Raw genomic sequence first — 60,948 nt, 5'->3', positions numbered from 1 at the left:
CAACACAGTTATATATAGGAAGATTATTGGGTTTTCACTGTTGAAAAAATGAGTCAAAATACCCAAGAACATGCAAATAAAAATGACTCCTCAAACATGTCACTGCAAACAATGGATTAGTGAAGAATTTGGTGAAGAGAAACCAAAAAATGCCTTCACACTATACCATAATGCCATAAACCTAACCCTTGTTGGAGACAAACACCATGGTCCAGCCCAGGTTTGTGACAAGACGATTCACAGAATTACCCACTGAGACGCAGAGTTCCAGTTTTGGAGGCGTCAGGAGAGTTTTCAAGGAGACACTGAACAGGCACGAATTGGCAGAGCAAGTCAACGCCTGTGTGTGCACGTGCAGCAGAACAAGACCATTTAAGCTGTGTCTGTTCTCAGCTGCGTCTGTGCTGTCCTCAGTGCCACGCTGACACATTTACTATGCTGGTGATCAGCAAAACGGAAGGAAAGCAGGTTGTTCCCTGGCCCTCTCAGCTCAATCTCATTTATCGCTTGATTTCACAAACGTTCTCGCTGGCACAGACCAGAAGCAGCGCAGACGCAGGAGCAGGGAGCTGGGCTGGACAGCTGAAGGGTATGTTACAAACAGATAAGCCACTAGAAATCATTCATGAAATTATTATATTGTGAGCTCTGAGCTTTAGATTTGTATTTTGGGGGGTTGGGGATGGAAGAAGGCAGGTGGAATATTTTCAAGCATGGCAAATCCTTCCCAGCTTGCTGCAAGGGGATCAGTGGAAAAGGCTTACACAGGTTTTAAGACCGGAAGAATATTCTCCTCCTTTTAAAGGTAGGAATAATACTATAAATCACTCATCTGCCCTTGAGAAGGCGATCCTTATAATTTTAAGTGTAGCTTATAGGATATAATTTCAGGTCTGGCTTGAACTTGATAAAGCTTTAGTTATAGAAGGGCATTTTCCAGAGGTAGTATTAAAAAAAAAAATAAAAAAAAAAAAAAAATCCCAACAACACAATACTCACACAGTCATGCAACTGGGTAGTTTTCATGTACTGAAGGGAAAAATGTAAGTGGCTAGTAAAAAAATGGACAAAACAAAAGTCACATAAAGCCACAGACTATTTCTTTAACACCTTTCATAGAACTGGCATTCAATACCTGAGAGAGATGACATATATTTCACTCTGAGACAGTCTTTGAACAAGATGTTCCAAGCCAGTGATCCTGAAATATCAAGCTTAAGAGACAGGTGCAGCCAGTGAGTCAGGATACCAGGGACATGCCAGCAGTTTTGACAAGAAGATTCTAAAGATGCCTATTTCTCATACCAAATGAGCAGGCAGAAAACATGAGGGGTGCATGGTGAGCTCTGCCTGATGCTGATTCCCTTCATGGGGCCTGATCCTGACCCCCCCACATGGACTGGTCCCAGCCTGGCCTAGACCCATCCCTGTCCCCACAGCTGCCTGATGCCCCAGGGCTGGGGCTGTCCTGAGCTTGCCCTCCTCCCTGGCTGGGCTCAGTGGGATGGGCTCTGACTGGCCAGACCCTGCCCTGAAAAATATAAAATTAACAGAAGATACCAGAGCCCAGAAACCAACACTGTATTTCTTCATAATTAATATAAATTTTAAGAAATGTTGGCTGACCAGAGAAGTTTCCTGTGCTTTACCATAAGCAGTATTTAAATGAACTGTTAAAAAAAAAAATTTAAAAAATTTATTTGTTTCAAAGCTATTCTCATTTTTATTATTGTATAAACCAGAACCTTTTATTTTATGACAAACAATGGCATGCCATGGGTATGTTTCATCGTTTCCTGATGAGGGTAAACCTTGATTTTTCTCAAGGTTTTGGCAGGCAGCCACAGGAACTCATTATTCTGAACAGTCTAAGGGGAATTCTAAAACAAAGGGAATAAAAGGTTGGAATTTATTTTTAAAGCATGCTTTTACATGTTTACATTGCTTCCACAGCTATCTTGTTTTGGAAACTTTTTACTTATCATTGATACAAAAAAACCCCCCAACAGATATATTAGAAACAACGAACAATTCTCTGACAGAATTTTTATCTTTCATAAAACTAAGAAGTGTATTTAATGATAGAGTTCATCAAAAGGAGATATTTTGTTGTTCAGCTGTAAATGAGCAAACTGTTAAAACATCTTTATTCAAAAGACAGCGTACTTCCAAATCAGGCTGGTCTCAATGGACACTGAAATGACAACTAACTTGAGTTAAATTTGAGGCTATTAGTCATTTATTTTATCTCCATCCCATAGGGACTGGCAGGCCCTGGGAATATGAGGAACATTTTATTCATCCCAGTTATGGCATACAGTGTGACACAGTTTAGAACCAAACTTTTGTTTCTTTTATCTGTGTAGTCTTTGCACGGCTTTGTTGCATAGCTTAGTAGTTTTTAGGGTAAATGAAAATGTCACCTACCTGTTGGCAAAAAGTAATATGCACCCCTGACTTCTGAAGTGATTCTGACTTCTAAAATGATTGTAGAAGTCAGAAACAACCCTTCATGAAAGACTAAATAGAAATAAAAGGCGCAGCTTAAGTAAAAACAGAAGGTAGGCAGAAGCAAGAATTATCTAGAACAGTAAAGGGAGATCCAGTAGCAAAAAACCCCCTCATATCCTTTTTATAGATCTTAGGTGGTATCCAGAAGAAAAGTGCAATTTATAAGGGGGTTAGGGTAGTTTGTCTCTGTAAAACTGGGCAGGTTAGAGTTTGAAACTACCCAACACTGAAAAAGCTACAAAGGTAGGATTTTTAAATGATTTTTTTCTTTCCTCACCCCTTCCCTAGTATGTGAAATTTGGGATTTTTTTGTTTTGTTTTGTTTTTTGTTTCCTGAATGCAGCGTTGGGGGCTCGCTCCGTTCTGTGTTGCAGAAGCTGCTGCAGGCACACGCTGCCCCATGTCCACCTGTGGAACTCCAGTTCTGTCGCTCCTCCCCGAGCTTCACCCTCACATGCCGGGTCTCAGGAAGGCCTGTCCCGATTCCCGGAGTCCCTCCTTTGTGCGGGGACACAGCTGTCAGCCCACATTGCTCAGACGGTCCGTCGTGCATTGCTGAACACACCTCCTCGCTGTGTTCCTGCTGCCAGGTTAGTGCCGGTACGAGCTGCTCCTGCTGCTGGAACGCAGTGATATGCCGGGAACCTCCACGAGCTTACCGCTTCCATCCCAGGCCCCAACAGCGCCTACACTTACACATCACAACAACGCATGAGGAGGTGAAAATCAGTTGCCTATCTGCTGGCTAAAGGCGCACCTGGTGCCCTGAGGAATCCGGCAGCACTGAATTTAGGAAAGGCAGTGTGAAGGGGAGGGACACGGGATTTTCAGACAGCGTCTCAGAGTCCTGTCTGCGCCTCATTTTATTAAAACCAGGCTGCAGCCTCCAACCCACGCCCGGTGCTGAGGCTGCCGGCCGGCTACGAGCGGCGACCCCGAGCAAGCGGGTGGCAACCCCCAACCCCGACAGAGCAGCCGGGAACAGCCCAGCACTCTGGCAGGCATACGGCTCCCGAGGGCTTTGCAGAGGCCGTGCCCGCGCCCGGGCGCTCCCCGCGGGGAGGAGTTGGGACGAGGCCGAGGGGAGGACAAGGCTGGGACAGGGACGGCGGAGCTGCCCCTCGGGGCGCGGCCGGCACGGGCCCTACGCGCGCTCCGCCGCCGCGGCTGTTTCCGGGGCGGCCGCTGTTTTCCCGCCAATGGGAGCGCGCGGCGGCGGCGGCGGGGCTGGGCGGGAAGCGTCGCGAGAGCGGGGCGGGGCCGAAGGGGGCGGGGCCCGCGGCGGCGGCTGGGGCGGGGGCGGCGGGTCCGGTCCTGTCCTGTCGTGCGCTCCGGGCCGCGCCGCTGCCGGGCCATGGCCGCGGGCGGCGGGCGCTGAGGAGGCGGCGGTCATAGGCACAGGTAGGGAGCGCCCGCTCTCCTTCTCACCCCCCCGCGGCCGCTCCCCCACGGGCCGCCCTGCTGGGGAGCTCGGGCGCAGGGTGGGGCGCCGCCGCCGGCCTGTCAGTTGGGGCTCGCTGCCACAGGTGCCCGGGGGCTCCCGGGGAGGCGCGGAGAAGCGCATCCTCCGGCGCTCTTCCCAGGGAAGGTTTCCTGGGGCAGCGCAGCTCCCGTGGGCCCCACCCGTCACCGGAGAGGGCAGGGGGCGAGGCCGGAGCCCCCTGGACCGCAGCGCGGAGGTGACACCAGGTGAGGGGGGGGTGCGCAGCGCTTCGGCTCCAGGACCGAGCGTGCGGGGTTCGCCATCCCAGGTCTCCCCGGTGCCCCCGTGGGGCAGGTCTGTCCGTCCGCAGTGTCGGCTGGGGACTGACTGACTCCTGCTGCTGCGGTCGTAGTCGGTGCACGGAGGCTCCGTGACTTTACGTTCCCTCCTGCGTTGTTTGGGTTGTGGTCGGTGCGCACGGTTTGTAAGTTCATCCTGTTCTCAGCATTTCGCTGTAAAAGTGTCTCCTCGCCCTCTCTCCCTCCCTCCCGGCACACGTCCTCCTCCCAGTTCCTCTTGTCCCTCAAGGGAGGAGGAACAAGGAGCGTTCCTCCTTCGCTTTCTTGGCTCTTTTGAGGGGCTTTCTCTGGCTTTCTTATTACAACCGAAGTACTTTTCTCTGATTTTCAGAAAAAAAACTAAAATTCCAATAGCAAAAGGGAAAAGAAAGGGTGAACTGTAGATCCGAACTGTATTTAAAGATACAGCCTTCTTATCTCTGATGTATTGCCAGAGTGAGATAGGGAGGAAAAAAATCCTACTTACATTGTATCTGGAAAAGATCAGTGACACTGAAATAAATGGTAACAATGCCTGAAATTTATCCAGGTTACACTTGGGAAGAGTCTTACATGTTTGTAATATTTTTTCAGAATCGTGCACTTAGACTTTAGTGATAGATACCACCTATGTTTAATTAATTGTTGAGAACTAAACAAGGTATTCTTTGGTGAAATTTTCTCTAGGTGGGAATAAGCTTTCTTTGGGAAATTGCTGCAGTTTAGAAAATAATAGCCTTGCCTTATTTGCTGTGGTTCTGTTATGTACAAAATACACAACAGATTGAAGTACAGAAACTTAAAGTTAATTGCATAAGTCACAAAATCTAGACCAATGGGTATCCCTAGTTCATCAAGTAACATTTTTTTCACGGGAATTGTTTGAGAATTGAGACCCAGCACTGGGGGGAAGCTGTGGGTAATGACTTGCTAGCGATGATCCCGGAAGAGAAAATGATTGATTCTTTTGAAATTGCTGCTTCTATGTGACAGAAAAAAGTGTGAGAGAATAAAAACCAAGCAAGAAAAAGAGGGTCCAGCCTGTCATGAATTCTTACCATAAATTATGTATTTTGCTTGCGTGGGTCTGGCTGTGGTTAATACGACTTGCGTTTCCTACCTGGACTTTTTCAACACTGCTGACCTGATCAGTGAAACTGATAAATCATTAGAAATGAGAAATAGAGAAGGATTCTTTAGACTGTTCTGCTTGCTAGTCAGTGTAGATTTGCTTATTTTGGTTTTTAATAGCAATTGTTTGGTAAGGTTATAAATACACATGCAGGACAACCAGGGAATCAGGCCCAACCAATACGCAGTTACAAAAGGAAGGTTTTGCTTGACCAATCTGATCTCCTTTTATGACAAAATGACCCACTTTGATGAGGGAAGGGCATGGTGTCTATCTTGACTGCAGTAAAGCATTTGACACCATCTCCAGCGGCATCCTCCTGGAAAACCTGGCTCCTCATGGCTTGGATGGGAGTCGTCTTCAGTGGATAAAAAACTGGCTGGATGTTTGGGCCCAGAGAGTGGTGGTGAGTGGAGCTAAACCCTGCTGGAGGCCAATCACTAGTGGCGTCCCCAGGGGTCAGTTCGGGGGCAAGTCCTGTTTAATATCTTTATTGACAGTCTGGACATGGGAATTGAGTGCACCCTCAGTAAGTTTGCTGACAGCACCAAGTTGGATGGGAGTGTTGATCTGTTTGAGAGTAGGAAGGCTCTACATGGAGACCTGGACAGGCTGCATCAACGGGCTGAGACCAGTGGTGTGAGTTTGAACAAGGCTGAGTGCCAGGTCTTGCACTTAGGTCAGAACCACCCCACTCCATACTGCAGGCTGGGGGAAGAGTGGCTGTAAAGCTGCTCAGTAGAAAGGGACTTGAGGGTTCTGGTTGACAGCAGCTGAACATGAGCCAGTGTGTGCCTAGGTTGGTCAAGAAGGCCAATGGCATCCCTATCAGCAATAGTGTGGCCAGCAAGACCAGGGATTGTCCCCCTGTACTTGGTACTGGTAAGGCCACACCTTGCACGCTGTGTTCAGTTCTGGGCCCCTCATTTCCAAAATGACATTGAGAGACCGGAGCACATCTAGGGAAGGGTAACAAGACTTATGAAAGGTGTAGAACACATGAGGAGTGGCTGAGGGTGCTTAAGTGTGGAGAGGCTTGGGGGAAATCTCATCACTCTCTATAACCACCTGAAACAAGGGTGTAGTGAGGTGGGGACCAGTGTCTTCTGCCATGCCTGCAGTGAGAGGACCAGAGGACTAGATAATCTTGTAGCCCTCTTCCAACCTTGATGATTTTATGGCTCTAAAAGAGTGTTGTTCTTAAGGTAGTTTTAATTTTCCTATTTGGAATGAATCATTCAAAGCTCAGTGTTTCATTTAGCCTGGCTTTTGAAAATCATCATCAGAGTTCTCTAGACTGATTCAGGTCCTTGCACTGAAAACAAAAAAAAGTACTTTTTCTTTAAAAGAAAGATGTCTATTTTTGCTCTAGTACTACTAAAAACCATCCTTTTAAAAACATAATACAGATATACTGTTGTCATTGCCTAGAATCTTTTATGTGAAATTTAATATTTTAAATTTGTTGGTTCAAATTTGTCATAACCTGTATGTGTTTAACATAGGTGTGCACACATCCACATATGTCCCTATAGCAACTGAAGAGATTTACTCAGCACATTTACAGAAAAAAGATAAAGTTGCTTCTTTTCTGCCAGCTAAGGTTTGTCAATACACACTGACTTAAAGTAAATTTAGGCATGGGATAGACTTACACAAAGAGATTAAATCCATGGCAAATTTCCTGTTGGATTCCCTTAAGCTGATTATTTAATTTTGCTCCTTACATATATTCAAACAAGGATACATGTATATGGAAAAGCTAGCTAAATGCTTATTATGTGCTCTAATGAGAAGAATGTTCTTCAGCAAATCACTGGAAAAATGAGTTTATATTATAGAGTTCTTTGGGCTAGAAGGGACCTTTAAAGGCCATCTAGTCCATTTACCCTGCAGAAAGCAGGGACCTCTACAACTAGATCAGGTTGCTCAGAGCTCTGTCCAGCCTGACCTTGAATGTTTCCAGGGATGGGGCACCTACAACCTCCAGACAGCCTGTGTCAATGCTTCACTGCCCTCATTGTAGAAGGTTTCTTGTATCTAATGTAAACCTACCCTCTTCTAGTTTAAAGCCTTTCCTCCTTGTTCTAAGTGCTGCTAAAAAGTTTGTCCCTGTCATTCTTATAAGCACCATTTAAATATTGAAAGGCTTCTGTAAGGTCTTCCCAGAGCCTTCTCTAGGCTGAACAACTCCCACTTTCCCATCCTGTCTTCATAGCAGAGGTGCTCCCTCCCTCTGATTGTTTTTGTGACCCTCCTTTGGATCTGCTGGAGCAGGTCCATGTATTTTCCTGTGCTGAGGTCCCCAGAGCTGGATGCAGCACTGCAGGTGGGGTTTCACCAGAGCAGAGAATCACCCTGCTGGCTACTTGTGCAGCCCAGGACACGGTTGGCTTTTTGGGTTGCACTCGCACGTTGCTGGGTCATGTCCATCTTCTTGTCCACCGCCGTCTCCAAGTCATTTTTCTCAGAGCTGCTCTTAATCAGTTCATTCTACAGCTTGTATGACACTGGAAATTTTCCCAACCCAGGTGCAGGACCTTGAGTGTGGTCTTGTTAAACCTGATGAGCTTCATATGGATCCACTGCTTGAGCTTCTCTGGGTTCTTCTGCATAGTATCCCATCCCTCAGACATGTCAACCGCACCACTCAGCTCATTGTGGTCTGCAAGTTTGCTGAGGGTGCACTTGATTCACTTGGTCCACGTCATTAATGAAGGTACTGAATAACACTGCTGTGAACTGCTGAGGTACACCACTTGTCACCAGTGTCCATCTGGACATTGAGTTGTTGACTACTCTCTTCTGGATGGGTCCATCTAACCAGCTTCTTATCCACTGAACATTCCACCCATCAAATTCATATTGCTCCAGTTTGGAGAGAAGGATGTTTCGGGGGTTATGTCAAAAGTCTTAGAGATGTCCAGATAGAGTACATCTGTAGCTCTTGTCCACTGATGCAGTCACCCCATCATAGAAGGCTGCTGGGCTGGTCAGGCTGGATTTGCCCTTGGTGACACTGCTGGCTGTCCTGAATCACCTCCCTGTCTCCATGTGTCTTAGCACAGCTTCTAGGAGCATCTGTTCCATGATCTTAGGCACAGAGGAGAGATTGTTAGGTCAGTAGTTCCAAGGATCTGCCTTTCTACCCTTTGTTAAGGTGGGTACAATGTGTCTCATTTTCCAGTCACCTGGTTGCTGTGACTTTTCGGATATGATGGAGTGACTTGATAACTATGTCAGCCAATTCTCTCAGAACTCTGGGATGTGTCTCTACAGGTCATAGAGACTTACGTAAATTCAGGTTCCTCAGATAGTTGCAAACCTGATCTTCTCTTTACTCCCCTAGTCCATCCTCTGGTGGTTGCCAGTGAAGACGGAGGCAGAAAAGTTGTTGAGTACCTCAGCCATCTCATCTGTTGTTACCAGTTTGCCAGTCGTGTTCGTCGGTGGGAGTGCATTTTCTTTAACCTGCCATTTTTCTCTCACAGTAGAAGCCCTTCTTATTCTTTGCATCCCTTGCCAAGTTCAGCTTCAGCTTCACCTTGGCCTTCTGACCTCATCCCTGCAAAACTGGGCAGCATCCTTGTACTCTTCCCAGAGTACCTGCCCCTGCTGCTGCTGCCTGTTCATCTTCTACTTGCCCTGTAGTTTGAGCTCAGCTGCTCTTAGTTTGGTCTCAACTTAGCAATGCCAGTCCCATGCCTTCCTTTCCTGATTTCTTACACCCAAGATTGGTAGCTCTTGGGCTTTATGGAAAGTGTCCTTAAAGATCTGCCAGCTCCAGCTCTGTCCCGCGCCTCTATTTCTGAGCACAGTTTCCCAGGGGGTCCATCCTATGTATTTAGCTCCTTGAAGAGCCAGAAGTGTGCTATTCCAAAATTTAGGATCCTGAATGTACTCTTTGCCTGTTCCATGTCCCTCAGGGCTGTAAACTCCACCAGTTTGTGCCTCCTATGGCCCAGGCTTTCACCAATCTTGTCACCACTGATTAGCTCACTTAGGCTGGTGACTAACAGGTCTGGTGTTGCATCCCCTCTGGTCAGGATTGCCTGTGTCTTAGTAAGCTGTCCTCCATGCATTCCAGGAGTCTGCTCCTGAAAGAGCTTGCTGTACACTTTTTCAGTAGATTTTGGGGTGGTTGAAGGCCTCCAGCAGGATAAGCGCCTTTGAGTGCAATGCTTCCTGTAGCTGGAGCAGGAGGGCTTCCTCAGTAGGCTTCCCTGGCTCAACCGCCAGGTTCTCTTGATACCTTGTTTCATTTCTTTTGCCAATATGCTTTCAGCCTGCTCATGGCTGTTCTTCAGAGGCATCTTTTCACACTCTATCCATTTCTTGTTGTAGATGGCAACATTCAGCCACTCCTTCCTAGCTTCTCTCTTCTTAACATCCTGTAGCCATCACAGCCACACTCCAGCTGTGGGGTTTTTCCTTCCAAGTTTCAGTAATTGCAACTAAGTTGTAGATTCCTAGAAGCAGAGAGGCTTCCAGCTCCTCTTGTGCGTTCTCCATGCTGTGTGCATTTAAGGTGATCCAGCTTGCTAAAAAGCTAAAGATGCTCTGGGTGTTCATTAATTAGTTGTGTGATCAATTTTTTCCCTTTTTTTTGGTGATTGACAATAGTTATTCGGTAACGGGAAAGTACTGTTCCTCTTATATCTGATGCTTCTGCCATTTATTCCTTTTTTCGAGTTAACAATAGGAGGAAATTAAATTTAATGGTCAAATTCAATATCCAGAAGTAAAAACAATTTTCAACGGTAGGTTTTATTTATACAAATGAGTTATTTCCAGGCTGTTTTGTTGTCAGTGGTTTCACTTCCTTTTCAGTTAGTGTTAATGTTTGTGTACTTCTCACATGATCGGACCATTGTTGTATTGAAAATGGATAATAGTTTTACATATTAAAAAGAAAACCTTAATGTTTTGCTGTATTGTTGGACAAGTGGGATCCTTCAGATTTCTCTGAAATGCACGATCTCTGGAGAGCAGAGATGCTGTAGGTGGTAAAATATAGGTGTATATATTAGGACCTGTATTATTATTCAAATACTGAAGGACAGGATGCAGAGAAGACAAAATATTGTGGTGTTATGGTGATAAATCTGTATGGTTTCTGTCCAGTATTTTTCAGAGTCTTCATACTGTGATTTACAAGTCTGTTTGTTTTGTAGGTGGGGGAGCCTAGAAGTTGATGTTCAGGTCTCCAGAGTTTAGTAGCAGATGACACAGAAAAATACTTAAGCTGAAGGCAGTTTACAGTGTAACTGTGAATTACTGTACCCAAGTAAACACTGCAGTACCCAACAGGCTTTAAAGGTCATCTCCACAGAGCTCTATGTTGGGCTTTGTTAAAATTGCTGCAAGGAGGGATCCATCATAAAATGTAGAGCTGAAGTACCTGTGTGAAAACCCAACTTTTTCTGTAGATGGCTTTTCTTATGACAAGGAGTGTCTAGGAATATTTCCTCATATGGTTTGGATTTTTACTGGATTGGCCATTTGAGATAGAGCACTAAGGACAGGTGAAGTGAGTTTCTTTTTATGGCCCAATACTGTTTTGTGGATTTTTTTTCTTCTAAACACATGAGTTTTAGTAGAAGCATTGTTGTGTTTAGTCTTCTAGCCATAGTTAACTATGAAATGAATTTTTTAAATTTGTATTTATTATACTTATTTTATAAATATAATCTGTGTATCATGTGCTTCTGTGATCCACAGCTACTTCATGTAATTGTTTTAATTTTCCGTACTTTGAACATCCAGTTGAGAGAAGTTGTGCTCTAGAGATGAAAATGTTGCCGTTTATTTGCCTAAGTGTAACTTCTTTTCTAAGATTCTAGCAAGTTCATCTTGTGAAGGAAAGCAGAAATCAAAGTGAAATGTGAATAGATGTACCTAATAATAATCTCTTGCTATTGTATTCTTGAAGAAGTTGTGCTTTTAGACGTGCTGGGGTGGAGGAAGATGAAGAATAGTTACTTCTGTGTTATAGATGACATTACTGATCTTCTATGTTACAGATGGCACTATTGGTCTTCTGATTTAAATGACTTATATTCATGAGCAAACCCATATAAAACTTTATTTCCCATATAAAGGTTAAATACGAGATGAGATCGACAAAACCGGTCTGGTTAGTTTTGTGAAGACCCATACTCTAATGTTGTGGTGTTTATTTTCTTTATCTTTGCAGTCGTTTTTACATGCACTTGCTCCTTGCCCGGTTTATTTTATATAGCCTAGGAGTTCTTTTCCATGTGTGACCATGGGAAAGGATGAAGTATTAAAACTTCCATGGAACTTAAAAACTCACCACACGCTTTCTGTCTTTATTAACGCTCTATATTTATTGGCTATCTTGGTGGATGCAAAGATGAATGAAATAAACTGGATCCATTGCTGCTGGTTAAAGAGGGAAACTTGAAAAAAGTACCTTCATAGCTGTTTTTATATCTTCTTGTTAGAATTAGACTTAGGATAAATAAGGGCAGCTGACTCGAGCAGAAACTCTTGTGACCTACTCAGTTGAGAGTGCTGGTAAATGCATGTGGTCTGCTGTGTTTTGCTAGCAGAGACTGGGCTGCCCAGAGGGAAACCAGGGAACAAGAGTGATGATCCATGTCAGCCTGTAGTACCTCAGGGTGCCAGACACCACTGGGCCACTTGGCTGGGTGGGTTAGTTGTACATTTGCCTCCTGAGATTGTTAAAGGGTAGTTGCAGTGTATTTTATTGTACGGGAACTCGCTGAAAAACCTTACGGCGTGTGAGTGACAGTGAAACAATATTTAATGTAATGTTCCTCCCCGCCCCCAATGCAGCCTTGAAATTCTAGTTAAAGGAAAATGATGAAACTTACTGCTAAGTGTCTGTGTTCTGCATTTCTTGTCTGGTTCTGAAGGTCATTAAGGCAGTACTTTTTTAAAGGCAGCTGTCAGTTTGGATGGTATGCTGTTTAATCTTTCCCAATTTTAAAATGCTTTTTTATTGTTTTTATTGGTTCTTGCTTTGTCTAATTGCATTTTTAGAGTGGATGCAAACTAAATGGATAAACATAAAATAATCAAATATAAATGTTTTTTCTAGGCATTTTTGAGCTGACATCTTTCATCAGATACTAAGATTGGTAAGATCATGGACACGTACGCCAGGGCTCAGGGCAATCGCATGAAATCAAGAATATCTATTGAAAAGGTAATTATCTGTATTTAAATAAAAGAAGTATTTCAGAGCTTTTTGATCTAACAATGAAGCAAGTAAACTGGTGTATTTGTGGGTTTTGTGTGGGGGGGTTTACTGGGTTTTAATTTTGACTGTTTGACATTTTAAGGAGGCAAAGAAATTGCTTTTGTTTTGCGTTTTGGTATATTTAGTATAATTGAACTGAGAGCATAATTTAAGGATAGGGTGCTTTTGTCTTTCAAGATGATGTGATAAAATTGTGAATTATTAATTTTCTAGAATTCACTTTGTTTATTAGAATATATCTTTTCTTTTAGAGCGAATTTTTGTGTTTATATGTAATAAATTAAAATATGACTATATAGTCAGTGAATTCTGTGAAGCCTGTGTTAGGGCTTGTAACACCTTTAGATCTTGGTCTTGTCTGATTTATCCTTGTGTTTGCATGAACATTTAGGAAGTGCCTCGCTGAAGAAGAAAATATATCTAGCACTTACAAAGGATATTAGTGGAGATTTCTAATATTAAATTAAGTTTATTTATTTTTTAAATTTTGTCACTTCAACTTAGAGAACATAAATACTGTTCCTAAAATTTTCTTGCAACTTCTACAAGCACCTAATGAAATTAAAGTTGCAGTTTATCCTGAAGTAACAAATTTATTTCTCGAATCATATTTCTCTAGGTAGTTTAAACACAGATGAGTAATTTTCTAGGTCTTTTTTGGTTATTAATAACTTCCTGATTTGTAAGTTGCTGCAACAGTGGGAGGAGAAACTGAGCAAGGAAGCATCCTATCACATGAAAATTGCATTATTTTATTTCATGAGCAGATTTTGTTGTTTTAAAGAAACAGTGTCTGTGGTGTATGTCCTGTTTGAAGTCAGAGAAGAGTGTTAGGAGACAGAGAGGCAGGTAGTCAGTTGTTCCAGGTCCTGACGCAGAATGTTCACTGCCATATATTAAGCAATTTGTAATTATGGGTGATAATCTTTCACTTTAAGACACATGATATAAAACCTTATATTTTATTGGTTTATTAGAACTCTCCAGCTCAAATAGAGATCTTCAACTACAGTCAAGTAACTTTGCATCCTTAACCTGAACATAAACTTACTTTTAAAGGACTTTTAAAATCTGTCCTTTATTTGTTTTTCTGTTTCAATTTACTAAACAAAACAAATACCACCCTCCCTGCCCCACCAGGTTTTTAGACCTGTGGGTTGCAGAAGCATCTTTCTAATAATGACAGTGACCAGTGATTCCTCACTGATTCTAATAGTTGCTTAAAATATTACCTCTGTGAACTGTTCCATTAATTGTTGTTAACCATTCTGGACTCTGTGGTTCTAGAAATTCAACGCTTCTTGCAGAATTCTGCATTTTCCTGCAGCCAGACTGCATTGTTTTGATCTGTGGCTGGCTCCTCTTGATGTTTACCTGTGAGGTGTCTACTTAGATTATGGTGTGGAAATTTCATTCTCATAGAGCCAGGCAGTAGGGTGGTCAGTACTGTACTGTGTTTCACCTTCTGTTGATTTACAGAAGATTGCAGTCTGATTCCTGTCTTCTTCATAATGCTTTGTCACCACTAACAGGAATTGTTGCAGTAGTAGCTCTTAGAAGTCAGTGCACAGTTATAGTATGCATATTTAAATCCTCAGTTTCTATTTTTACAAAATTACCTCAGAATATTCAGTCCCTTTAAGTCTTACAGCAGATGAAATCCGGAACACCTGCTTTGTTATTTAAGAGCAGAGGAAGCATAACTGTCCAGCACTACACTTCATTTCTCTAGAGATTGTGGTATCTTACAGGTTGTTTGAATTATTAGAAAACAGTTGCTTTTTAAAACATTTCATGAGACCAAATATCTCCTCCAATGTACTGTAATGGATTCGTTGATGATGACTTCTCGATTTGCTGGAACCACACAAGTCTTTGAATTGCTCAGTTGTGCTAGAGGTGTGACAAGGATTTCCACTGTTCATGTCTGAGCACCTTGACAATATTTTTGGTTTTCCCCTGGCACAACTTAGTAAATTTGAAATCTGTGCTTGTGAATGAAATAGGATTTCTTGCAAGAATTTCCGTGAGTAAAGAATACGAAGTCCTAGGGGCTTACCAAGTAGAGCTTTATAGATTGCTTGAGTGTTTTTTGTCCATACGTTGATGTATGTTGGAAGTGTACTAGTTATAAAAAAAAAATTAAGTCCTTTAATTGAAGGTGACCTCTTGTCCTTACCTAAACTGAGCTGATAGTGTTTGGAACTTGCTAGTTTTCAGTTTTTAATGTAGTTGATTTTCCTAGTTTGGGATTGTGAGAGAGCTTGCGTCTGTTGGATAGGAGGATTTCTCTGAAATTGGGTCCAGTCCTCTGTTGTCATAAGCACAGTTTTTATAAAGATAAGAATATCAAAAAGTTACTAAATATAGCCTCTCAGTTAATGAGGGCTTTAAAACACCTCCCCCCAAACCTACTGCTGGTTTTGTCTCTTTGAACCACACAGTGGTAATAACTAAGAGTTACGAATTTCAGGTTGAAGTTACTCGCAGCAAATTTATACCTGTTTGTTCATGGATATCCTTATTCTTCTGCTTAAATAATTTCTTTTCTTTTGCTGATGTTCACCCTTCTTATTTTTTTACAATTGATGATCTGTCCTCTATTAGCCTTGGTTTTTGGAAACAGTGTGAACTAAGGTTTTAGTCTGCTTCTGTATGAAAGCCTCTGCATTTCAGTGATTATCCTGCATAGTCCTACTTTCTGTGCATGTTGTTAGTTAATCTTCTTTTTACATGTGGATAATACTGTATGTGCAATTACACAGGATGTCCTTCTCAGTGACTCTGATGTCAGTTCTTTCACTAGAGGATGCATGTTTGCTATTTTGAGTGCAGTATCGTATTGACTGTTCATTCATTGCTATGCCATGGTCAAGAAGTCAATTAAGGTCTTTTAGTTCCCAGCCTGTAAATTTGCAATTCAATTTTAAAGTTTGCTTTAAGTTTTAAAGGACATATCTTTGTGTTTCTTATGGTTGTTTTTTAAAAGTCATGCTGAGCAAGTTCTTTCTGTATGATTTGCTCTTCCCCTTCTTAGCTGATGACATCGGCTTACTTCAAATTATCACCAGTCTCCATTTCATATTTACTTTTTTCCTTTGTTAAATTTGTTAATGGTGATGATGCTTGACAGCAGTCTCAAGATAAGTTTTGAAGAAGTTGCTTACTGACCTATATCAACTATTCTCAAAACCCCCCTTTATTATCTCCATACAGGCAAAGTCTTCATTTCCAAAACCAGCTCTTTTAGTTAATTGTGTCTTTATCTGGTTTTGATAACTCTTCATATATTTAAGTGACCTATGGAAGTCCAGATAGATGGGGTTTTTTCTTCTGTGTATGTAGTATGCCTAATTTCCATATGGCTATTATTTTCACATTCTGAGGGTTTTTATATTCGTTAATATGATCTGAAAAACATATGTCACTTAATTCCGCCTCACTTCAGCTATGGATATTTTATCTTTCCAGTTGTGTAATGCCACCATGGGCTGCCAGACCTGCATATAGTCCTGCATACTGATCCCTCCAGACCTTTGGGAGATTTTTTCAGTTGTTTAATGTTTCTTTTTCTCCTAGTTCAACTCAATATTCTCCAGAATGTTGAATTGTCCTTTACCTCAGTGGTTCCGCATACCATGCTCTGGTTCTTAGTTATGCATGCTGCCTTTCAGGTGTTAAAGAAGGGAAAGGTAATTCTTTTTAAATAAGCTGTGTGTAATAGTTTGTAGCTTTAGAAAAGCCAACTAGAGAATAACAATGATCCCTTCTCAAATTGAAGCGCTGTTGGCTTGCAGAAAATTAGCAAGTCATGGGTTTTTTTTTCCCTAATTACTATTTTGAATGTTGCGACTGATTAGATTATTGTAGAAACTGAAAATTAGACATTTCAACATACTTGTTTGGCTTCCGAATTACTTTTGTACAAGATGAATGATGGAATTACTGGGGAACAGTCTTTGAGCAATAATTGGTATTGCAGCCTCCTGTAAATTTGGAAGATCCAGAGAATCAGAGAAAGGCACTGACAGCGTTCTTTGGAAAGTACAGAGTGGGAGCAAATTGTAGCTAAACGTGTGGGGGCAAGGGAATAGATAAAAAGTGGAAATTAGGTGAACGGTTCATTTATTTATTTCAAATGACCCAATAACTGCCTAAAATACTCTAAGAAATAGTTCAGGTGTTACTTTTCTATAACAGTAACTGTTTTGACTTCCTTAGTGTCACTTGACCTTGGCTGTCAGTGTGGCAGTCTGAGCCTTGTTGGCTAGCATTCTGAAATGTATTTTGGCAATTTCGAAGATCCTGAAGTTCTGTTTTGCTTTTGTCTGTTCATTCTAGAAGTGCTTTCCTAATTTGTGTCGCCATGAGCACAACTGTGGTGACACTGGCCCTTCTCTAATAATTTGGCTTTCAACGTAGTAGAATTTGATACTGCTTTTTATACAGAGAAAAAAAAAATCTATCTTGAGGTTTAACTGTAATATGTAAGATCACTTTTAACTGTAAAGGGATTGTATTTGTTGTGGGAGTACCAGAAATGCAAAACATTCTCTGTCCAAATTTGGCTATCTAGTACTTCTGCTATTGTTTGAGAAGCTAGGAAAACTTGAAATACCTTGTCATGAGTTGGACACACTGATTTCTCATGTCATTTTTAACAGGGCAGTCTTACAGAGAATAATTACTGGGTTAATATTTTTTAGCCATCTCATATTCTTATTTGTCTTCTTAACCTTCCAATTTGCTAGAGAAGATGAAAATTCTAAATTAAAAAAAGATTGCTGACTTCCTAAAACAATTGAGAGGTTATTGTCTTTTTTACAAGCTAAGTGAACCAGATTTTGCTGTTCTGTAGTCTTATTTGCCTTCATAATGTTGATTCTTTTGTTCTGCTATGCTTTGTTACTCTGGGAGAAAGTCTTGGATTCTTCAGCCTTTTTTAGCCATCCCTGGGTGCTTGCATGTCACCATAAGTGTTATTACAAGAAATGTTACAAGAAGTATTTACATGGGATTGAGTTACGGTTGTTTTATATTCTTAATGAAATGGGAAAGAGTGTATGTGGATTTTCTTGGGCATTTTTTGTTTGCTTGTTTGTTTTCTTCCTCTCTGACTTTTGAAGCCACCTCCATTACTTTTCTTGTCTAAATTTGCTTTTCATCCTATTTAAGGAAAAGCTGACGGAAAAGTTCCACATACAGGCTGCAGTGCAAGGAATAGATGGGATTTGGATTTCTTCTTGGATTCATCTGTTCTTCCATGTATTCTCATCTTTTTTTTTTTTTTTTTTTTTCCCAAAAGATTTTACAGAATGTCAAACTATTTTGGAATAAAAATATTGCTTGAAAAGAATGTACCTGCTTCAGCTTCATGTCCTGAAGTAAATTTAAACATCAAACCTGGTGATTTATGTGCAAAATAATTTGAAATAATAATCAGAGTAGCAAAACTTGTGGGGAGTAGAGAATAGATGGATGGACTATGTATCTGAAACTGAACATGCTTTTTTTTCTTTATTTTTTTTCACTGTTTTTCAGAATTTTGGTGAAAGTATCCTGCAGTCTATGAAGTCATTGCTACACAGCAGGAAAGAGTTATGCAATATATCAGCAGAGGGATGCTTAAATCAGGAAGAACAAGATAATTTTATTGAGGTTTGCCATAATATTCCCACTTATGCATATTTTGTGGCTATGGTAGAAAACAATGTCTCTTGAAACAGTATGGAAAGCTGCAGGATAGTAAATAGAAACAATGCTACAAGTTTTTTGCCTTAAAGTCTATGCCCCCTATTGTTATTCTTTAATTTAGTCACTGAAGTCTTAAAAAGGCTGTGACATTTCAAGGTGTCATTTCTCTGCTTTGGAAGATTTGTGAAATGAGAAAACCAAGATGTGTAAGTAGATGACCTGGGTGTACTCCTGACTTGGGTGTACTGCATTTGTAAGCACTGCTGTGATGAAGGTTGTATGGATGGTATCCTAACAAAGTAGCAAAACACTTCGATTCAGGAATGAAGATAAAAGCTGAAGCCTCAGAACTGCAGATCTAGACTTGTTTTCTGTGATTTCAGACAGTCTGGAAGCTGGACAAAGTTTGGAGAGAAGTAGATATGACAGAATGTGGGATTATCTAGGTAAATCTCAAGCTGTAAGGAGGAATTACTAGAATTGTTTGAGTTACAAGGCTAACAACAACTTCCCCAAAGGGAAGAGAAAAAAGTAAAAGCAATGTGTGCCATGTAATTTGTATTATGGACTTTACAAGACTCCTAATTTGTCATTGACAGATCTGACAAGGAGCTTCAGGAAGGAGAGGCTGACCTGAACAGGCCATGCAGAGGAGCTGAGATAGGGAGAGCTGAAGCAAAGACAACTGAGGAAGTGGTTAGGGAAGACTGATAATTGCATAAGCAGTAGCAAGAGGCAGATTGATGAGTTAGGGTTGCCTGGATAACCCCAGAGGTTGTGTAACTGAATGGATATACTCAGGGGTTGAGACATTTGGGGAGCAGGCAAGAAACTGAATTTGTGAAGGATGAAAGCTATGACAGATTAATGTAAGGAGGAAGAGCTATGCAGTGGAGGTGTGAGCAAAACATTGTCTTTATCTGATCAGGCAGACCATGGTTTAGAATCTATGAAGGTTTTTTTGTCTTGTAGAAAATACCTGACAAGTAGCTGGGAACATGTTTTTTATGCCTCAGTCCCTGTGGAGAAAGATAGCTGACTATATTTAGTTACCCTATGAGATTAAGCAATTAAGAGTTCTCTGGTTGAAATGTAAGAGGGTCAATATCCTGTCACAGAACAGGTATTTTTTTCCTTATGAAAATACAGGAAAAGATAACTTACATGGAAGATGATGTTAGAAGAACACAGACTTGAGAAAACCAGAACTTAGGTTTTCCCGTACCATTTCCTTTGTACCCATGGCTTAAAGTAGCCCTTGGATTACAGTGTCTTATACATTTAGTTTAAAGAGAGCACTTACGTTACTGATGACCTTTTTATTTCCTTGGCCTACTCTCCAACTTTTGAACTGATGTACTAACTGCAGACACGTTCAAGGTATTAAAAGGTGATATTTTTTCCTGTGAAAACTGAAGTTTGACCACAATAAAGAGATCCAGATTAGCTTTGTCATCTAGCCAAAAATAGACTCAGTAGTGTTGTGGTCTCTTTGACAGCTGTCTGCTGATCTCACAGTGTAATATTGCCCTTCATTTGTGTGAACCTATGCCTTCTGCTCACTGCTCTGTCTTTCACAATGAGTTATCCAATGGAATCATTACACGCCCCTTCCTCATTCCTTGAGGAAGAGGCATGTAAGAAGACAAAAAACAAACACCCATTAAAAAACCAAAGCAAAACTGCCAAAAAAAACCTAACAGCAACAAACTCTAGAGCCTCTCTAAATGTTCTTTAGAGAACTAGGGTTTTTTTCCCCCCAGGTAGTTTAAATTGTTTGATATTCTGCCACTTCTGTGGAGGAATTGAGTTCATGTTGTACATATTTTACAGATAAAATGTGGACCTTTAAGTATGTCTTGCAGTCTTGCAGATGTTGTGCAGATGAATTCTGTAAGAGTTGAGGAGAAGGTGTAGGAGTTGAAGAGTAATGTTGCTCAGACAGGATTGTTTCACAGTTAACACAGTGAATGTGGTGCTGTGGATGTGTAATTTGTTTGGGGCTATTTGGAATGCTACAGAGAAGCATTGTTTCCTTTATGATCTTGTCATACCTGACATAAGGGATGAGTGGATGTGAGATAGAAGATATTAACTGGAAACATAAGATCTTTTTTCTAGCATGAGACCCTCTGAAATAAACTAGATTGAATTTTTCATAGTATGATTTCAGTTGAAAATAAAGATTTTTTTTTTGTTTTTACTCACACTTTGAAAGGACACATTCAAAACACAAATACAGTTCAAAATAGAATTCTGGCCATTTCTTTTTTCTAGTTCTGTACTTACAGAGATTCTGTGTATATACAAGCAAGGAGCTGAACCAGTTAATAATATATCAATATTAATATATCAGTATAAACATTCTTTGAAATAAATGGTGTAGGTGCTGCGAATTTATGAGTTATAGCTTACAAATCAGTCTATTGCATAGTGCTCCGAAAAAATGGAACCCAAACAATATAAAACTGAATTTCAAACATCAGTGGAAGTATTTAGTCTCTGTTCTTTATTCCGTATCCACAAAATTGAAGCAAAGTTTATTTTCTGACATACTTGTTTTGAAAATAAATGTCTTGGTATTTTTTTGAGTATGCAATTGGCCTGTTGATTTGTTGTTAGGGAAATAATAAATGAGAACTGAGGAAGTCTGACGTTTGAAACAAAGTTTGAGCAGTGACTGACTCTCTTCAGTCTGTTTGTGTTGAACAGTGCAAAACACCTGTAGATGGAAGAGAGGGACAGTATGTGATAAAGTATCTTCCTTGTCCAGAAGTACAAACACCTGAGGTAAAACAGGTATTTCTGGCATACTCAAGGTTCCTGGGCCTGACAAGACTTTTTTTTTTTTTTTTTTTTTTTTTTTTTTTTTTTTTTTTTTTTTTTGGTGGTAGGAGGTTGAATATTTTAATTCTTTTATGTTAGGGTTGGTTTACTTGGCAATGGCATGCAAACATGAGGCTTAAGTAATCTGGTGCTTTGGCCTTAGGCTAATCAATTTACATGGTAAATTGCATAATGTGTTGTCATGCTTTATTCAGTATATCCAAATGTATAACAGTTTATCAGCATGGACAGATTTCAGACTGGAACTATTTTATATGTGCCCAGCCTGAAGCAAGGAGGGATGAGCTCTGATCTTTGCAAACTGTTTTTATTTTAACAGATGTAATGAGGCTTGTATCTGTTGTGCTGTATATACTAGCCACTCGAATAATTCCTGTGTAGCAAGTTTTAAATGTTGTATATGCTCTTCAGTCTGATCTGACCTTTCTCAAGTCAAATAGTATAGCATTACCATTCTTTACGTATGACTGTGTGCTATTGTTTGAGCAAGCTGCCCTAAGGTATGGTTTTTGTGGCAATAGAATGAAGCTTTAACTTAAAGTCTGCTGAATTTTTAACTCTTAAACAAACAAAAAAAATCTTTACTTGACTGTACTCATGTATTTATTTTACAGATTACATTTATAGGTTTTACGGAAGAGATGGGCACTGCTCACTTGCAGGTACAGTATATATCTATCTGTATTGTACAATTTCTTCTAAGTAACACCTCATTTTTTAACTGGAGGAAATTTGGTGTTCAAGAAATGGAGTAAGTGTATCTTGAGTATTTAAAAGCCTAAGTTTCAAGTGCCATTGAAAGGTTGAAAATAATTATTTTAATAGGCTAATCAGTGTTTTATGTATATTTGCAGTGTTGCCTGGGTCAGTCTTTCTATTAGGATGCTCTGGAACAACTTAAGTGCAGTGAGGGAGGATGATTGGTTGGGGGCAGGGGGTATTTGGGTGGGAAGGGCCTCAGTTGGTTGTGTTGGTTTTTTTTTGTTTTGGTTGGTTGGTTGGTTTTTGTTGTGATTAAAATCTTGTGTGTATCAGTATTTTGGTTTGTTATCTTACCCTTAGTTGAGTTGTTATTGATATGCTGCAGTTGCCTGTATGAAACTAAACTTTACTGATCTGACCTCTAGCTGTGAATTGCTGGTGGGGGTTTGGGAGTCAGTATTATGGTTATGCCTTAAGATGTTATTCTGGAGATTTAGATAAGGAAATATTATTTTGAAAGGTGGAATGTAGCAAACTACGAGGGTTATGATGTGCCATTTTCCTAAGTTAAGGATTTAGTCTTCCTGTACAGTTTACATATCAGTATAATTCATAACATCCATGTTCACAGTAAAATTCCATGTTTCTGCTCTGTCTAGGTGTTAGTAGAAATTGCTTGTAATAGTTTACTGATGTTTTAAAATGTAAAACAGAAACTATGAGTTCATTTGTATTCCATATTAGATCAATGTTGCTAATTCTTCAAACTATAATCCTAGGCATTCTTTCAAGTATGAGTAAGAACTGTTTGATTGTTTAGAGTCAGATGGAATTTAGAGAAGGTTGGACAGAACAGGTTTTGCCTCGAACCATAGGGATCAGTGGTGTTTGGACTATTGAAAAAAAAATTGTAACTCTTTCATAGGCCTCTTCTGTATTAGATAAATGTAACGGTTGTCCAAGGTCATGTTGATGAAGTGCCTTGCTCATTTTTTTGTGATAGGGAGCTAGAACACTGTTCCAATAAAGCACACAAAGAATGTAGAGATCCATTGAGAACCATTATAGCTCAGGTCAGCGTAGTTGGGTATTTTGTAGGACGTGCAGCTGCTTTTCGGCACTTTCAGGATTCTGCTTTATGACTTTAAGGCATCTTCCAAGTATGGACTGAATTAAATCTTGTTTACACAAGCTTTACATCACAGTTTAAGAGAGTAAGTTGGGAGATAGAGTAAGAAATAGGGAAGAAAAGAAAAACTTTACCAGAATTAGCAGCAGTTAGGATTTAGGGGAGGTATGAAATCAACCCCACTGTTATTTGCATGCTGGTTTTTTGATTTTGTATTCTCAATGTTTTTTATTTAAAATCAGGAGTTGTCAGCTGTTTCTGTAGAGCTTCCAGATGTTCTGAAATCGCTCCAGTTGTGCAAATTAAAAGAAAATGAGGCTGTATTTCTAAAAGACATAAAGAAAACCTTGGCAAAACCTTATGTCATGAAACATCAGGTAAAATTTTTGTCTTCTTCCATGTCAGAAGCATTACATTTTGCCTTCTAAAGAGTTTAGTCTTATTATATCCTGTCTTGCTTTTGGCTTTGGGACATCTTAGCCACAGTACTATTAATATCATATTTCTGTTGTATCATGAAAATAAACTGTGCTGTATTGTTTACAGAAAATACTAAACAAATATTTAATTATGGTCCTGATCCCATGCTTCTGCTAGGCTATACTCCCTTTCACTGGGAATTTGGAAAGAATATGAAGTTTGTCAGCTTTCCTGTCTCTGCTCTGCTCAGATAGCTTTCATCTTCAGCAGACTTTTTTTGTTGAAACAGAGGTACCCAAAATTAAGGGAATGTCTGGTGTTCATAAAACTCAGTGATCGCTTTTCTCAAAAAACATTTATTGATTCTGTTAATGATATAATTTCCATTATTTTTATTCCTATACTGTTCCCATTATTACCATGCTAATTATATTCTTTCCAATTACAAACATTGCGTATAAGATTAAAGGCACTTCGAAGAAACAGATACCCCATAAACTGAAATATTATATGGCATAAGCATGCTCCGAAATACTGTGTTCCTCCACAAATTTCTAACAAATTTTTAATAGATTCTTGAGTACACGTTATCATGGTTGTGGTACGCTATTGCAATGATTTATTCAGAATGCAGACCTTACAAAAATAAGTCATTCTAGCTATCAGTCTACACAAACTGTTGGATTAATTTTCTTGTATTCAAAATACTATAAAATTATTTACTCTTCATAAAAATACATTGAAGGAATCCCTTGAAGATTGCTGTTTATTTTCTTGTTGCTCTCTTTTTCAAGAATCAGCTTCCTGAAGTGTTTTGTGTGATGAGACTGTCTCCTTCATTCCCAAGGATCAAAGTTGATTATACATTTACCTTGCTAAGCAAGTATACCACAGGCATAAGATATGCAGTGGAAATAAACTCTTCACAAAAACATCAAAGAGAGAAAACCCATGGAGAAGATGATGACACCAATCAGTCAGTTTCTTCAATTGAGGATGATTTTGTCACTGCTTTCGAACACTTAGATGAAGACGAACCTTCAAAGATACTAAGTGCTGGTAAGCTCTTACACACTTGTAGAAATGTGTGTTTGAGATTTAGGCTGTTGGGATTTAATAAGAAAGTAAATAAAAATAAAATAAAATTGTAAATTTTTTTTCATTAATCATGCCTTGTAAAGGGATGTTATGCAATTGAAGAATTAATTTTTTGCTCTTTTCACAACAGCTTACCAACTCATAAAGCAAAGATTCTAATCTCAGTGTCAGATGGATATCAAATAAAATCTTGTTCTACTTTGTGTGCTAAAAAATACATTAATTTGTCAGTGATTAGATTTGTATAATGGGATTTAAAGAAAATGAGAGATGATGAGCTAGCATTTTGCAACAGTAGTAAACCCAGAAGTTGCCATCAAAGTCTGTCTATTTCGCTGTAGTTCTGTGGAAATTCTTTGTTTTGAAGCAATCTCTTTTTAACTTTTTTTGTTGTTGTTGTTGTTCAGGTACATGCAGCTTTACTTCTCAAAACCATCGAGATGTGGCTTCACAGACCATCCCTGCTCAATGCTTAGAAGCTATTGACTCAAAGATTCTTGTGGGTTCTGCACATCGAAAATCATCTGCTAGATCTTCTACTTTGATTGATATTTTGGGACTTAAGGAGCTGTCCTCAGTAAAGAATTCAGTTACAACCTCAATTTCTGATCCTTGGATACAAAGGAGTTTCTATAAGCCATATAATCCTTCTGATCAAGGTGTTAATTTTTTACGTAAAACATTGTTTTCTTCCTCTCCAGTTGAATCCTCTGAGTCTGATTGCTCCAGCCCAAGCCCCATCATCTTCTTAGATGAAGAAGGGTATCAAAAAAGCTTGAAGGCAAAACTTCAGCTGCCAAAAATTCCAGTAGTAAAAGATGGTATAGAGGATTCAGATTCAGAAGTGAGTGAATTTTTTGATAGTTTTGATCAGTTTGATGAGCTGGAACAAGCCTTGGAAAACTCTTGTAAAATTATTAGGGATCCCATCCTGGGGAATCCTGCCCAGAAAAGGAGGGCTGCACATGAAAAATTGTCTTCTGCAAGCGTTACAATGAATCCTCAGAAATTCAAGTTTGATCGTCCCACTCTCCCAGCCAACGTAAGGAAACCAACTCCTCGTAAGCCAGAATCGCCGTACAGCAGCATCTTCGAGGTCCCGGATTCCCCTCGCCCGGTTAAAACATCAGGGGAAGAGAATGGAGGCTTCTTCAGCCCCATTAGAACATCAGCCTTCAGCCCCCTGGGAAGTTGTGGTTCTTCTGAATGTTTGTGTCGAATTAATATTGGTGGAGATGGGACAGGTCAAAGTCACCGTGATGGAGCTTATAACAGTTACTCGGCATATGCTGACAGTGTTTCATGTGAAATACTGGGTTCTGTTTTTTTTCCTGAGTCCTCATCAGAACTGAAGTGTGCAGAGAATGATTCAAAGCACAAAAGGATTACTTTGAAAGAGAAGAAGAAGCAAGCTGCAGATCTCAAAATGAAAGCTAGTAAGGAATCAGAGAAGCAAGCAAGATCTAAACATAAGTCACTAATGATAAGAGATAGCATTCAAAAATTTGCAACTGAATTGGTTGAAAAAAGTTTTGGCAGTGCATTTAAAGACCTCCAAAAAGGTGTTTCTTCATGCACAAACGCACTTTGCCATTTGGCTGCTAGGTTGACTTCTTCGGTCTTTCAAATGGCTTTTTATGAGATTGGAAGACGTAGAGCAATCTCGCTGAAGGAGCGTGCAATTAATGGCATAGCAAACTTTTTGGTGAGTGAAGCTATAACTGGTGCTTTGAAAGAACTGCGTCAGGTAAAGAAACAAATATTTACCAACACCGTTGCACGGTTTGCAGCAGACCTTGCTGAAGAACTTGTGTTTGAAGGAATCATGGAGGTATGCCAGTTTTCATATCCGTCAACACCTACTGCACAGCCCTCATCATTTGATTATGAAAACAAAGTGGTAAGATCCTATGCCCGAGATTTGTCTGAATCTGTCATTCAGGAGGCATTTATTGAACTATCTCAGGTTGATGTGACCTTCACAACACAAGCAGCCATTAGTGTTTCCATGGACAATATCAAATATGTAAGTGCAGAAAGTATGTTAGAGTCAACACAGACTTCCACAGTTTCTCCTAATTTTAATGATAGGGTAGCACTTAAGCCAATCCAAGACTCCAAGAAGGAATATACAGTACAGCAAGCTCTATTTTGTACCTCTGGTGTTGTAAGTTCAATACCTGTGCCCTTAGCTGGAAGTGCTCTTTGTCAGCAGCAAGTTTCCTCTGATGCTTACAAGGCGAAAGTATCCACTGTTCCAAATGCTGATGACAGTATGAAAGTATTCAAAGATTCCACTCATCCATTTTTCACAAGCAGAACGAGAGAGGAGGAAGTTGCTTCTTTCAGAAGTATTTATCTAACTTCGGATCACAGTCAAAGTACTGAAAATACTCCATCACTCTTTTGTAACCAGAATGATATCAAAATAACAGATAGCAGATCTGGAATGAACAATAATTCAGAATTAACAAGTGGGGCAAAAGACATTAATGCTTTCTCTGGAACTATGGTAGATATGATAGTAAATGAAGCTTATGAAACCATAACCTCATCTAGAGTAACAAAAGCAGTAGAAGAGTATTCAGATTTTTTAACAAGAAAAGTAATAGATAAAAAGCCTTATGTACAAGGTACTGGTGAAGACTCCCGAAAGAGCATGTTTGCAGATCATTTGGCCAAGTATGTCATAAAACAATCTGTGGAAGAAAGTAAAACTGTGTTATGCAACACCAGTGAGAATTTAACATGTAATGTGAGCTCACAGACTTACAGGGATACCAATCGAAGAGAGCAATGTGTGATAAAGAAGAAAGAGGCTGAGAAACAAAGTAATGTTTCTATAATTGTGGAACAACAACAGTTGCCTTTGAATAATCCATATAAATTTCTTACTCCAACTCATTCTGTTCAGTGTTTTTTAGAATCTAAAGATTGTTGGCCGGAACAAAAAGGAAACAAGTTTTCTTCAAAATCACCCCTGCCTTGTTCCACTGCGACTTTTTCTAGGCATGTTCTAGAGGACTGTACTGACACAGGAAACTGTTCAGTAACGTGCTTAAACAAGCCTTCAAAAAAAAACGATACCCAGAAACTATCAGCAGGAGCTTTGAATTACAGGCAGACTGATTGTTTTCTGCATGCAAGTAGCTTTCCTTCAGAGATGCTTGGAAGTGAAGATACTTTGCAGATGGAAGAAAAATCAAGCCTGAAACATGGAAATACCTGTTTAATGCCTGATACACCCCCACCAACTCCTCTAGTACCATGTCAAGGTAGTTCTGAAAGGAACCTAAAAAAACTGTCCAAGAAACTCAAGGGAGAATTAGCAAAAGAATTTGCACCTGCAACACCACCTTCTACGCCCTACAATCCATCCACTACTGATTCGTCTGAAACTGAACATGACTCTTTGGAAAATGAGGAATTTATGCTGAAACTCATGCGGTCGCTTTCTGAAGAAGTGGAAAGTAGTGAAGATGAGGATCATTCTGTAATGCCTGTTGAGAAAGAGGAGCATTCAGCAAAAACAATTCAGTTTGCAGATTGCCTAGCTAGCCGCATCATTTCAGTAGCGACTGAAATGGCTGCTTCCCATTTAGGTGGTAAAATAAATGAAAGAAAAGCTGGTAGGCAGGCTCAGTTAGGGATGCAAAAGAAAAGGTGTGGATATACTGCATCTGTAAATATCCCAGAAGAGACATGTAATTCCTTGTGGAATTATGCAGGTGATATGGCAGGAAAAGTCATCAGTGAGGCCAAGAAAGTAGTGAAGTCAAGGCATTGCAAGCTGTTGAGGTTGAGGCGGGTGAACTGCCAGGTGGATTGCTTTTATGTGAGAAAAGGCGATAAAGATGGCAGTTCAAAAGAATGGTGTGGGCCAGTACAGGACCAGTGGCCAGGGGAGAGAGATTCATCTGTGCTTCCTTTACCACAAGGTTCAGGCACGACGGGTTTGACTTCCAAGTACCCAAGCTGTGAAAGTGTGACTGATGAGTACGCAGATCATGTTATCCGGGTTCTGAAAAGAGAAGGAAGTAACACTGAGCTGTTAGTGGATCAGTACGCCAGCAGACTTGCTTACAGGTCTATCAAATCGGGCTTGCAGCAGGCTGCTAGAAAGAACAAGCTCAGATACAGCAGAAAGACATTTCCTGGGCAAAATGCACAGGTAAATAGTAAGCTGGAGCTGATCAAAGCAGGGAATAAAGATGCAGCGCAGCAAGTGAAAAGCAGCATTCATCGCTGTGAAGGCCAAATGTTCGAGAGGAGTGTCGGTGCACAGAGAATGGAATGTGCAGAGTTTTTTCATTTTTCCGAATCCCTTGCACAGAGTATCACTTGTGATGTCAGGAAGAAACTGAAAATGTCGGGAGGATATTTGCCAAAGTCTTTAACAGATTCCTGTCTATATAAAAAGACTGAATTTGATGAAGTCACAGGGGACATCATTAAAACAAGGTTTTCTAGGACATTTCGTCCTTTCTCCCCAGACCATAAACTCTATCATAGTACAGGTAATATAAATGAAAATGGTTACAGTGAAGGCATAATTCAAGCTATAGAACAATATGCTAGGAAAGTAGCAGATGATACTCTAGAAATGAGTTTAGAGTCAGCTGTTCTCCATGTGGCTGAAAACAGAAAAAATGGGGATAGGCTCTCATACACTGAGAAACTGTCTCCTTTTTCTGGAACTGTCTGTAGATGCTGCAGTGTGAAGGAACATCGGTACTGTACAGAAAGTATGTGTCATCATCTACCCGCACAAGAATCCTGCATTCCAGTGAGGCATTTTCTTCATTCTGGATTGGGTGGTGCCTGTCAAAATTCAAGAGTGTTTCAGCTCGATATTCCCAAAATTCACGTTGATGTAGAACAGAGGACAGTGTTTTCTGGCAAGGGGGCTACTGCAGCTGTAGAGAAAGCAGAAAGAGAACCGAGTTACCCAAGTCTGACAGCTGACAGTGGTATTGGACAAGATGGAGTCAGTTTTGCTGAAAGCCTTACTACTGAAATAATGACATCAGCTATGACGAATATTGGTCAGGCACTTACCATAAGGTAATACTAATTTTCTCGTTACATTTTGTACCAGAAAAAGGTTATTAATACAAATATGTGCACAGAAGGAATTTTAATATATATTTTCTTTAAAAGATACACTTTGTGTTCCAAATGTTTTCTTTTTATTCTTCTGCTTATACTTAAATGACTCAGAACTAGGGGAAAAAAGCTTTTTTCCACCTATGTGAGCTTGAAACCAAGGATACTATGTATATTAGCACACATATGTTCCAATAGGTGAATTATAAGTGGAACTTAATGTTTCAACTTCAAAATAGTACCTACAGTTGTACATACTAGTCCTTACAGGTTTTGTTGATCTATGAGCCGTGACAGAATCCAGGTTTGTTATCTGTTCATACTTCAACATCTGATGCTGATCAAATGAGCCATTGCTTTGTAGTGTGAAGACTTCATTTTTTTATTGTGGCTGCATTGTGATAGTGTCTTTACTACTAGAAGGAAAAAAAAAAAGAAAACCTGTTACTTTAAGAAAAAAAAAACCTTACTAAACTACATTTTAGCTTATAAAATGGTAATACAATAACAAAGGAATTGACTTTCAAACTGTTGTGTATTTAGCAAAGGGTAACACACTCTTTCCTTTAATAGGTCTCTAGATAGGAAATAATTTGCTGCAGTAAATTTGTGGCAAATAACTGTTTCCTGATTGTGCACTGATCAGAGCAAATCTTTTCAAGTTCAAGAGCAATTCATACTTTTTTTTTTTTTTTTTTGAGGGGTTTCTTTCTCTGGTGTTTAGAGGGGGCATCATGATAAACAATCGATGGATTTTTATGTGTTCAGTGGCTGAAGGCCACAGTGGCACTGAACTAAATTTTTTGAGGTTTGATAGGAAACACACGCATACTAACCGCATAAAAGTGCTCTTGAGTAGTATATTATTGGTCTTTGCATAACAGGGTAGAGTCCTTACTCAATTTATGACAAAAAAAGAAAGTCACGTGGTGATGTTATTCTATATATGTGGTATCAAAGATGACACTTCATTTAAAAAGTTCTAGTTAGAATGTGCCAACCACAAAATGCAGGCTTCAAAGAGATACTATTTATTATTAAATTTGGGGTAAGGACGCGATATTAGAATTTTGCTGTGACAGAATTTATAAATGTTTCTTCTACTGTTACCTAGTGTGTGGTATGTAATTCATATGTTTCTTGAGAAACTGCCTTGTGTGATATAGAGAACTGGTGCTGGTATAACTATAAATAAAAATGGGGAAAATGACCTTTTTTATTACCCTGATGGGTTCCAGTTCAGCTATGTATTTGTACAAATTTGTGCTTACTGGAGCAAAGTGTTAGGAGTGATGTGGTTAAGGGTGCCTTTTTAAATCGTGAATGTTACTGTGGCTGCTTGCTGTGTGGGAGTAGGCTGATCATCCTTCTTGAACGTCTTACTGATATATATATATAGATAGATAATCACAGTGTGCACATGAAAGTTCATAACCTCATATTCTCATTTTGTAAGGTTTTTTTTTTTTTATAAGGAGTTCAAACTTCTTTAAGTAAATTTTTTAAAGTGTCTTTTAAAGATTAACTTCTATGGGGTGCGGTTGCTTGATTGGTTTTTGGATGGAAAAATTGAACTTGCTCTCTGAGGGGAAAAATTCTGTACAAGTCATGCATTGCTACACTTTCTTGAAGGAGGAAAACAAATACTTTCCTGCAGAAAACTTTTTTTAAAATGGAATCCTTATATTTTAGACACCAGTTCTTCAGCACTTTGCCCTAAATAGCAGACCACTTAGCTGCTTGTACTGAAGGCAGGCCAGGGAAAATAAGCAAAGAGTCCTAGAGTGAACAAGTTCAGAAATGGTAAGTCTTCTGCTTGAAAAGTTTACCTTGATGTGCAGTCTGCAGAGCTACAGTGTCTTCTGTGCTTCATAGCAAATAATATTCCAAGTGAGAGAATTCTTTGTAACACTCTCTTTGATTTCTACGGAAGAATTCCAAATAGCAATCCCTGACCTAATCCTGTTGTTGTTTCAGTTTAAGTTGGTTGCACTGTTTCTTGTATTAAGAATAGGACACAAATTAAGGGATTCTCCATCTTTTCTTGTCCAGTGGAATTCAATGTCTTTGGAATGGTGTTAAATTGCTGTGAATGAACTAAACACAGATCAGCATGAAATGCAGTGATGTTTTTTCTTAAATTTTTGTTTAGCTCTGTTGGAAGAGAAGGATTTCACTCTGTTGAATCTGTTGTTAGCCAGCAGATGAGTCTTAGTATTGGTGATGATAGCACTGGGAGTTGGTCCAATCTAAGTTTTGAAGATGAACATCCTGATGAGAGCAGCAGTTTTCTTCACCTAAGTGACAGGTAACTATAAAGATTTAGTATAGTTAAACAGTTACCTTGACATCAAATAACTTGTCATCAAGTGATATTTCATCTAGGGTTTGGGGGAGAAGGGATTATTTTTGTCTTCAACACACAATGACTTTTTTATTAAAAACGGCTCTAATACTATGATTTGTTTTCTTACAAAATGTTGTTGGCCATCAATGTTCATACTCTGTAAAATATATGGAGAGTGCATTGTCATTGATGCCAGGGAATCGAGTACATCAAGTAAAACTGTACATAAAAAATTTAAGTAAAAGATACTTACAAAAAGATGCTTAGCAAAAGATGTAAGCATTTTAAAAACAGCCACCTGTGTAAAATACAGCTAGAGAATACAGTTTATAAGTTGTGCTCTAAAATATTAAAACTTAATCCTTGAGAAAATGTTTTACGTAAATTCGTTTATTTTTGAAAAAAAAAAAAAAAATAGCTTGATTTACATTATGAGCTTTTACAGTTGTTTTGTCTTTTTTGGGACTGGAATTTATAAGCTGCTCTAACTGACATTGGTGGAGTATTTATATACTGCTAACCATGGACTTGCAGGTGTGTAATACTGGAACTTACCTCTTCAGGGTAGTAACTTTTTCTACAGAGCTTCTCACTGTGCTGTCCCTGGCTGATTGATAACTAACAAAGATTAGAATGGCAATTCTAAAGTTTGCCATGTCTCTGCCTGTTTCCAGGGAGAATTATACTGAGAGTTGTGTCCTGAGCTTCTATATAAAGAATGTATGAGGAACGAATAAACTTATTTTTTTTTTATGATTGATATAAAAAAGTTCAGCATTTCTATTGAAGAATAGCGGAAATGGAAGAGAGATTTTTTTCTTTAGGTAGTACTTCCAGCATTGCTGAGATTAAAGAAAGTATGGGAGACATGCTTGCTTAAGTAATATCCAAATAGGTTCTTTGGGACCAATGTGAATCAGTACTCAGTTAAATGTCTGCAGTATTTTTCATGTTCTGCTTAACTAAATAATTTAATCAAACCCCTACTATAATTTATCACTCATACACATTAATATTTTTGTAAAAGAATACATTAACTCAGTATTTTTTAGTAAAACATCATTTCTTGCACAAGTGAAAATGATGATGAAAATCTGAGTATAAGGAAGCATATTTGCTATATTGGCAATTAGAAATACACAATAAAATATAGATTAGTTGATAATGAGAAAAAAGTATATAAAAAAATTCTGGACTAGTAGTGCCTGTTTTGTATCTGTTTATCATTCCCAAAACAGATATAAATGAAGGTAATTTATATAACTTGGAAGAAAATCCGTGGCTCATTAGACGAGGAATGACCTGAATTAACATGTTACTCATAGAAAGGGAGAGATAATTTGGATAGCAAGGTGTTGATGGAGGAAACAGGCATGTGCAAATTGCTCAGCTGGTTTTACAAAACTAATCGTGGCTTGGGTGTTCATCTGTGTTCCTGAGATTTGTCAGGTGGAAGGAGGGAGCTGAGGTTGTTGCCCTGTGTAAAAAAAAGATAACCAGGGGAGATCTATAACAAGTCCAGATCAGTAATAATACCTTGTTGTTGTTTAACGCCAGCAGACAACTGAGCCCCACCCAGCCAGTCTGTCACTTCTGCCAAGGTGGGATAGGGGTGAGAATTGGAATAGTGTGAGTGAGGACAGTCATGGGTTGAGTTGAAGACAGTTTAATGGTTAGAGCAAAAGTCATGTACAAGCAAAGCAAAACAAGAAATTAATTCACTGCTTACTGTGGGCAGCTCCATTAAGATTGAAGTTATTTAGAGAACTTGCTAGTAAGATATGCAGGGAAGTGCATGTGTCTTCTGCTTTTCATGCCTAAATCTAGTGACTTAAATTTAGGATTAAAAAGTTCTTAAGCTTTCTCTCTAGTTGATGTGTAGGTGTAAGTGTAGGCATAGACACAGGCTTTTCTTTCAGCATCCAGGTGGGGTTATAACCCAGCAGAAACCTCTTGCTTTTCTTGTTATTCTGCTGGCTCTTGTTGAAAAGCTGCACAAACCATTACAGAAATATTATGATGCTTTTGCCTATTCATTGGTTGTTTTGTTGTTACGGGAGTTTATTTTAAAGACTGCTAATTTGGCTATTAATTAGGAAAAGGTCTCATCCCTTTCTCATACCTCACTGTAATTATATGGTTCAATATATATCATTATTTCAGACCAAGATTGACCTCTGTAAAGTGCATTAAGTCTCCTTCCTAATCAGAACAGTAGTGTGCAGAGGTTACTATTAGATTTCAAATTCTTTATCCTTTAGTCTGAGAACCAGGGCAGCTTTTACTTCTATTTATTTCTGCATCTGTAACTTCCAGTGAAAGAGGTGCTGTGAGTGCAAAGTATTGATACCAATAAGCTGTATTAATTTTTTTATACTTGTAATTTAATTATTTTAAGCCAAATTTACTACTTCATACAGGGTGTGATAGTCTCACAGAGTAGCTTGAGAAATGATTTTTAGACCAAGTTTGCATTCTCTGCGAGTTGGTTTCTTCAGAAGCTTCTGCTTGTTAATTTTCTTTTTTCTTGTTTGCATGACAAGAGAATTCTTTGAATTTTCTTTGGACATGTGGTCTGATTAAACAAAAATGTACTGAATAAGGCAATGGCAACTTCTTAAACCTTTTTTCATGTTATTTGAGTGTGTTTATATTATAGACTTGCTAACATGCTGTTCACTGTTTTGAAACTGGGATCCGAGCAGGCATTCTGGAGAGCAAGGGACACTGATAGGTGATATTGCTACTGGCAAATGCTTGAAAGAGATCAGTGCCTGTCTCTTGAAATGTTTTCTTCCATCATTTTGCTGTTTGCTTTGAGTGGTATGAGTGGAAATGAGCTTCAACTGTCACATAAGACTTAGGTGGAGAGCTCTGCAGTTACTTTGCAGCTTCTCATGCCATCTCTAATAGACAGTCTATTTTCTTGAAGAATGTTGGTGGGTATTTGGAAGTCCTGTTCTTGGAAGGCTTCCAGACATGCTCTGGGGGAGGTATGATGTTGGGGAATGGAGATTTAATCATATGAGTTGCTCAATCTTGCACTTATTGACAGGCTTAACAAACTGTGCTATTTATAATGACTGAAATTAACGAGTGTAAGAACATGCTCAGTTTTTTCAGTTCTTTGCGTTGAGTTGAATGTAGTCATAGAATAAATGCACTATTTTTGTGAACTGAGTGAAGTAATCTTTTCAGTGTTGTTTTCATAGATTTATAAACCTCCTACTTTTTTAAAGATCAACTTGCAGAACAATATTAAAAATTTAAAATTAAATATGTATTCTAGGAATTCCTTCTCATCAGGCTGTTGAAGATAATTATTGGGGTTTTGGAGTGAGATGGAAGGATTTTTTATGTGAAGTTGTCTTCAAAATGCATAATTTTATTCACTGTTAGCTGCTCTTTAAGCAAATAATACAGATGTAATTCATTTTCCTATGAGTAATCCTTTCAAAATTGTTAAGCTTTTATAAATAACAAGTGATATGCTTAGACCTGAGGACAGAGTTCTTGCTAGCACCAATCTGAAAAAATTAATGAGTACAAATTAACACTTTCACCAGTGTACTGAAACCTGTTAGTTTTGCATTGTTGAGCACATCGCTGCTTTGGATAGCACTGAGAGTCATGTTTGATCCAGCAAACCTGTCCAGAAAGTTTTAGTGCTCTTGCATTAAATGTCTTGACAAAAGAGTTGTAAGGAAAATGAAGGTTCTAGTTTGAGGTATTGTTCTTTTCTAGTTCAGCTGTCTTCTCTTCTTCTCCTGGCAGTAATGGTAACAGCAGTAGCTGGAGCAGTCTTGGTTTAGAAGGGGATATGTATGAGGAGAATTTATCCTTTCCAACATCAGACAGGTTGGTTGAGTTGAGAAATATAAACCAGATGGATTCCTCATAATTAATGCATGAAATAATCATTTTTGAAAATAAAAATACAGTATATTTTTATGCTGATACATTATTCACATCCTTCTCACGTAATCACAATATGATTTTTTCATTAATGAATCCACATGAATGATTAATTTTTTCTGTGCTAAAATTGATGAATGTGTTTTGCTTGCAAAAAGGTTCCTTTTTTGCATGTTCTTGCCTGCAGTTTTACAAGTCGTTATATTTACTTTTTTTTATGCAGAGTAGACCTTGCTTCCTGCAGGATTTCTGGGTTTTTTTTCCCTTTTAGCTTGTGTAAACTTTCAGAATTGCTTTGTAACTGGTTTTTGTAGACCACTTATGGCTTACCTATAACTATTCATACCTGTGACATAACATGGCTCAACCTTTCCACATATGAAGCAAAATTTTTAAAATCAATAAGTAGCACCTTTAACGCCTTTCCATTGTTTCTCTCTTCTCCCTTCTTTTCCTAAGAGCAAATCTTGAGAAGTTCGTAAGTCTGCTTACAAGAAATGGTATGAGAAGCAAAGCTTCTCCTTAATCCCTCCTTAATTCTTTTATGATCTTCCTGTTGTTTAACCTTCATTGCAGTCTTAGAATTTACTACATTTAGTGCATATATTGGATTGTATTCATATTTTTGTTTTCTTAATCAAAATACAGTGATGGAACAGAAGATAAAGATGAAGATTCCAAGGATGCTGTAGAAGGTAATGTCAGTTCCTGCATATATATATTACTGTTCTTGTTGTGTACACTGTACGTTAATTTTTTTGTTAATTCTTTGCCTTTGTAGTCTGCAAAACAAGGTGACAACTCTGTTATCCCTCTTCACCATAATGAATGTCAGTCTAGTGTCAGAATGTACTCTTAGATTAATGCCCTACATAATCCTCTTAAGGCACTGAAATTTGCGGCCTTTGGGAAGTGCTAGTTACTGATGCTTACGTGAATTTAATAACATAAGGTAGGGAACTTTGATCAGCAGTTGAAAGTGTGAATTTATATGCAGAGTTTAACTTTTTAAAAAAAATACTTGTTAAAGGACCATGGCAATGCATCCACATGGCTGCGTTCAACATGCTGTAAAAGATACTCAAACTGGAGACGTTAATCTTGGGCGAGAGTCATGAAAAACACAAAAAATCTTGGGTTTGATGCGTTTGCTATTCTCTCTTTCTTCTTAGTGGAGTGTAACATAGGGTCTGTCCAGAATCTTGTTACAACTTTGTGGGTTGTAGAAGATCTCTGTGCCCTGGTTTCAGTCTTACTGATGTGCCAAAGGTTAGCTGAAATGAAAACAGCCTGAATACGTAATGTGTGAAGATGGTTTTAAGATGAGCTGATGTTAGAACAAGTTGTAACAGAGCTCTTCTTTGTATATATGTTGTGTATATTTTGAAGTAAGTGTTTCCAGAAACATCCAGCTACTTCCTTAGAGAGGATATTTAGCCTTGTTGCACATCCTCAAGTAGTCTTAATGTAAGCAGAAAGATGTGTGAGTTTAAAGTTTTTTGGTGGGTTTGGGACTTTTTTCTCTCTTTTTAAGCTCCTGGAAAATGTATATAAGTGACCAACATCTCTTAATTTTATTAAATCAGATGTGACTGTAAGGATATGAGGAAATAAAGCTAAATTGTTAAGTATTTTTTCCTCAGAATAATTATAAATAAGATATTTCCTGCTCTGTAGGTTTCATCTACTTTATCAATATGTCTTTGCTTTCTTTTGGTCTCAACTTTAAAAGGTTCTGGCATCTCAAATACTCAAGTTGCTCCATTAGGATAGTGATTGGATTTTTTCTTTACACAGTTTAGGTGTCACCTACTCTCTGTAGTACAACAGACTGCTTTATCCTATATTAAGGATTTTCTAGTGAAATTTTTCCAGTGTAAGTTCCTAACTTCTCACTATTGTTTTGAAAAGGCTCTTTGTGTAATTGTAGGACTGTTTAAATGATGTGCTAGGTAGAAAACCTTTGTACCTGGTCTTGTACATTTGGAAGTTCTGTTTATGTCATACCTGGAAATGTCTGGCTTTTTCTAAGCTGACTGTGTCTTGTTCAAGAATTTGAAACAAAGCCAAATATACATCTATTTTACAAGACTAAAAAATATACCAAAATTTCCCAGCAATGTTACTGAAATGCTTTTTACCCACTGTCGTATTTTTTTTTAATTGTTTTTTCTCCTATAAAGAAGTTAAATTTTGGGGCTCCTAGGCAAATAGTCTGTTATGCACTAAAAGCACAAGGGTTTTTGACAGTTTTGCTAGTTAATTTTCTCTTGCTTTTACTTCTGGGGGAATCTGTTTCAACTTGCTTGACTTTGCCAGTTAGGAGTGAATATCTTACATACCTCACTTTTCATAAGCTTAGTTAGAAGAGTAGTGAGATTGAGGTAAACTCAGCATGAATATATGTTTTTGTTGCAAATATATTCCATGTTCCTAGAGCCAAGTTCAGTAGTCTGGAAGTAGTAACTCCAACTTGGAGAGCTCTACGTCTGCGCCTAGTTGTTTCTGGGAGTATGACAAAGGATCTCTGTGGTAGCTGGATACAGAAACTCAGCTTGGGAACAGAAGTTGACAATACTGTAGTTCCTAAATGTTACTAACTCAACTGCTCTTTCAATGCTATACAAATTTTTGGAACTTAGGCTGTAAAAGAAACGTTGTAAAACTGGATACGCCTCAGTAAAACCAGCAGTGTATTTTGGAAAAGTTCAAGAGGCAGTCTGATCAGTGCAGGGAAGAATTCAGAAATACACACTTAAAAATCTGTTAGATGAAGGCATAGCAAAGAACAGCAGCTGGAAATAGAAGGAACTGATGGACCGTGTGAGAGCCATTGCTGTTCACTTTATAAACAGCAGTTCAGCAGTTTAGAAGCAGTTTAGAAGTCTGTGCTAAATTTCTTGTCATTTGGAATAGACATTGTAGTTTAGGTATCTTTTAATACTTAGCTATGTTTGCACACAGTTGTAAATGGGATAAACAGTACTTCCTAATGGGAAGGTGCTGAAACACTTGAGACCAATCTAATTTTTCCCTTTCATATTATCTGTGTATGCTAAATTGAGGGTTTTTTTAAGATAATACAGTCTGTAAACAGTGAACTGCAGAGATTTTTTTGAAACAATTTGAAGCTATGGATTTGATTATTTTATATTTAATGTTAGGTTTGGAGCAAATGCGAAAGACTTTATCAATAATGAATATTGACCTGGAGCCAAATCTAGTGGACCCACAGCTCAGAGCAGCACTCCAGTGGCTGGCAGCTTCTGAAACAGAGGTGTCTCATCTGCACTTTCGTGACACTGCTGCAAGGGAATTTGTCTCTGTAAGTACCCAGGTTTGATGGGTGGTGGGAAAGGGGAAGAATTTCCTTAAATTCTATTTGCTGTGATATGCCAGCTGCTATTACTTCATTTGCTGTACACTGCTGAGGAAAATCATTGTTTAAGTCCTGAGAGGTCGAACTGGAACAGCATGTTTAGCCTGTGTATATAGCATACATAAACCAGTATTTATCAAAGATGATTGTTTCACTTCTTCACTTACAAATGTTTTACTCCAAAAAGGATGCAATTACATAATTTCTGTTTGGTGAAAATTATATTTTTTCAAGCATTCTTTACTTAGTATTTAATTGTCTATAAATTGAATCTTTCCCAGAACTTGGTCATGCAAAATTTTTTTCTAAATTAAAGTGTTCTGCCTAGAGTTTTTTTGTTGTTGTTGTTAGGTTTTGGGTTTTGATTTTTTGATTGCTAAGATACATTTTCTTGTTAGAAAAAAGTTTAGATTCAAAGTAACTAACGTCTTTATTCTGTAAGCAACTACAGCCAAAGCTATTAAGCTCTCAATAAGATTATTTTTATGTTAGGTTCCTTTACTTCCATTTTGTTGATCAAACTTTCAAAGAACTGGGCTTTAGCAATTTGTGTGTCTTTGGAAAGGCTCAGTATTTTGGTATGCATACTCTCCAGAGTATTTCCATCAGAAACACATAAGAGAAACTTATTACTCCAATAAAACCATAAAACCTATTCTTTCATGGCTGTACGCCAAACTACATATGATAATCTATAACTGCTTACATTAAACCTATAATTTTTAATCAATCAAGAAATTACTTTAACATTATCTTGTTATTGAAAGGCTAACTTAATAGATATATAGGCATTTTCTCTAGTGATGAGGTTCCTAGGAATGATAATTATAAAATATTTATATTTTGTGACCTGATAATATGAAACAGTGTTAACGTGATGTCATTAATAGGAGTTTAACAATTAAGATCTTGGCAAAAATGACTTAACATACTTACCAGTATATTAAGGAAGAAAAAGCTTGCTCTCAGTTCTGAAATTCAATATTGACTCTTCAGCTTAGAGCTTTCCAAAGCTTACATCATCATGTCAGGAGAAAAGGGGATTTACTGGGAGGTGAAGGTCAGTATGACAAAACAGACTCCCAGAGCTGGACAGATGTGTGCACTGATGGTGCTTAGTTACTGGAGACTTGTGGTAAGAATGTGAAAGGTGCCTAGAGGCCAGTCCCAATCATACCTGCTCTGCATTTTCATGAGAGAGGCTCCTCCCTTCCTAGCACACAAAGAGAATGATAATTTTGGGGTGTTTTTCTGCCTAGGTAACTGTATGGAATGTGTATTTGATTTTGAGAATGGGAAGTTTTGCATTCTTATTTGAAATAACCCAGAAAGTTTGGAAATGTTTTTTTGGCATATAGAAATGTATGCCCTATGCTCCTTTCCTAGAACTTGGTATGTTTGATTTAGAATTATTTCTAGAAGAAATATGTTTTGTTGTACATTAGTTAGGACAGAGTGGACTTTGTGCTTCTGTAAACTGGAAGGCAGTTTGGGAATACTTTTCTTCATTTCTGTGCTATTTTAAATTGTTGGTTTTACTCCTTATATTCATATGTTTCTTCTTTGTTACAGTTTATAAGTGCATTAACACAGAGAAGAAAATAAATCACTTTTTGTCCTCACATGCTTGGCTGAGCACTCTCTGAAGGTTTTTAGATGTGAATGAGTCGGGGTTAGGGATAACAGTCGTTCTGACCTCATGAAGTTTTTTTCCTTCTTTTGAAGATCTGTTCATCTGTTTTATGCTTGTTGCAAACAATCAGATAAGATAGTGGTAGGACCCACAAGTATTAATAATAATTTATTTTCTGTGTATCTGAGACATGTATATCTAACAATATAATATGAAAGACAGAAAAGAGATGGTGCCTCTTTTTTAAATTTTTCCTGGAGTCTCTCATTCTTTGGCCAGCTCGGAGTTAAGAGACTACAAAGTTGCGGTGCTGAGATTTGAGCCAATGCTCCGGGACACACAGGAAAGATATTATTAGCATGTATCTCTGAGCATGACTCCAGCTACCTTGATGAGAGCACATACCGAGAAGAGCACTCTGGAAAATAGCAGTGCCCGTTATGTATGCCCTCCTAAAAAATTACAATATTTTTCTACTTGACACTTCAGTCATAAATAGGTACTGAGTTGACGCCTGAAGGTAAGACCTTCCGGCAGGCAGTAGTCACGCGGTCCTGAAAATGCTGCAGTAGTTAGTTGTTTCAGTTAGTTTTATAGATTATTTTTGGTTCTACAGATGCAGTTATGTTAAAATAAATTGAAATTTTGTTCCCCTCCCCGGAGGCAGAGAATGATTACCTGTATTTTATTCCATCTCACTTCCCGTTAGGCATGATCTCTGACCCAGACCGAATTAAATTGGAAATAGTCATTCCCGGCTCCTGTAAAGCTGAGCGAGCCCCTCCAGAGGGCGCTGCAGCCCAGCAGGATCCATGGCCGGTGTCCGGTCCCTCTGCAGCCGCCGCCCTGGGGCATCGCTTGGGGACTCTCGGGAGTTACCTCGGCCTCCTGGGGGCCAGCCCGGGCTTAGAGCACGTCGGGAGCAGCGATTTCCGTATAAGCAGTTGCTGAGTTCTGGAAGGGAGCAAAGGCTTGTGTTAGCTGATCTCAGCCGGGTAATGAACCACCGATGTGATGTGGCTGCATAAAAGACAGAAGTGCTCCGGGCACGTATCAGGCAGGGTGTTACTGGCTGCAGCTGGGTATGAACTCTTACTTAAAGGTACTGGAGGCAGAAGGAAGCTAAACACCGGTGTATGGAGCAAAATACGTTCGTTAGGAGGATAACAAGGAGGTTAACAAGTAAATTAGAATAGATAGTTCTTGACGTCTACGAGATGTCTGACAGTGTGGATATGCAAGTGCCTGGATTAAAAATTCATATGTATTTAATTTTTAATCAGACCTTACCTAGCTGTTTTAAGATTCCTACATTGAGTAAACTCTAGTATTTCACTTTTCTGGCAGTAAGAAACAGATTGGTCATCTAAAGAAATAGTGAGATTAAACTTAAAATTAAAATTTAAATGCCAGCTCTGTAGTTTTACTATGGTGGAAAACTTCTTCGGACAGAAGTTTTATATTGTCTTTGCTGAAGTAGGTATTTGGACATTAGCCACACTCTTCTGGCAGAGGAAAGAAAAATGACCATTCTTTTATAAACCAACGAGCATCATTTACAAAATTGCATGTTGTAGACTATAAAACTCCTGCTTCCTGTGCTCTGCTTTAAAATTCACAGAAATAGCTACAGATTTCAGTCTCTTCTTATATAGAAAAGATGTCTTTTTTTTTTCCACTGAGAAAAGTTTCCAGTATTCAGAATAAATTATGCTCACGATTAGGGAGGATTTTTTTTTTTTTTTTTTTTGCTTGTTCAAGTTAATGGTTTTCTTAAGAAGTTAATAGTTTAATATGTGTTTTTATGCCTGTGTTCTTTCTGGCAGTCCTACCACCTGCCTTGTTGAAGTTGGAACATCAGCTAGGTAAAGAAGCAGGGAAAGATTGTCTTCCTTTATATTTTTTATAGAGCTTTATATTGCAATCTGACAGGTCTCATAGTAGAAACTATATGAATTTTTAATTTTGTAGCTGTGAAAAATGTTTCCCTGAACACTGTGTACGACTTTTTTTAAACTTAATATATGGAATGTCTTGGTAAGGACTATAAAAAGGGGTAAAAAATTACAGCTCCAAAGAATAAGTAGGGTGTCTAAACTGTGTTTACAAAATGCAGCATTGACAGGTGTCCATAACGCTACAGAGAATAGTTTGTTTGTGTGGGTGTTTATTTATTTATTTATTTAAACTAAAAATTGTCAGGTTTTTTTACTCCTGGGCATGCTGTCGAATTCATTCTTTCCTTGGGGTAGGCTTTCTTACATATATAGCTGAGCTTGACGCATCAGCAATGGAAGATTTTTTTATTTGGATCCTGGGGGGAAAGAAATGTTTTCAGCTACACTGATCTCTGCTTCTGAGTGGTAGTTTAACTTAATCATCACCTTTTCCTCTTCCCCAAGATGTTATGATTTCCCAACTCTGAAGACACTATTTTCATTGAGGGTAGTGTCTGTGCCACCCCGACCACACTATATGTTGTGAAAGGAAAATCCACATCCTTTTATTAAGACAGAGTTTTGTCTTTTTATACATGCATTATTGGCATGGGAGGGGTGGCAAATGTCTTAATCCTGTGTTCAGAATTTCCTGTTTTCTGCAGTCTTGATGAACCACAGCCCTCATACCTGTGGCACCACATAATTTGAAAATGGTGCTCCCTCCAAAAGAAAGTTTTGTGAAGAGTGCTCTAAAGAAAATGCTTGAATCTTGCGGAAGTTTTTGTTTTTATAGATGTGGGAATAATGATTAACTCATTATAACTGATCTCTAATGACCTGATGTTTCAAGAATAACTTCTGTAACTTAATCAGGACATCCCAGTCAAAATATTTTGTTTTGTGTTCTCCTATCTCCCCTTCAGCTTTCCAGAAGACTGAGAGAAAGAAATTGGAAAGTTGGAGATCTCTTGCAAGCAGTGCTGAAATATTGTGAAATGTTAGAGACGGCATCTGATGGACAGCAAGCTCTAAGTAAATCTTTCGTCGGTTGGCTTCTGGAAAATGTCTGAAAAATCCAAAGATGCAACACTCTTCGCTTCATTCCTCTTCTGAAAGGAGATAGAAGGAACACAGATGTGTAAAGTAAAATTCTACTAGTAAATGTTTAAGTAATAGTCAGCATTAAAAGACTTTGAGGTGAAAGTCAAAATAGCTGTGCTGTGCTTTGTGATACTGTGCACATGGTATGTTTATTCAGTTCATAATTGGTGTCGTCCACCCACTCATAACTTGTATTTACTGCTGTGCTCATACCACTGATATATTTATGAACAGCCCATATCTATGATCATAGTCCACAGTCTCAGACATGATATACAGGATTCCCCTTGTGCCAGGATAGCTCTTTCTCACACTCCTGTGTGTGCTATATTGACAGCAGGACTAAGAGCTCTGATTTTATCAAGAATCTGCTCTGGAATACCTTGCTGAAGACAGTGAAAAAATTATTCATCTTGGCCAGGTGTTAGGTGCCCAAGAGCAGCATTGCCAGGAAGAAATTTGTGACCTGCCTGAGCAGCCTCTTAATACAGTCTGGCTTCATAGCCACTTTTATCAGTTTTAACTTGATGTGAAGATGGGAGAGTCTGCTCTGAAATTGCTGAGGTGCAAAGGCATGAATTTGTTGACTTCTGTAGAGCTGGTAACTTCTGGTAGAAGGGCGGAGTGAGAAGCTGAGCATTATTTCATATGTAATTCTTCAGCAAGGTTTCCTGAAGCTCGCCTATCAGATTGAAATTGCTAAATTTTTTACTGAGGCTTTTTGTATGCAGATACTTCTGTGACACTAGTTCCTTGTGAAAGAATCTGCACATTAGTCTCTCATGCAGATGTGTTAAAAGTAAAGACAGAATTTTCTGAGGATTTTGGCCATCTTTTTAAGTAGTTTTAATTCTTTATTTCAAAGCAGCCACATAAGAATTTTCTTTTCAAGAATAAAGACAATTTTGTTATTCAGTGAGCACAGAAGTGTTTAGCAAAGATAGCTAATAAAAATGTAAAGGGGAAATTTCTTGCAAATTTATTTTTCTTTTTTGTTAACTACCTTTACTGAATCTTTTTAAAGGCACATTTAATTGAATATTTTTGGCAGTCTTGTCAGTTTTCTCACCAATGCTGCTGATTTGCCTTTCTGTCTGAAGGGAAATCTGGACCTTCACTTATCCTGTGGTTTGAAAATGTTTTTTGGGATTTGTTTTTTTATATATCCTTTGAGAGAAAAAGGTATGTGCTGGTGATTACCAGGTTGCCATCTAGAACTTGGCAAATAATCATTGAGCATTACTGATTTTGGATAAACAGAAAAATCTTAATAGCTTTTTCACAGAAAAATATACTGTTGATATGGTGCACAGTTTTGTGATCACAGACAAGGAGAGATACGGTCTCCAAATCTATTCCTGAGTTTTAATGGCACATGTACAACTCTGGTTTCCCCTACCCCATGAATTGCCATGAAGGTGTCACACCGGTAAACTCAAGAGCACTGTTCTTGTAGTCTCTTTGCATTTCAGGAAAGCATTCCACTGGCCTTTTTGCAGAGACATGGTTTCAGTCCTCTTTTGTCGTATGGATTTCTGCCTTGGATCTCACAAAATTCACCTTTCTCACAGACCAAAGATTTTTCATGTTTTTGTATATGCACATACATGCGTCCACCCATGTGAATACACACAGATGTATTAATCTATATGTGTATGAGATATCATCGCTGTGAATTGCTGGTGCAAGCTTCTACCAGTAAATTAGAATTCTGTTATGCTCAGTTTATTTCCTCACTTCATATATCATTTCACTGATTGAAAAATGGATGTATGTGACAAAAAGACCAAAAGCCACTTTAAGGTCTTTTGTATTGTTATAAGGTTACATAATCCAAGGCATCAGGAATAATTTTTCTCCAGAGCCCAAAGCATATCAGGGGAAGTTATTTAATTCCTATGTTTGAAGATAGTTCTAGTACCAAATACTTTTTAAGAATTGTACAAGGTTGTCTGGATTTTTTCTTCCTCTCCCAAACCCCTTTATTTCTCCCCACCCCCTCCCCCCTGCCCCACCTTTTTTTTTTTTTTTTTTTTTTTAAGGTTGATTTTTGACATTTCGACATTTCTTTAGACAAAATTCTGAAATAATACCTTCCCCTTAACACAGAAATAATATACAAAATTACCTATAAAATTGAAATGTCAAGGAAATAAAATACTAAAAGCAGTGCCTCACAACTAACTTTTGCTCACCAAGTGAAATTTCAGGGCATGAAAATACAGTACAGTAAAGTGTTTCTGTACAGTGAGAAAGATATTGAAGGTATGACAAATGTACAAAACTGTACATTTAAGAAAACTACAACACAACCAACAAAAACCACTGTAGGGACAGCCATTTTTTAAACTCATTTATTGAGAATGATGGATTTTATAAAGTTGGCTAAGTGCTTTTTCTTTTCGTGTACTTTTTTGGACAAAGGCAGAAGATAGAGCCATTCACAAAGCTTACAACTATTCAGAAAGTGGAAACAGTTGCACTGAAAATTATTTTTATAAACAGAGTCCTGTTTTCAGACTGGATCAAATATGTTGTGTAACTATTGACTGGTGTTACATTAAGGAAGAAATGGTTTTATTAGCCTCTGAAAGTAGCGTAGTTTCCAAATTTTCATGAGAAAAATGTTATAAACTGCTTCATTTTTACTGAAAACAAGCAAAAAAAACCAAACCAGTTTTCTACACAAATTGTTTTAAATTTGTTGTGAATAACTTGGCTTCTCCTATATGAAGTTAAAAAGCATTAAAAGTAGCCTGGCAAAATTAGTACAATTGAATAATTTTAATAAACTTTGAAAACCTTACGCTGACTATATCTAACTGGTGCTGTCTGCTATATTAATGAGAAAGCTTTTCCTTGCCAATGCAAGTCTTAAATTACACATTTACTGAGTTTGTTTAAAACTCCTGGCCACAAATACAGAAACATAAGTGAAAACTGTAAAAACATGAAGGGCCACATTTTAGTCCCTTTAAAGCAGACAAATCTGCTTTATAAACAAACATAATAAGGTAGAGTTTGTTTCTTGCATTTTTCTGTATGGGAAACCCTCGTAATTTAATTTTTATGTTGAGGAAAATGTATCCTAGTATGTTATTGTTTCAGAAATCACCCAAACACTTCATAAATACATTTGGTGTTGTAAATAATGGAAGTGTTGCGATGTTTTATAAGATTCTGTAGAAAAAGCACTTTGAGAAATAGTCCCTCTGTGAAGCACGTTAGAAGTGGCCATGTTTAAAACTAGTTTAAACATTCAGAATGGGGTGCATGAATAATACAAAGTATGCATAAAGCCTTAAAATAAAAACCAAACAAAACTCAAACTCATATTCTAAAATTAAAGAGGATTTTCTGTCTCAAAACAAGGATGTGAAAAGGCAGCTCAGACGATGTACATGAATGCAATTTCTGTAGTTTCTTTGTTCTTGAGTTTTAGAAGGTTGTGTATGCTTTTTAGAAAAAAGTCAGCCAAAACCCAGAAACCCACATTCCAAGACTAATTAGGTCTCTCAAAAAATGGTATCAGATTTTAAATGTTACATTTTCTAATGTAACTTTGTCTGGGACCTTTTCTATGAAGAGAGACAAATTGTTGGAGATGGGAACACAGTGAGTAGTAAACACCAGCTCAAACCCCTGTAGTTCTAAACAGTCGATTTGCAAAGAAAAATACAAGATTCAGGAATGATTTTTATGGTAAGAAGGTCGGCTTCTCAGCAAGAGCCACTACTGTCAAGCATTTACTGTACTTGAGCTCTGAAGAGGCAGGTACAGAGCCCAGCCACTGTAGTCACTTTATTTTGTACCATCTTTGTACATTCCTGTTGTATAGCTGGTGGTGTAGTTTTGTAGGGCCTTTGTTCTAATGTCTGAACAGTATTTAATAATAAAATTTATTATAATTTGCTGCAACTGCTGCTTATTTGTGCAGTGTTACAGTAATTCACAGCCCAGTTAGTGATGCAATTGTATACCAAAAGCAGTTTGAATTACTAAATGTTTATGTAACTGTACTCAATGAATATGAAGGTCTTGTACTGTATAATGGTGACAAGTTTTGCCATTTTAGTAATTTAACTTTATTCATTTTTCAGATTATGAACTCCAGGTTGCACTAAATTCGTCCTTGTTTTAGCAGTGGCTTAAAATAAAACACATTTCACTGGCTTCGGGAGTGCTGTTGTTTCTTGTAAATTCATGGAATGTTATTTTTCGTTTCAACCAACAGAGCTAAGACCGGTCTTGGTCGGTGGCTGTGTGAAGGCACTCGAGGAAGGGTATAGTAAACAGTGCATCAGTAGATGGCATACTTCTTACAGAGTCAAATTGTAGTCCTGCAAGGGGTGAGGACGCTGCTTTACTGTCTTACTGTCATGCAGTAGAGTAAGTATCACATGGACTCTACTCACAGCACAAGGACAATGTGAGAACCAGTCAGCTTTATCCTGCCTGGAAGCTGGGTTAGTAAGGCTGCATTGATATTTTCTGGTGGACTGAAGCAGGACTTTGGCACTTTGTCCAGTATTTGGGAAATCAGCTTAGAACTTGGCTTTAGTTTTCTGGACAAACCTAAGAATACTCTGCTAATGAAAATGTATGAAACGGGACATTTTGCAGGCTTCTTCATGATCCTCAAGTGTTTTGGATTCTTGTGAAATCCACCAAACAGCATATTGTCAACAACTAAAACAGTGATACAGAGCGGAGATGATGTGCGCAGGTATAATTTCTAAGATTTAGGAGTACTGCTGTTACAAATAGCTGTCCTAATGTCTTTTGATGTATAAGCTGTGAATCTACTCTTCTCAGCTGGGTTTCATTTCAAGGATTAGGAAATTTTTGCTGAAGTTACTTTAAAACCAGTAAGCATGAGTAACTCTCCTTAATTATTTTTGCAATGGTTGTTTAAAGGAGGTTTCTTAGTATTTTGAGATTGCTTCCAAAAGGGGCGTTCTTGTGTTTCATTCCCATATCTGTTTCAAAGATTTTTTGTTTGGGTAATGCCTCATGGTCAATCACATGGAAAATATATGTTAACTGAAACAAGTAAATACCTTTGAATACAGTATGTTCAAAAAAAGGCAAGTAGCGAGTTGGAAACAAAGTAAAGATTTTCATAAAGGGAAAGAAGATATTCATGTGGAAGATAAATCTGAGCTTTTTTCTTCCTGCCTTGGACTTTATTTTTCTTTCATTCAGCAGTCTGGTTCTGGCTGGCTTCATTCAACCACAGAACAGTATCCATGCACTTTGTTTAACCTTCATGTATTAAATTGAGAGTTAAGTCTCCAGCTAGTCCATCGTCTTCTCCCAACATGTGTGTTACTCCATCCCTTGCTGCTGTTGGTCAGACCTTGCTCTCAGTCCCTAGCCTGAGCTTCTGGTGTGACTGAATTCCTTGCTGGCTATTGCTCCAAGCCTCCGATTGGAAGGTGGCTATGGAAAGTGAGTCATGCCAAGGCTGCAGAAATGTACCCAGTTCACTGACCTTACTGGTTATTGAGCACCATATTAATCAAATGCTGTCTCTTTCCCCTGCTGTTGAGTCAAACCATGAAGCGTGTGACTGCTTGGGGCAAGGGAACTGACAGTGACAAGCATGAGGCCACATCTGTGGTCTGGGTACTGGCTATGTAATCCATGACTGCACAACACCTTTCCACAGAAATTGCAAAAACTGAAATTAGGACCTTTATGTAGTCAGAACATATAGTCTGCGTTGCCTTTATCCCTCTGAAAATGGCTGCTGCTTGTAGGACCATGACGGAGCTTTGCATGCATTTACTTGGGTTGGTTGGTTTGTTTTTAATTAAGAAAGGGCAAAAGAGAACACTTGTGCAATTCATTTGACTTAGGTTTTTGAAATTCCATTGCTTCAACGAGGAATCAGATTAATATTGAGAAAAGAAAGTATGTGATAATGTGGTACTTATTCCTGCTATTTGTCCCTGTAGCCCACTTAATTCCAATCTCTTATTTTGTACAGCCTCCACCTCATTTAACTTGTAAGTTAAATCAGAGGCTCTTCCTATGCTTTCCTTGTGGCTGTTCTGGTTTCTACCTTTTTTCTGTCCCTTGTCAGGTCTTGTGCAGCTGTTATCTTCAGCTTCTCTTTTGACCCTGCTCTGTTGTCCTGATGTGACTTCTGGCCTTCTTATTCTTGTCTGGTGGAAGTGGTTGAAAACCAGCAAGGGGAGTCTTAGCTGTGAGGCTATGGAATAAGGCTTGCCTACCAGAATTCATCAAGCAGTGAAGAAGAGCTAAACTTGCTTTTGGCTGAGTTTTTCACTCCTGTAGGAAAGTAATCTGTGGTTGCTTTGGTTTGGAACCCAATTTACTGCTTGCAAAACCCTTGGATTTTATGCTGATCTAAAAGTAACTTTTAAGCTGATACTGAAGTATAATGTAACTCTGACATACTCCATAATTCATGCTGCTGTATGTGCAGTGTGCTGCTGATTGGCTTCCAGAAAGAGGGCAGAACTCAGTCCTTTGAAAAGCTGGCAAAATCCCAGTTGTCTCACCCAGTTGCATCAGGTATCAATTTAGATAGTAACTTTTAATAGCAAATAGTCAAGACATAAGGTCGTATTTTCATATTATTGGCCCATAGTATTGTGCTGTGAATGGATACTGCAGCTTGATTTATACCCATACAAAATCAGACATGATGTTATGAAAATGCTAACAACATGAACAGAAATACAGCAAAGAAGCATCTTTTGCTGGAAGTTGTAGTTCAGAGGAGACACATGACGTTTCTGTAGGAAATTAGAAACTTGGTGGAAACCAAGTTGCAAAAGCAGAGAAATTATGTCAAGAGATATGGCAATATTCAGATGTCCTGTTGAACAGTATGTTATGCAGTATGTATCATAGAGTTCACAGCTAAATCCATTGGAGTTAAAAGGCACTGGGAATAGGAGAGCATCCACGCTGTTACATGACTGTGAGATGCTTAACTAATATTTCTGTGGCAACAGATCATATACATTTTTCATTCTTGTAGCTTAGGAGGTTCAGAATTTGGCTTGCATCCTAATTTATTGCTGTAAACCACGATGTGAATATTTTATCTTCAGGGCAATCAGAATCTTCAAAGGGTTAAGCCTGAAACATCCTGACAAACCTAGTACATGCTGGCATCTTCAATAAAGCCTCTTTTCCTGCCTGAGAAAATAAAGAGGTGGGTATTGGAAATTCCCCAAGGAGTCCTCATCAGTATGATCAAAGTGTTTTTGAGAGGCTCCTAGAGACATGGTTTCAGAGAATTTGGTAAATTTTGTTTAAAATTACCTTGTGAGATTTTTTTCACCTTCTGCAAGTTTTGGGATGGCACTGCTTATGATGTATGCCCATCTGTAGTCTGCATGTTTAAAATATGACTTACTTTATTTTTCTCCATATATTAGCTTGCCACAACTGTTAAGAAAAAATTTAAGTATGCTAAAAAGTCATCCTTCCTGCTGTCATCCAAATTACACTGGATGAGTGATTTAGATTAATTAGGGAAATAACCATTAATCTGAATAAATGGCAGCAATGAGAAGGTTGGTTGTTCCCATCATTCCTTTAATTTTTTTTTTCTTTAAATGTAAACATTTTCCAGTAATTAAACTGGAAGTGCAGTAAAGCTAAAGCTCAGAAATTGTCTCTAATTAACAAGGAGAAAATTAAAGAGAATGAACTGTGGTCGCAACACGGTCTTGACCCCGGAGCTCACTGAATTTGAACTGAAATTCATTTTCTACCAACTGTCTTTTGTTTGCAAGTCAAATGTTCAAACACAGTTGTGTCCTAAATTCCGTATCTGTTTTTAAAGGTGCAGTTTCTACAGTCTTGGGTTTTTGAAAAGAGTAAAGCTTGCAGAGGTTTTCTTTCTTTTTTGTTGTAGTGTCCTTACTGGGTGTGACTTTTTGACTCATCCACTTTCTCAGTCTAACTAGTACCTTTCATCAGGGGTTGTGGATTGCATTTACGTCACATAGCATCCTTGGCACCTATTCCATGGAATTTCTGCATTTTGCTTCCCTTGGTTTTGATACTACTCTCTGTTCCTAAAAGGTCTCACAACCTCAAGTCCCATGCTGCCGGACACTTCATTGACCCTGAAGAAGGTTTTATACCCTCAAAGAAGGTGAAATCTGTTGGCAGGAGTCAGTCTGTAAAATGGAACAATTTTATTTGTTCCATTCCTGGGCTCTTCTTAAGAGTTTTGGACATTCAGAATGACTTCTTGTATTTACCAAATCCCACAATAGTTAGAATTTTTTATTACTCTCCCAAATATGATCAAACTAATATTTTACAATTTCAGATACTTTCCTGTAATGATGCTTGAAAACTTTGGGCCTTTTCAGGCAAATATGGGAATCACTCAGGGACTGTCCCAAACAGGTTGCATGTAGAAAAGTCCTCATAACTTGGAAGGTAATCCCCCCAACATAAGGACATGGAACTGCTGGAGTAGGTGCAGAAGCCACCACTAACGTGATCAGATGGCTGGAGCACCTCTCCTGTGAAGACAGACTGTTGGCTGTTCAGCCTAGAGAAGAGAAGTCTCTGGGGAGGCCTTACAGCACCTTCCAGTATCTAAAGGGGTCCCAGCAAGACAGCTGGGAGGGGGGCTTTTTACAAGGGCGTGTAGTGATAGGAAAAAGGGGAATAGCTTTAAACTGAAAGGGGAGAGATTTATCAGATATTTGGAAGAATTTTTTCACTCTGAGGGTGGCAAGGTGCTGGAACAAGTTGCCCAAAGAATTTGTGAATGCACCGTCCCTGAAATTGTTCAAAGCCAGGTTGACTACCTGGTCTAATGGAAGGTGTTCCTACCCACAGCAGAGGGGTTGAAACTGGATGAGTTTTGAGGTCTCCCCTAACCCAAATCATCCTATCCTATGTACTTGACTCTGGTTTTTTGACCTTTCTGTGGGGAGTCAAAAGGATGAAAATTCTCGCCCTGTTCTACATGATGACTCACCTTCAAGGCAGTAGCAAACCTATGGCTATGTGAAAGTCTAGGAATTCCCAAAGATAACACTAAAAGTAAAAGGATCTAATGTTCCACATGATATTATCCCTCTTTGTTTTGTTTTCCCAAGGGCATGACTTTGTAATAAAAGCCACAGCAGTAGATTGCATTAAGATGTATGATGTTTATAACACTGTGATTGCCTGGAATAAGGGAATACTCTGCTCAGCTCTGACATGGGGCTTCTGGAAGATCTTTTGTCCAGGTCTCCTGTCTTATTCTTTGTTTCTCATTTTGTAAAATTGACTGATGCCTCCTGCTCAGGGAGGTGGTGAGAATTGTCTCCCTCTCTCCTCTACACAAACAAGGAGTCTCCTGCCAAGCTGAATTTGATTGATGAGGCTACAGGGAAAGAGGTCATTGGCAGAGGATGATGTGTGGCAGATGGATGTTAACAGGCATGTTAAGTGGTCATGTGTTAATTTAGGTGCAGAGAGCTAATTTAACAGCTAATTAACCACTCCTTGAGAAGACCTGAAATAACCAGTTCAGAATTGCAGTCCTCTCCCACTGAGAATGTATTAGCCATGGGTTGACATGGTTGAAAATTGCAGCATAAAAGGTATAAATGTTCTTCGTGTTGTGTTTGAAAGAAATAAAAAATACTTTGAGTTACATAGATAACTGGATATTTCCTCTTGGTGTATGGGAGTTCAGACTGAAAATGCTCCTTGTTAGCCTTAAAATGCGTTCTGATGTCTGCAGCCCCTCCAGAGAATGGTTCTTCATACACTCTATTTGCAGCTGAGCAGAAGAGAGGCCTCTGGGATGGTACTGAAGCACATATAATGGCAACAAGGAGATAAACCCATCCTGGCTGTGCTACTCACCTGACAAATACCGTGCTCCCAAGAAAGCCACAAAAATGTTTTGAAGAAAGCAGCATGACCACTCTCCTGCTGGTGGTTTGGTGAACCTCACGGGGCGGCCCACAATCGGATGTCAGCCATACTTTCCAAGCGGCAGCAGGGCTGGTCAGTGGTTTGACATAAAATGCAACCAGGCTTGTGCTTTGGCTCCAGGTAACGCCACCACAACCTGTTTAGAATGTTTGCTGTGTTTATGGATAACGGGGGATGTTTTGGCCGGACTGGACCATCACAAGTACCTTCATGATGAACTAACTACTTGGTGCAAATTGCCCCGGTCGTGGTCTTTCTGGCTGAATCTCATGTGAATGCTAAATGCTTGAATTTTCACCCTCACAGAAATACAGAGCTTTGATGCCATGGACTTGCATGGTAGCAAGCTTTGCCAGGTCTTCAGGCAAGGCCAGTATGTTAAATTATAGTAAATGTAGTTCATGCTTCTCTCTGTAGCTTGATAGCTGTAATTTGTTAGCTAGAAATGCACTATTACATACATACTGAGGTTTTGTGGATTTCCTGGCTTCGTTGTTACTCTGAGGACAAGTGATTAATCATGTAACATGTCTAGTGACGAGTGAGTACATCCGGTCCTGTTTTTATTGCTGTTTTATTTTACTCCCTTTTTCTGTACCTCTCTAGCTTGCACATTGTTTTATACCAGTTCTTCTGCTCAGGTTTAATCTTTGTACTTACCACTTCAATAGCCTTTTAAGGAAAAGAATGATACAAAAATAAGACTTATAAATGCTAAGAAAATTGTCTATACTCAGATTTTTTTTTCCTTTGGAGATGTATTCTCTTAGTAGTTAAAAAGTTTCAGTTGTTCATGTCTTTTGCATTAAGGATGAACATAGAAGCTTGAATGATGATCCTAAAATTGTGGGTTTTGACATTTTGTGAAGTAAATATTTCCTATCAGGTGTTTATTGTTTACTGTATCTGTGAGATAGATGTGTCTTTATTTCCAGCAGCCTTAAGCGATCTTCCACATCTTCCACCTACCTCTCACCCTCACTTGACCAAAAACACTGTCAGGGAGACTCAGCATCTGCAATGAGTCCCATACGTAATGTCCTGGGACTACTTAGAGGGTATTGGCCCATTTTTAGTAATTTACATTTTTCTGTGACTCCTTTTAATAACTTTGCTCTTAAAATTACAGTAAAACCTGGCTCTTAACTGAATTTACTTTCAAAAATATTTGCTTTGCTTTAAAACCCTGTCACCTTTCTCCTCACCAGAGTAAGAGTGGCAATTCCAGACTGTAGGAAATTCGTTATGGTTTTGTGATTTCAATGCTAGAATTAAAGGAAATGCAGATTTACCCAGCTGTGAAGATGACTGAGGTGGGTTTCTGCAAAGGGGATTTTCCCATTTGATAAGTGTTGCAAGAGAGTGAGAAGAGCAGTGGCCAAGAGGTGAATGAGGTTACCCACAGGCACCAGTGGTGCACCCAATATGGCTCAGTTGCTGAACTGTGGGTATATGGGTCAGAGAAAAGGAAGAGATTACTGGAAAAAACGAAGAGGTGTTGGAGCTGGGGAATTCTAAGTAGCAGCAAAAATAGGCAACATAACATGTCAGAGTTTTAATGCAAAAAATGAAACCAGACTACTTTGCTGTAAGATGAGTGCTCGATAACAAATCTTTGGAGAAAGGCATGGATCTCTTAGCTTGTGTACGTGCACCTCCAGCCAGCGTGCAACCAAAGAAGAAAACTTCACATTTTGCAGACCCAGAAGTAAAAGATAGAGGTAAAACTACAGGCCTAGCGAAGCCCAGCAGTAGTAACAGATTTTCAAAGATGGACGTGCTTACTACTTACATCATCACATTTGGCATTGTCAACTTTATGCCTGTCTGCTTGTTCCTCAGATTGGCTATAAGCATAAGCTCACAGTTGGCTGAACACCTGAACTGCTCTGAATGGGCAAACACCCAGGCTCAAGCCCAGCTGAAGATGTGTACATGGTATAAACAGAGTTCTGCATATGTAGCTCTAGGATATGGACTGCCATTGCAAGCTTGTCAGTTCACAGTTTTTAGCTCTTTAGAGGATGTGTGCAGTGTCACCGGTCCCAGCTTTTGGCAGGATTTTTTAGATGAAGAGAGAAGGAAGATAAACAGTGTTCTCAAGTTTGCAGTTTCACAAAGCTTTTGAGTTACTCGGAGAGATGCATTTGTGTAGGCATCACAGATGCCTGCAGTCTAAGGGTTTTAATGCTGAAAATCCTCATCCTAATTTCCAATTAGGCAATTATTTAAACTGGAATTCATAATTATTGGAAAGCCTTTTAAGACTGATGGCATTATGTAAACAATGGAAGATTTTTGAAAGTACGAAAATTGTTGTGGGAAAATGACACCTTTGCTATTGGCTGTTGCTAGAAACATAGAATGAAGCTGACAAGGCTTGTTATTCCCATGGCTGTTCTTACCCTGAACTTTTATAAAAGCCAATGCATCTGACAAATCAAGATGACTTATGGATGGCTGAGATGGAGATATCTGGCGTCCTTACTCCTTAACAGTGAGGTAATTTTCTACAGAAACTCCTACATATCCTCCAAGGTCTGGCCTCTGTAAAAGGGGTCAGTCAAATGCGTTTGTCAAAATGAGTGCCTCTTTGGAAAATTGCCACTTTGATACACTAATGGGTATGAATCAAGAGGAAAATAAATAGCTAGGACTCCTTACTGGGTCATTGGCTTTTTTTAGGTTTCAGAGTCAGAAATAAACACACAGTGGTGTAATTAGATTTACTTTATGAGACAAAAAAATTACTGTCAGATTTAAAATCAGTATGTTTATGTAGACAAAATCTATTTCTTCTGTTAGGTGCTAATTTTACAGCACTGAACTTTTACTTCTCAGAAACATGCAGAACAATGTCCTTGGCCTGTGCATCAAAACCAGTATTTGACAATATAGTAACACATACTGCTTCATGCTGAAAATGGCCTTATCAGCCCATTAGAGGAATGCAGACACCCCTCAGCCCAAAGCCTACTGCTGTCTACCTCTGCTGGTTTTCCTGTCCTCAGGTATGAAGGCAGCTTGACACCATTGATGGACAGGCTGAGGACCTGCCATGAGTCCTGTTGTGTGCCCACTGCAAACTTCTGCAGTGAACTTCTGAATAGCTGAGAGGATGAAATACCTGATCTGCTGCTGGATATCTTCATTTTCTAATAACATCTCCCCTCCATTCCTTTTAGCATGGCTGAGAGCATAAAGCTCCAGCCAATGAATAGTCAGGCCAAGATCTGTACACTAAGGTGAACATGGAAACATATTTTCCAAAGCATTTAAGGCTTAATTTCAGGAATGGGCCTGGGACCCCCTTTTGGCAGCTCTAGCACAACTGTTTATGCATTTTCTCCAAAGCAGCTTAAATTAAATATGTAAAATGCATAAGCAGGCCTAGAAGGGAGGCCAAGACCTTCTCTGTCTTCAGGGAAGAAGCCAATTTATAGAGCTACAGTCAGAATGCTCCTCTTACTTCTATTGCTCACTGTGACATTCACTGGGTATTTTGCAGCAAGGCTTGATTAGAACTGTAAAGTCAGATTTTGCTGTAGCAGTGACGAGCAGCTCTTGGAGTACAAGTGCCTTGGTGGTTTAAACCTCCTTCAGAAGACACAGGCACAGGAGCAAGTGCAATCTTTCTGGGAGTAATGTTCCCAGATGCAACGAGCAAAAAGCAAGTATGGGAAGAGCAAGAGGTGTCCCAGTTGTCTGCAGATCTCCTGTGAGTCCACATCTTTTAGATATTGCTTGAGCAGAATGGTACTAGCCTCCCCAGTGAATTTAATAAGGTTCTGAATCCCTTCCATCTCCAGTCTGGAATTACAGCAGAAATTTGGGGTATAGCTGACCATAAAACCTGCAATGTAATAAAAGACTCCTATTCAATAAGTAAAGTCTCTATGAGAGTTGAAATGTCATTTATGAGAAATATATGCTCCTTCTGGAGCATGATTTGTCTCATTTCATTTGAAAACAGAGTAAACGGAGACATTTGAAAACAGAGTAAATGTCTCTATTTATTTTAATAATCACAGAAACAGAGAATCATTGAATTAAAGTTGAAAAATACCTCTAACATCACATTAGTCCAAACATTAACCCAGTACTGTCAAGTCCATCACTAAACCATGTCCCTAAGTGACAGATCCACATATTCTTGAATGCTTCCAGGGATGGAGATTCCACCACTTCCCTGCCTGGCCTCTTTTAATGCCTGACCATCCTTCCAGTGAAGAATATTTTCCTCATATCCAATCTAAACCTTTCCAGACACAACTTGAGGCCATTTACTCTTGTCCTGTCACTTGTTACTTGGGACAAAAGACAGACTCTCACCCTCATACAGCCTCCATTCAGGAGGTTTTATAGAGTGATAAGGTCTTCCTTGAGCGTAGAGAATGAAAACACACAAGAAAATGCAATTTATTGGGCATTTCTGAAGAATGTACCTTACTAGACAACCCAATACAACTCTAAACTCACCCTGTGTTACTTTTCCCCCAACCCTTATGACTCAGCTAAGTATTTTGATAGAAAAGCTCAACTGCCTAACTTTATTTCCACCAAGAGGATAACTCCAGAAGTCTCTAGCCATAGCAGAGAAAGCAATTAAAACCAAACAAACAGCAGGCTGCATGTACTTGTATTCTTTTCCATCCTGGTCAGTTATCAGTGGTCTTGAAACATTGCAAAAGTTCTGTGGCTAACAAAGTTAATCTTAAAAGAAATAGAAACCATAATGTCTATCAAGGGAAAGACCTATTTGTTTTACAGTTGATGCTTAAAAAAATAAAATATTCTGATAATGCGGAAGAAGAAGTCTTGGAGCTGGGAGAGGCTGTCTCACCAAGGAACCTCAGCCCCTAGCATTGGAGGCCTGGCATGAGACAATAAACCACATGCTACTTGGGATGAGTGATTATTAGTGACAAACAAAAGAAGTTTTGGCAACCCCAAACTTTCAACACTCATGAGTCAGGACCCTAACCAGTCAAAACTGAGGATGTGTAAAGAATGTATTTTGTGTTGTTTTTATTTTCTTGCTGGTGGTTGAGAATTCAGGGCTCACTTTTTTGTTTTCTTTGTGCAATTTGAGATGGTGAACTAATTCTTGCTGTTGGGTGTTAGGGGTAAAAGGGCTGGTTATTGTGATACCTACAATGAAACCTCAAAAGGTTGCAAACCCACACTGTTTGTTTTGAACCTGAGCTTTCTTTCCATTTGCTAACCAACAATTCCTGATGGTTATGGATGTGTTTTTTAGCCATACTTAAGAGTTGCTTGGAAGTTCTGTCTTAAAAATGGAAAATGTGGTTCACATAAAAATCAAATTTTACCACAGGAAGATGGTTTAATTTTTTTTTTTTTTGACATGTTTCCATCAACATGTAACATTTGTTGCCTCAGGTTGGGAAGATCCAGTATACTTGATGAGTTGCTTGATAGAATCCAAATTCTTTGTTTTTTTAAATAGCATTGATATTAACCTATGGCCTGTGAAGTTCTAAAGGATTCTTTTTTGAGTTCTAGAGCTTCATTTTTTTTCAAAGAGTAGAGTTCTTCAGTTGCCATTCCAGGCTTTTAACATACATTTTCTCTATGAGATGCATCGCAGATATCTGTGGCTGTCATACAGCATGGAGGTATGGTCTGACCTGATAGCTTAAGTAGTTTCCTGAGCTATAACTTCCCTAAAATACTTCATGCTACTTCCCATATTAGGAAGCATGATGAGATTTAAACATATTCTGTTTTCTCACTAGGGAGAAATTCCTCTTTTTCATTAGCTGTGTGCGTAGGTATTATTGAATCTGTTTGCATAAAAGCACTTCTGCATACAGATTGTTCAGAAAACGTTCATTTTGCCTCCTCACAATATAGTTTTGTAATACAAAATGCTTCTTTCTTTTAATGATTACAAACAGAACCAGACAATAATTAATGCAATTAATGTATTTCTGGATGAAATTTCAGATAAGCAAATATATTCCAAAATACTTGAAATGTAATTGACTTTTTAATATCTTCATAAACATGTGATGGCTTTTTGTTAAGGAAACTTCCCACTCTGAGCATTTGGAAGGCACTGGCAGTAACATCCCAAGGCCACAGACTGTCAGTGCTGGGTCAAAGCCCCTTTGCAGCGGGTGGCTCCAGTGACCAACATGTCCCCCTTGGCTCCCAACACACCCACTCCACAGTCAGACCAGGTTTCCTCACCAGTTTGACCCCAGGTTTCCCATGACAGAGACTCAAACCTCTGGTTCTTCTGAGAAATTTTATCATGATTGTCAAGGTTTAGCTAAAACCACTACAATGATGCAGCAACAACTCGAGCTGGTACCTTCGAGGAGAGATCCTGAACAAAAGAAACCCTGGTTTTTTATACTCATAGCATCAATGTGCACAAAAATCTGGGTTCTTCCAGTTGAATCCTTGGCTCCTGCCATGTGTCTGAGTGACTGGTCACCTGGTTGGTGCCACAGGTCCCTGTGCCCTTTGTTATGCAAAGGATCAGCAGTCCATGGCCTCTTGCTTAGGGCTCCCACCACCCAGAGCTCAACCTGAAGCTCCCACTGTATCTTCACACTGAGCTACCTGCACCAAATGTATTCCTCAACAATTTTCAAATATTTTGGAAAGAAAAAAAAAAATTAAGTCCCACAATGATCTCAATTAGTTTCTCTCTATTTTTAAGTAGCTAGATTTACAAGAAGATTTAATTACCAAATTGCTTTGGCTCTTACTATAAGCAGTGGAAGGATGGAGGCATATCCAAAAGAAGATAAGGCAACTCTCCCAAAATTTGAATTGACTTCTGCATGTACTTGTCCAGTTGCAGAGACAGTGGAAGGATTCTAAGGGTATGTCTACACTGCCAAATAAAAAAGGGCTGGAAATTGAGCCCCAGTGATTCAAAATGCTGACAATATAGCTTGTTCTTCATCATGGTTTCAGACATCCCTCAGAGGCTGTCTCCAGGGCAAATCTGCTATAAAGAGGAGGTTAGATTTGTGCAGTGAGGACAAAGGCCTGTCTGGATCCCAGT

The 60,948-nt window shown here is 38.8% G+C and overlaps 1 protein-coding gene across 8 annotated transcripts; it reads left to right on the top strand.

Moving 5' to 3' along the window:
- Window positions 1-482: 482 nt before the first annotated feature.
- Window positions 483-48,137, top strand: AKAP11 (A-kinase anchoring protein 11). 8 transcript variants are annotated; one of them, XM_058419228.1, is made up of 13 exons: window positions 483-589; window positions 2,886-3,101; window positions 12,492-12,599; window positions 18,195-18,311; window positions 21,809-21,856; window positions 23,268-23,402; window positions 24,240-24,504; window positions 24,951-29,607; window positions 31,802-31,957; window positions 35,771-35,854; window positions 36,560-36,606; window positions 39,076-39,236; window positions 43,787-48,137. In XM_058419228.1, exons 3-13 carry the CDS (start codon window positions 12,540-12,542, stop codon window positions 43,931-43,933), a joined length of 5,877 nt encoding a protein of 1,958 aa, XP_058275211.1. In that variant the 5' UTR covers window positions 483-589; window positions 2,886-3,101; window positions 12,492-12,539; the 3' UTR covers window positions 43,934-48,137. The 8 variants fall into 8 exon arrangements, with proteins under 8 accessions (XP_058275211.1, XP_058275213.1, XP_058275210.1 ...); XM_058419230.1 differs by having other exon boundaries at window positions 544-589; window positions 2,855-3,101; window positions 31,847-31,957; XM_058419227.1 differs by having other exon boundaries at window positions 544-589; window positions 2,855-3,101.
- The last annotated feature ends 12,811 nt before the right edge of the window (window positions 48,138-60,948 follow it).

The sequence above is a fragment of the Hirundo rustica genome, chromosome 2 (genome assembly GCF_015227805.2).
Source record: "Hirundo rustica isolate bHirRus1 chromosome 2, bHirRus1.pri.v3, whole genome shotgun sequence".
NCBI lineage: Eukaryota > Metazoa > Chordata > Aves > Passeriformes > Hirundinidae > Hirundo > Hirundo rustica.
Note: the sequence above shows the minus strand (reverse complement) of the source record. Positions and strands in the feature narration are given on the sequence as shown.

Coding starts and splice junctions, on each gene's coding strand:
- AKAP11 (XM_058419228.1), top strand. CDS start 12,540: ATGGACACGTACGCCAGGGCTCAGGGCAATCGCATGAAATCAAGAATA. Junction 31,958..35,770: donor TTTCTTCACCTAAGTGACAG/GTAACTATAAAG, acceptor TTCTCCTGGCAG/TAATGGTAACAGCAGTAGCT. Junction 39,237..43,786: donor CTGCAAGGGAATTTGTCTCT/GTAAGTACCCAG, acceptor TCTCCCCTTCAG/CTTTCCAGAAGACTGAGAGA.